Source organism: Salvelinus namaycush, chromosome 28, assembly GCF_016432855.1.
Source record: "Salvelinus namaycush isolate Seneca chromosome 28, SaNama_1.0, whole genome shotgun sequence".
In the NCBI taxonomy this organism is placed as follows: Eukaryota; Metazoa; Chordata; class Actinopteri; order Salmoniformes; family Salmonidae; genus Salvelinus; species Salvelinus namaycush.
Genome location: NC_052334.1, coordinates 34707994 through 34769778, shown reverse-complemented (window position 1 = coordinate 34769778; position 61785 = coordinate 34707994). Strand labels below are relative to the sequence as shown.

Below are 61785 nucleotides of genomic sequence, written 5' to 3'. Positions count from 1 at the left end.
ATCAAACATATTTGGTGTGTCATCATAGTGGTCTCTGACTTGTAGTCAGACTCTCTCAGGTGGAACAAACTTAAACCTGCACCATTTTTTCAATGCTGAATTGAATGTCATTGAGAAAACAGAAAGGGGTCATAATGTATTTTTTGCAAACATCCTTTCTGAATTTAAAAGTCATCCAAGAAGTAATCCTCTAGTTTTTCAAAAGTATCTGTTATCTGTTTACAATATTTTTGCTAGTAACGTAACTGATTACAGATACAGTTTTTGTTGTAATCGTTTACTCCTCAAACCCTGATGCCTGGCAATGCATCCATTGCCCTGTCACCAACTATGCCATAAACAATTTTCTATAGAATCTAACAGGCCTATAGGTGAGAATTCCCAGAAATGCAATACATAGCAATACAGTGTTTACAATAGGAACTAGGACTGGGTAGGGCAGGCCAAGTGGCATATTTACAGTAACTGTAATGACAGTATTTCAAGCCAGTGACCGTGCCTCTTTTCCTTTCTTCTACTCATAAACTGACACACTGAAAAAGCACCAGTGCCTGTAATCAGGGCAGGGCCTGGTTTGTTGCAGGTGCCTATAGGCTCTACGGGCAGCAGAGTGAGAGTAATAAGTGACTAAAAAGACTGAGGGTGGAAGAGCCCTGAAGCTTGTTTCAATGAGCAATGTGATTTAGTAGATACAGCCATAACTTGTGCGAGTCCTCAGGGAAACTCTGGTGACTAAAGTTGCAAGTACCGGCACAGGGACATGTTTGAGTGTACCTCAAAAAACACACATACACTCTGGCATTCACACACACCCCCGCACACACACAAACACATGAGAAGGAGTGAGTGAGTATGTATACTGTATATAGGAAAAATGGTATGTTAGAATTGCGAAAGTTGCATTTGATTGACAGCACCTTTTTGTTCCCATAGCAATCCCTTTCTCTCTCAGTATGCAAATCCAGCCAACAACAAAACTGAAGTAATTTACTTTCTAAAAACATTGATATTGGTATGCAACTGTTTTGGCGTACTCTTGGCCTGCCCCACATTGATTTCAGACACAGATTGATTTATGCACTAGGAGTATCAAGTCCTCATCCTGTCCAAACACAGCAAGCTACTTTGTTGCTGCTCAGAATTCCAAGAACACGCCAGAATTCCACTCATTATAACATGACAGCACGTCTTCCCTCCACCAAAACGCTGAGTAACCCTGGGCATTGTGAGTGCTGGGCTGCCAGAGGGGAAATAAGGCTCTGGGCCCGATTACATAAAGCATCTTAGGTTAATTTCCCTCTCATCTTTCCCTTGAAGTTTCCTTAGCTTTAAGTCAGTTGCACAAAATATTTTAAGGTGAATTTCCCCCTGACATTAAGTGAAAAAGTTAAGGGTGTCCATGAGGTCCCTTAAGTGCTTCATTTAGTATGGATATCAATGTAATTAACATTTGTGGAGGTGAATGTTGCTTTCCTTTGACCTGGTTTCAAAAGGAAAACATCCACCAGCTAGCTAGCTACTTAGCTAAACAATGGAAGGTGCACAAACCATGGCTAGAAAGCTTCTGGCTAGCTAGCTGAGGCAGGCCACCAGTGATACAAGTCAGCTTTCGACATCCATCCATGTCTGAGGACGTCGGGAAATTACATGGAAACCGGCCACTAGGGGCGTCAGTGAGCGCTGTTACCTTCAAGTAGGTTTCGGTTTTGCTAGAGCATTGTGGATGGGGAATGGGCATAAGCATCTGCCTCTGATTACAAAGGTTGCATTTTCAAATTCAGCGATAGAAAATTGTTTTTAATATTTTAGCTTTAAGCCTATCCCAAACCATTACCCTTACCTTAACCATCGGAGTTAATGCCTAACCTTTTTAATTTGTATTTTTTTTAGTTCACCTTTATTTAACCAGGTAGGCTAGTTGAGAACAAGTTCTCATTTACAACTGCGACCTGGCCAAGATGAAGCAAAGCAGTTCGACACATACAACAACACAGAGTTACACATGGAATAAACAAACATACAGTCAATAATACAGTAGAAAAAAAAGTCTATATACATTGTGTGCAAATGAGGTAAGATAAGGGAGATAAGGCAATAAATAAGCCATGGTGGCGAAGTAATTACAATATACCAATTAAACACTGGAATGGTAGATGTGCAGAAGATGAATGTGCAAGTAGAGATACTGGGGTGCAAAGGAGCAAGATAAATAAATAAATACAGTATGGGGATGAGGTAGTTGGATGGGCTATTTACAGATGGCCTATGTACAGGTGCAGTGATCTGTGAGCTGCTCTGACAGCTGGTGCTTAAAAGCTAGTGAGGGAGATATGTGTCTCCAGCTTCAGTGATTTTTTGTTTTGTTTGTTCCAGTCATTGGCAGCAGAGAACTGGAAGGAAAGGCGGCCAAAGGAGAAATTGGCTTTGGGGGTGACCAGTGAGATATACCTGCTGGAGCGCGTGCTACGGGTGGGTTCTGCTATGGTGACCAGTGAGCTGAGATAAGTTGGTGCTTTAACTAGCAAAGACTTGTAGATGACCTGGAGCCAGTGGGTTTGGCGACGAGTATGAAGCGAGGGCCAGCCAGCGAGAGAGTACAAGTAAGGCAGTGGTAGGTAGTATATGGGGCTTTGGTGACAAAACGGATGGCACTGTGATAGACTGCATCCAATTTGTTGAGTAGAGTGTTGGAGGCTATTTTGTAAACGACATCGCTGAAGTCAAGGATCGGTAGGATAGTCAGTTTTATGAGGATATGTTTGGCAGCATGAGTGAAGGATGCTTTGTTGCGAAATAGGAAGCCGATTCTAGACTAAATTTTGGATTGGAGATGTTTAATGTGAGTCTGTAAGGAGAGTTTACAGTCTAACCAGACACCTAGGTATTTGTAGTTATATATTCTAAGTATTCACATATTCTGACATATTCTAAGTCAGAACCGTCCAGAGTAGTGATGCTGGATGGGCGGGCAGGTGCGGGCAGCGATTGGTTGAAGAGCATGCATTTAGTTTTACTTGCATTTAAGAGCAGTTGGAGGCCACGGAAGGAGAGTTGTATGGCATTGAAGCTCGTCTGGAGGTTAGTTAATAACACAGTATCCAAAGAAGGGCCAGAGGTATACAGAATGGTGTTGTCTGCGTAGAGGTGGATCAGAGAATCACCAGCAGCAAGAGCGACATCATTGATGTATACAGAGAAGAGAGTCGGCCCGAGAATTGAACCCTGTGGCACCCCCATAGAGACTGCCAGAGGTCAGACACAACAGGCCCTCCGATTTGACACACTGAACTCTATCAGAGAAGAAGTTGGTGAACCAGGCGAGGTAATCGATGGAGAGAAACCAAGGCTGTTGAGTCTACCGATAAGAATATGGTGATTGACAGAGTCGAAAGCCTTGGTCAGGTCGATGAATACGGCTGCACAGTATTGTCTCTTATCGATGGCGGTTATGATATCGTTTAGGACCTTGAGCGTGGCTGAGGTGCACCCATGACCAGCTCTGAAACCAGATTGCATAGCGGAGAAGGTACGGTGGGATTCGAAATGGTCTGTAATCTGTTTGTTATCTTGGCTTTCGAAGACCTTAGAAAGACAGGGTAGGATAGATATAGGTCTGTAGCAGTTTGGGTCTAGAGTGTCACCCCCTTTGAAGAGGGTCAGGTCATCTTTCCAATCTGGGGAAATCTCAGACGATAAAAAAGAGAGGTTGAACAGGCTAGTAATAGAGGTTGCGACAATTTCGGCAGATCATTTTAGAAAGAGAGGGTCCAGATTGTCTTGCCCGGCTGATTTGTAGGGGTCCAGATTCTGCAGCTTTCAGAACATTAGTTATCTTGATTTTCGTGAAGGAGAAATGGGGGAGGCTTGGGCGAGTGGCTGTGAGGGGTGCAGGGCTGTTGACCGGGGTAGGTGTAGCCAGGTGGAAAGCATGGCCAGCCGTAGAAAAATGCTTATTGAAATTCTCAATTATAGTGGATTTATTATTTATGACAGTGTTTCCTAGCCTCAGTGCAGTGGGCAGCTGGGAGGAGGTGCTCTTATTCTCCATGGACTTTACAGTGTCCCAGAACTTTTTGGAGTTTGTGCTACAGGATGCAAATTTCTGCTTGAAAAAGCTAGCCTTAGCTTTCCTAACTGCCTGTGTATATTTGTTCCTAACTTAAGAATTCTGAGTTAATTGCTCAACTTAACCCTAACCTAAAAAGTTCATAGTTTTAAGGTTAAGTTTAGGCATTAAAAGGATCGGACCCTTTTTTTTGTGTTGAATTTTGCCTAAAATGGCATACCCAAATCTAACTGCCTGTAGCTCAGGCCCTGAAGCAAGGATATGCATATTCTTGATACCATTTGAAAGGAAACACCTTGAAGTTTGTGGATATGTGAAAAGAATGTTGGAGAATATAACACATTAGATCTGGTTGAAGATAATACAAAGAAAAACCAACCGTTTTTCTGTATTTTTTTTGTATCATCATCTTTGTAATGCAAGAGAAAGGTCATAATAAATTATTCTAGCCCAGGCGCAATTTAGACTTTGGCCACTAGATGGAAGCACTGTATGTGCAAAGTTTTAGAGTGATCCAGTGAAGTATTGCATATCTATTCAAAATGTTGTATCAAGACTGCCCAAATATGCCTAATTGGTTTATTCATAGATTTTCAAGTTCATAATTGTGCACTCTCCTCAAACAATAGCATGGTATTATTTCACTCTAATAGCTGCTGTAAATTGGACGGTGCAGTTAGATTAACAAGAATTTAAGCTTTCTGCCCATATGAAATATGTCTGTCCTGGGAATTGTTTTTGTTTCTTGCAACCTCATGCTAATCACATTAGCCTACGTTAGCTCAACCGTCCCGCGGACGGGACACCGATCCTGAAGAAGTTTTAACTTCTTATGGCTGCAGGGGCAGTATTGAGTAGCTTGGATGAAAGGTGCACAGAGGTGCCCATAGTAAACTGCCTGCTCCTCAGTCCCAGTTGCTAATATATGCATATTATTATTCGTATTGGATAGAAAACACTCTGAAGTTTCTAAAACTGTTTGAATGATGTCTGTGAGTATAACAGAACTCATATGGCAGGCAAAAACCTGAGAAAAAATCCAAACAGGAAGTGGGAATTCTGAGGCTGGTCAATTTTCAACCAAGATCCTATTGAATTCACAGCGAGATATGGATGAGTTTGCACTTCCCAAGGCTTCCACTAGATGTCAACAGTCTGTAGGACCTTGTCTGATGCCTCTACTGTGAAGGGGGGCCGAATGAGAAGGGAATTAGTCAGGTCTGCCATGAACTGACCATGCTCTGACCATGCGCGTTCACATGAGAGGGAGCTCTGTTCCATCGCTCATCTGAAGTCAATGTAATTCTCCGGTTGGAACGTTACTGAAGATTTATGTTAAAAACATTCTAAAGATTGATTCAATACATCGTTTGACATGTTTCTACTGACTGTTACGGAACTTTTGGACATTTCGTCAGCTTTTAGTGAACGCGCTTCCTGACGTTGGATTTGTTTACCAACCACGCTACAAAAATAGCTATTTGGACATAAATGATGGACATTACCGAACAAAACAAACATTTCTTGTGGAAGTGGGAGTCCTGGGAGTGCATTCCGACGAAGATCAGCAAAGGTAAGTGAAGATTTATAATGCTTTTTATGAGTTTTGTTGACTGCACAATTTGGCGGGTAACTGTATGGCTTGCTTTTGTGGCTGAACGCTGTTTTCAGATTATTGAATATTGTGTTTTGCCGTAAAGCTTTTTGAAATCTGACACAGCGGTTGCATTAAGAACAAGTGTATCTTTAATTCTATGTAAAACATGTATCTTTCATCAAAGTTTATGATGAGTATTTATGTTATTTGACGTGGCTCTCTGCAATTTCTCTCTGCATTTCTGAACATGGCGCCAATGTAAACTGAGGTTTTTGGATATAAATATTAACTTTATCGAACAAAACATATATGTATTGTGTAACATGAAGTCCTATGAGTGTCATCTGATGAAGATCATCAAAGGTTAGTGATTAATTTTATCTCTATTTCTGCTTTTTGTGACTCTTGTCTTTGGCTGGAAAAATGACTGTGTTTGTCTGTGATTTTGCGGTGACCAATTGGTACACTCTGATTTGCCACCCCAAGATGTTCCTGAGCAACGTCTATTTGCGCCCCTACAGGATGGAAATTATAAGTGTAATGGCTGTGCTCAATGCAATGGCACTTATAAATGCAGATCCTTCAAACACCCACAAACAGGGAAATCGATCCCAATCAAAGGTATTATTACGTGCTCCACTAAGGCAGTTATTTATCTTATAACTTGTCCTTGTGGTAAAAATGATGTGGGTAAAACAAAGCGTGAATTAAAAGAACGTATCTCAGAGCATCGTAGCACCATTAGGTGCCAAAACTTGACCTACCCAGTTGCGGCCCACTTTTTGGAGGCAGGCCACTCGATTTCGTCTCTGCGTTATATTGGCATCGAACATGTCACCCTCCCTAGGAGAGGGGGTGACCTTGATAATTTATTGTTAAAACGAGAGGCTGCTTGGATCTTTAACTTAAAGACCCTTGCTCCCTTCGGTCTCAACGTGGACTTTGATCTGAAGCCATTCTTGTGATTGTTGTGATTGTTGTGACTTTGCCATTGTGGTTGTTTATAGGCTTGTGTGGTCTTAAGTGAGTCTATGATCGTATGCTATCCATTTGTATTTATTGTATGCTGCTCTTTCTATGCCATTTTAATATTTGAGAAATTAACCAATGATATTAGGCCACTCTTGGCCATGATTACAGACTCCTGTGTGTCTTGACACTATATATAAATGAGTCATCCCGCAGTGTCTGTGATTGTACCCTGATGAAGACAGCTTGCCTGTCGAAACGTTGGTAAATTAAATATTTTTGCATCTGAGCTCCTAGAGTGTGCGGCTCTCCTTTATTTTAAAATTTTGCGGTGACCTAACATAATCGTTTGTGGTGCTTTCGCTGAAAAGCCTATTTGAAATCGGACACTTTGGTGGGATTAACAACAAGATTACCTTTAAAATGGTATAAAATACATGTATGTTTGAGGAATTTTAATTATGAGATTTCTGTTGTTTGAATTTGGAGCCCTGCACGTTCACTGGCTGTTGTCATATCGATCCCGTTAACGGGATTGCAGCCATTAAACACTTTGAAATTTGACGTCTGAGAAACATGGGTGAACGTCTAATTCTGACGTGAGACTGTGAGAGCTTGTAGAGCTAGCTACCTCCACTGTAAATTTTCTTGACATGCTAGAAAGTAATACAAACAAAAAAAGTAACTAAAAGAAACACGTTTTATTATTTTCCGTATCAATTTGTTTCTCCTGTCTTGAATGTAGAAGTTCTAAATTTCGACCTCCCCAAATAAATGCGCTCTCTTTGATTAGAAATTCAGTCAGTGAATCAGGTCGTCTCCATAGTAACCAGAGACTCTTTCTGCCACACGGTCCTTCAAACTACCGTAAAACCCTTAAATGACGCCCTTAGCTAATGAAATGTTTGAGGGGCTCTATGCAACACCCTTAAACAATTCCCACAGCTAAGGGAAAACTATTCCTTAAGGTAAAAAAAAAAAACTTAAGGGAAATACTCACAGAAGTAGTAGCAGTTGCTGCAGGAATTGGTGCCTAATGTAAAGGATAACTCAGGGGTGGGCTGTATGTGTGTGCACGTGCTTGCATGTGTGTGTGTGCATGCAGCCCCTGACTCCCGATTATGAAACAGCCATTTATTACGAAACAGCCAACAGTCATTTATCTGGCAACAAAAGAGCCCCGCGGGACATGGGTTGGAACAGAATACACATGTGCAGTGTTTCTAGGAACTATTAGAATGGTCGGTCATTGTGTGATAGCCAAGAGGGAGGAGAATCTAATGTCCCCTGGCCTCCCCAGAATGCATATATGACTCCTGAGGGAGGTATAGGATAGATAGGGGTCAGGTCAGGGGTTAGGGTCAAATAGGGAGAGCAGCTCTGACTGAGAGACTCTTAGTTGTGCTTTTAACATTCAACTAATGGATCCAACTAATTGACCACTAGAAAGAGCTTTTGAGAGTTCAAACAGCTTTTCCACACCAAATAGAGCTGTACTTCACATGACAATATTTTCAAATACGGCTTATACAATTGTGTTAAGAGCTATTTACAAATCAACCTAACCATTTGACTGTTGATGTTGTGATTGTTGACCAGGCACATGATGTGTGTTTAAACTTTCCTCACCTGAAGCTGTTCATTTCCTTCCTCAGTCAGCCGAGGAGGGGGAATCTCAGTCAGATTCCCCCCCTCTCTCAGAGAGAGAGGGGGGGAATCAAGAGAGAGAGAGAGAGTGAGAGGGGGTAAGAGAGGGAGAGAGAGAGGGGGGGAATCAAGAGAGAGAGAGAGAGTGAGAGGGGGTAAGAGAGAGAGAGAGAGTCAGAGGGGGGAAGAGAGGGGAAGAGAGAGAGTGAGAGAGAGAGTGAGAGGGGGGAAGAGAGGGAGAGAGAGAGGGGAAGAGAGGGAGAGAGAGAGAGAGAGAGAGAGAGAGAGGGGGGAAGAGAGGGAGAGAGAGAGGGGGGAAGAGAGGGAGAGAGAGAGTGAGAGGGGGGAAGAGAGAGAGAGTGAGAGGGGGGAAGAGAGGGAGAGAGAGAGAGAGAGAGAGAGGGGGGAAGAGAGGGAAGAAGAGAGGGAGAGAGAGAGTGAGAGGGGGGAAGAGAGGGAGAGAGAGAGGGGGGAAGAGAGGGAGAGAGAGAGTGAGAGGGGGGATTCGAGGGAGAGAGAGAGGGGGGAAGAGAGGGAGAGAGAGAGAGGGGGGGGAAGAGAGGGAGAGAGAGAGGGGGGAAGAGAGGGAGAGAGAGAGGGGGGAAGAGAGGGAGAGAGAGAGTGAGAGGGGGGAAGATAGGGAGAGAGAGAGAGGGGGAAGAGAGGGAGAGAGAGAGGGGGGAAGAGAGGGAGAGAGAGAGAGGGGGGGAAGAGAGCGAGAGAGAGAGAGGGGAAGAGAGGGAGAGAGAGAGAGCGGGGGGGAGAGAGGGAGAGAGAGAGAGGGGGGAAGAGAGGGAGAGAGAGAGAGAGGGGGGAAGAGAGGGAGAGAGAGAGAGGTGGTAAGAGAGGGAGAGAGAGAGGGGGAATCGAGAGAGAGAGAGAGAGAGAGAGAGAGAGAGAGAGAGAGAGAGAGAGAGAGAGAGAGAGAGAGAGCGAGGGGAAGAGAGGGAGAGAGAGAGAGCGAGGGGAAGAGATGGAGAGAGAGAGGGGAAGAGAGGGAGAGAGAGAGAGAGAGAGAGAGAGAGAGAGAGAGGGAGAGAGAGAGGGGGGAAGAGAGGGAGAGAGAGAGTGAGAGGGGGGAAGAGAGAGAGAGTGAGAGGGGGGAAGAGAGGGAGAGAGAGAGTGAGAGAGAGAGGGGGGAAGAGAGGGAGGAAGAGAGGGAGAGAGAGAGTGAGATGGGGGAAGAGAGGGAGAGAGAGAGGGGGGAAGAGAGGGAGAGAGAGAGTGAGAGGGGGGATTTGAGGGAGAGAGAGAGGGGGGAAGAGAGGGAGAGAGAGAGGGGGGGGGAAGAGAGGGAGAGAGAGAGGGGGGAAGAGAGGGAGAGAGAGAGGGGGGAAGAGAGGGAGAGAGAGAGTGAGAGGGGGGAAGAGAGGGAGAGAGAGAGAGGGGGAAGAGAGGGAGAGAGAGAGGGGGGAAGAGAGGGAGAGAGAGAGGGGGGAAGAGAGGGAGAGAGAGAGAGAGGGGGAAGAGAGGGAGAGAGAGAGAGGGGGAAGAGAGGGAGAGAGAGAGAGAGGGGGGAAGAGAGGGAGAGAGAGAGAGAGGGGGGAAGAGAGGGAGAGAGAGAGAGAGGTGGTAAGAGAGGGAGAGAGAGAGGGGGAATCGAGAGAGAGAGAGAGAGAGAGAGAGAGAGAGAGAGAGAGAGAGAGAGAGAGAGGGGGGAAGAGAGGGAGAGAGAGAGAGGGAGAGAGAGAGAGAGAGAGGGGGGGAAGAGAGGGAGAGAGAGAGAGAGGGAGAGAGGGGGGAGGGAATCGAGAGGAAGAGAGAGAGAGAGAGAGCGTTGCAGCCTAATCTCTTCCAGGAACTCTGGGTCAAGAATGCATTCACACTGTTGTCACGGAGACGGGGGAGTCTCCTGGGATGGGTTTTGTGGGCCAATCAGAGAGCTGCTGAGGCACGCATAATGAGTGAACTCTCAACCTGCCCCTGTGTGGGGTATTTACGAGCCATGAGACATTCCTGAGTGGTGGGAGATTCCATTGTTTACTACTATACTGCCTTTGTTGCTGAAAGGGCCGGCACAGGCTGTTCCGATCCTGGAAGCAGTCAATAAATATCCCACTGTCGCAATGTGACTGACACACGTACGCACGCACTCCGAACGCACACACACAAACACAACCCACTAATCCTGTGATATAATTCCATTGGGGGATTCACCTTTAAGAGAATTTCTCATAAAGTAGCCTTTAGCTACATGAGTCCCTATCACCTTGACCTGTTCGTTATCTCTCCCACTAAATACAGTGTCAGCTGTGCTGTGTGTGTTCTTCTGAAAGAACAGGCAGTGTCCTGGAACAGATAACACAGGCTGGGGCTGATAAAGCCGATGTTCAGTGACTTCCATATATAGTCCAGATAGATCCATATGGTATTGATTTCTTCGCGTGGCTGTAGGGTATTACATTGGGGTCAATAGTGGGTTTCCCTGTTGTTAACATGACATAACAGGATGTGCTGTCTGGGCAATGACCTTAAATAATATCCAAGCCCGGACCATCTACCCTGCAGCCATATAGGGAGATTTAAACCCACATCGAAAGAACAGGTGTCTTTGTAACAGAGGTGGTTGGGTGAACCAAGCTCAAGTCATGAGTCACCTTGCCTGAAACCTGAGTACTCAGAAGCCTGATTCACACTATAGGGCCAAACTGATCCAATCTGATCTGATCTGGACTGGTTACGCACCCATCATAGTTGCTGGAACCATACGGGACAGGACAATGTGAAAATATAATATAAACTGTGTGAATCAGGTCTCAGATGGGCTTTAGCCCCCCTAGTTTATGCCTAGACTTTAGCTCAGCGGGCTACCACAGTCTTGTGGCACACAGACGACCCAGGTTCAAACCCATTCAGTCACACTTTCAGTACCACCAGTACAATATAAGAATACTATTTAATATGCATTAGGGTAGAATCACTGAGGGCCATTACATGATCATGTTGACCTTTCAGGGAAATGCAGAAGGAAGATGTGATCTGCAGCCACAATTACTGTATTACTACCCATAACCATTATCCTGCTGTTCCTTTCCTGATTTATTTCATTTATGAAAAGCCTTTAATAATTATGAAACCATTAGTAAAAAAATAAAATCCATCTCCATTGCCTCTACTGTACTGTACATGGTCAGAGAAGTCCAACTCCACGCCATAAACAATGTGTTCATCACAGCTAATGGAATGCAGCATTTTACTGTCTCTGCACAAGATGTAGGATCTTAATTTGACCACTCTTAGAAATGCAAACTTGTAGTGTATTCAAGTGTAATTTTCACTTTCAAATGTCAGACTTGATTTCCCCTAACAAAAAATGTATCAACCCCTACAACAACAAAAAAATCCATAAATTATAATCCACATTATAATTCACATTTTCTGTTGCTGCAGAATTATTTTCCTGTTGTAGCAAACTGCCTCAAAGATCCTACCTTTCAGATTAAACTCAAGATTGTGAGTGCTACAGCTGTACAGTACACATGACCATGTTATTTCACCTTACAGAGAGTTTCTGAAGAGTGTACCGTGTTAGTGCCCACCAGTGTGTGTGTGTGTGGGGGGGGGGGGGGGGGGGGGGGCAGTCTGTCCAAGGAAGCCTTTTGAGTGCACAGCGCAATCTGAGACGTTCCCACAGCTCCCCCTAAATCAAATCAAATTGTATTTGTCACATCCTTCGTAAACAACAGGTGTGGGCTAACAGTGAAATGCTTATTTACCGACCCTTCCCAACAACGCAGAGAGAAAGAAAATAGAGAAATAATAGAAAAGTAATAACACATTATTATTAATAAAAGTTATATTAAATACACAATGGGTAATGATAACTTGGCTATATACATGGGGTACTAGTACAGAGTCCATGTGCAGGGGTACGAGGTCATTGAGGTAGATATGTACATATAACTAGGAAGAAAGTGACAGATAATAAACAGTAGCAGCAGCGTGTGCGATGAGTCAAAAAAAGTTAGTGCCAAAAGGGTCAATGCAGATAGTTAAATAGTTAACCAAGTACTGTAGCTACCCTCACAAATTCTTTAGCAGTCTTATGGCTTGGGGTTAGAAGCTGTTCAGGATCGGTCCCGTTGGTTCCAGATTTGGTGCATCAGCACTGCTTGCCGTACGATAGCAGAGAAAACAGCCTGTGACTTGGGTGGCTGGATCTTTGGCACTTTTTAGAGCCTTCCTCTGACAAAGGAATACCCTCCCTCATTCCTCTCTCTCCCTCTCCCCCCTCCCCCACTCTATCCCTCGCTTTCTCCTCCCCTACTCCCTCTCTCCCTCAATGGAAAAAGAATACAGTCAACATTCACCAATTTCTAAAATATAACCAAAACACAAGCAAACCCCGCTGCAAATGCATCCAACAAGTTTGTAGCGTTACACATTTGATGTAGTCATTGCGTGCTAGAAATATCCATCCCTCAACAGCAGCAGAACTAACCAGCACTGTACCATCCATGTGTGGACATGACATTTAGCTTATTAAGATTGGATAACTATCCACCAAAAGTACAGGAACAAGCTTCTACCAGCCTACATTTTCAGTATCTTTCTTCTCTCTCTCTCTCTTTCATCTCGCCCTCTTTCCCTTTCCCTTTCATCTCTATCTCCCTCTCTCTCGGACAGGCAGACAGACAGGCCACCCTACCCAGAACCAGTTGGGACTGGCGTCGTTGCAGAATCCTTCCAGATGTTCCTCTGGGGTCATGGTTCCATGGCACGGCTCGATCCCCACTCAGGCGTAGGATCCTCAACTTGTGTGTCTGTGTTAGAAACCTGGTGATCCAACTGACATGTGTGTGCGTGTTAGACACTTGGTGATCCAACTGACATGTGTGTGTGTGTTAGACACTTGGTGATCCAACTGACATGTGTGTGTGTGTTAGACACTTGGTGATCCAACTGACGTGTGTATTCAGGTGCAAGAAACCCGGTAGTCCGACGTGTGTGTTCAGACGTTAAAAACAAGTAGTGATCTTTGCGATTCTCTGTAAGACTGTTATACTGTGTGTCCTCACCGGTCGAACTGTCTATATAGTGTTTCTGGAGATGTTTAATTTTACCGAGCGTGTTCTGAGAACCACGTTCCAAGACGAAACCTGAGAGGACAGACCAGATCCCATCCCAGCTCCTTTAGATGGTGCTGCTGACACCCAGGACAACACACGCACACACACATGCGCACACACACACGCACACTTTACCAGTATTCATGTGTACATGAGCATTTACACACATAGACATAGAATACACAAACACATGCATTAATTGCATACACACTGTCATGACATAAATGCATGCACACTTTGATGGTACAAACACAAACAAACACACACGTATGCAGGCAGGCATGCACACACACAAACACACACACACCATAAGTAAAACATCTCTATGGGCAATAACTCCTGGAACTGGTTTGCTACCCAACTCTCAGCTCCCTAGGTGACGTGATCACAGCCATTTGGGACAGGGACCTGGTGTCCACTAAGTTCTGACCGCTGCTCTACCCCCCCCCCCCTACCCCAGGGGCTGCAAGACGAGTAGGTCAGCTCAACATGCTCTTACAACCCAGGGTACACGGCTCAGTTGAACGTCCCTGTCTGCCCCCTCGCACCTCTGGGTTGGACCCCTGAGCTGCGGCTCAGAGTATTCTTTCTTCATCATATGCAATGTATTCTCTGTGAATTTGGTGTGTTTTTTCCCCCCCTGTTCAGAGAAATGTGTCATTGAATTTGTTAGGTTAATGTCCCATCCCATCCTACATCACAGTCAGCTATGACCAGATTGGCTGTGACTTTAGTGAATTCTATACATCTGAGAAACAGTGTGCAGCTCGATTCTTTCTTAGAGTGCTGAAACTAGGCTCGGGGTACATGGGTGGATGATTTTCAGTCAGGAGACTGAGTGTCGAACACAAGTACCGATTTAGTTGATTTAGCCCAGGCACAGACTCCTGGCTTTTACCATGGCAGGAATCCTAGCATTATTGTTAACACAGAACTCCTCTGTCAATAAAACACTAAATGATGAACCTGGGCCTTAGGTGTTTCTACCAATAGACCAGTGCTGACACCACCAATTACCACCACTCTCACAGATAAACCCTAGTCAAAATATCCTATAGGATTCCAATAAAACAATTTTATTAGAATCCAAAAGGATCTTCTTTTGGATTCTAATAGGATTTTTTTCATTGGAATCCTAAATGATTTTTTTGATCTAGGGTCAAATATATTATTTAAGGAGATGTGAGTTTTTGATTCCAGGACAGATGTTAATACAGAGGGTGAAGAAAGAGACAGCTGGCCAAGGATGCATATGTGGTCTAGAGTCAGTAGCTTAGACCACGACACCAGACATCAGCACACTGATAAAGGGTTTCTTTAAGATATCTGTATAGAAATTATACAAGGCTGCTTCCAAAATCTGATAGGATTTTTCTATTGGATTCTAACTGGATCCAAGGATTTCATAGATTTTTTCTCCTATAGGATTTCTATTAATTTTGTCAACGGGAATTGTATAGATATTTACATGACCTTTTAAAGGATTTATCCTCAAATCTTGGCTATGCACTATAGTTAACCTGGCTGCTTAAAATATTGAGCACCCACCCGCCAAATCTCTTGAGCCTAGTGGCAATAGCTTCCGCTGACTGTCAGTCATGTAAACTTATAGTGTGTGCGGCCCTCTGCTGGCCATAGATAGGGTTCAGTCTCTTGTGTGCAGCAAACAGAATGTGAAGAAAGGGAATAAAAAGGAGACACCGCCCCCTAGAGGTGAGAAACTAGAGTTGCTGTGAGAGATTTGTGAAGTGAATCAACGTTTAGAGTAGGGTTGTGTAGGCTTTTGCTCCCAGTTGTCGTGAATGAGCCTAGTCAATATGACCCGAGGACTACTCCAGTCCCCAGACAGAACTCCATGTAACAGTGAAACAAGAAAGATGAAGAAGAAGCTGAAGAAGAACAGGAAGAGGCCTCAACCACAAGCAGCTAGAGAGCATCAACACCCAGTCAAGTGCAGGGAGGAAGTGACAGGTGAAGGTAGACTGTATGCAGATGTTCCTCTGCTGGGGGGCAGAGGTTAATCTAATATGTTGACATACCCATCGAACTCGAGCCCTGGGATGGAGCTGGTGGAGTTGCCTGATGGCACATGGGTCGTGAAGCAGATGACACAACAGATTGTCTATGTAGATGTCCCGGGTGAACGGGACAAGTTGTTATGTAACTTTGCTTAGATGTCACGTGTAAGGGGGATGACGTGTTGTGTGGCTGTAGTCAAAGGACGCATGAGCTTGGGCAAAAAGTGTATAAAAACCAATGTAAAAGATGGGGAAAGGGAGATTCTGGGGAAGACAGGAGCTGATTGATGTATTAGAACACTTTGGTGCAAGGAAAGAACTGAATTTAATTTATATTGTTAGAAGCTACTGCATTAAAATAGCTAAATAAAAAAATTATAAAATCAGGTGTGAAGCTGTGGAACCAAAATATAAGTGTTACTGGTTTTCATTAACTAGTTAATTTATTGGTTGAATAAATAGTCAAGAATTAGAGTAACAACTAAGTTTAGGGGTTCACCTTAGGTAGCCTGCGGCCAGACCATATTGTGGGCTTGAGCAGGAAACCAAAGGGGGGCTTGAAGGTAACTTTGTAAAAAGCACACTAAAGGAGCACTGGGTGTCTTTAGTTTGTCCTCTACCCAGACGAAGTGCAGCTAGTTTTAGCTGAAACCCTATACCCGGGACTTAGCTGGTGTGACTCACCCATGTGGGTGCTGTCCAGTCAATTAGATAGGGAGGACCAGCCGCTAGCAGGAGTGTCTGACATTATTCCGGAATTATAATAGTTTAACCCCGTGGCGGAACGTATCCACGCAGTAAGAGCCGCACCACGTAATCAAGTAGTACAGAGTGGACTATAAATAATTATTGGATCACTCGTTGGTGTTGAACACAAAAATAGCCCCGCTGACGCGTAGTATACCGAGTCACAAACTACCCGTGAAGTGTAATCAGTAGGAAGGAGTGAGCTAACCTCTGTGGCAAGCAGGGCTAGACCAAGAGGGGTGACCCGGGTTGATAAAGTGAAACTCAGGGCTCCACTGCTAACTCAGCTCAGGGTAGGAGGACAGGAAGTCCCCCATCACCTAGAAAGAGGCTCATAACAACACACGGTGGGAGTTGACCCAACCTGTGAGGCCAAGAGAAGATCCACAGGCGTAAGTGAAGCTAGTAGGGCCATCAGGGAGGCGGCCCGCACCAGTCACCTCAACACCCCCAGCACTAACTAATCCAGGTCCAGACTGAAGCCTGTGATTAGTTGATTATTAGAAACAGGGGTGTTGGTGCTGGGCTGGCTCCCCAGGGCATGAGGTGGAGAGGCCTTGTTTACAGCCCCGTTCAACTGTGTAACTCCCCCCAAGAAGTAGATCATAGTAAAACAGATACATCATTCAGAATGTACACAAACCTGGACTGGTGTATAACCAATAGAAGGCAGCAGAGATTGAGGTCGTTTTCAAAATACGTACATTTACACATTCAGTACATAAAATATGGATTCAAGTTTCTCAACATAGTGATCATCAGAAGGCTACAAACACTGAGCGGCAGAAATGACAACCACATACACATACACGTAACGCTTTCGTAATGAACATTGTTACGAAGACACTAAAGAAAACATTACATAGATAGGCACTTTTTACATGACACAAAGCTGTCCAAATATATGCAAAATATTTCATCACAAAAGCCCAGGCAAAAACAAAGGTCTACAAAAATAATATTTGTACAAAATACACTAGTCATAAATATCATACACTACAATATGAACGGCGGCAGACACTGTGGAATGATTGCTTTTTAACACATCACAACAGAGAGGTGGAGGGTTAATAGGAGTATCGTAGTAAATTGTAGTTGATACTAAATTAATACTACGGTGAACAGAGCCATACCAGCCCCAGACTCATACAGTTGACGTCGGAAGTTTACATACACCTTAGCCAAATACATTTAAACTCAGTTTTTCACTAACATTTAATCCTAGTAAAAATTCCCTGACTTAGGTCAGGTAGGATCACCACTTTATTTTAAGAATGTGAAATGTCAGAATTATAGTAGAGAGAATGATTTATTTCAGCTTTTATTTCTTTCATCACATTCCCAGTGGGTCAGAAGTTTACATACACTCAATTAGTATTTGGTAGCATTGCCTTTAAATTGTTTAACTTGAGTCAAACGTTTCTGGTAGCCTTCCACAAGCTTGGGTGAATTTTGGCCCATTCCTTCTGACAGAGCTGGTGTAACTGAGTCAGGTTTGTAGGCCTCCTTGCTCCCACATGCTTTTTCAGTTCTGCCCACAAATTGTCTACAGGATTGAGGTCAGGGCTTTGTGATGGCCACTCCAATACCTTGACTTTGTTGTCCTTAAGCCATTTTGCCACAACTTTGGAAGTATGCTTGGGGTCATTGTCCATTTGGAAGACCCATTTGCGACCAAGCTTTAACTTCCTGACTGATGTCTTGAGATGTTGCTTCAATATATCCACATAATTTTACTGCCTCATGATGCCATGTATTCTGTGAAGTGCACCAGTCTCTCCTGCAGCAAAGCACCCCCACAACATGATGCTGCCATCCCCGTGCTTCACGGTTGGGATGGTGTTCTTCGGCTTGCAACCCTCCCCCTTTTTTCTCCAAACATAACGATGGTCATTATGGCCAAGCAGTTCTATTTCTGTTTCATCAGACCAGAGGACATTTCTCCAAAAAGTATGATCTTTGTCCCCATGTGCAGTTGCAAACCATAGGCTGGCTTTTTTTATGGCGGCTTTGGAGCAGTGGCTTCTTCCTTGCTGAGCGGCCTTTCAGGTTATGTTGATATAGGACTCGTTTTACTGTGGATATAGATACTTTTGTACCGGTTTCCTCCAGCATCTTCACAAGGTCCTTTGCTGTTGTTCTGGGATTGATTTGCACTTTTTGCACCAAAGTACATACATCTCTAGGAGACAGAACACTTCTCCTTCCTGAGCGGTATGACGGCTGCGTGGTCCCATGGTGTTTATACTTGCGTACTATTGTTTGTACAGATGAACGTGGTACCTTCAGGCATTTGGAAATTCCTCCCAAGGATGAACCAGACTTGGAGGTCTACAATTTTTTTCTGAGGTCCTGGCTGATTTCTTTTGATTTTCCCATGATGTCAAGCAAAGAGGCACTGAGTTTGAAGGTAGGCCTTGAAATACATCCACAGCTACACCACCAATTGCCTCAAATGATGTCAATTAGCCTATCAGAAGTTTCTAAAGCCATGACATAATTTCCTGGAATTTTCCAAGCTGTTTAAAGGCACAGTCAACTTAGTGTATGTAAACTTCTGACCCATTGGAATTGTGATACAGTGAAATAATCTGTCTGTAAACAATTGTTGGAAAAATTACTTGCGTCATGCACAAAGTAGGTGTCCTAACTGACTTGCCAAAACTATAGTTTGTTAACAAGACATTTGTGGAGTGTGTTGAAAAACGAGGTTTAATGACTCCAACCTAAGTGTATGTAAACTTCTGACTTCAACTGTAGCTATATTCACTACCAACTACTGTCTATGGGTTATTGGCTTGATCCACCAGAAGAATACTGCCAGTTTTTGGCTTTCTGTTTTGACCCCACTGCAGGGCTCACGGTGAGGGGTACGGCAGTTCATATATGTTTCCCTGTGAGGAAGAAGAGGGGGCGGTCCTCTTTAGCGTTGGCCGTCTGGAACTCGTCACTCAGCCGGAACCTCCACTCGTCCTCGAGCTCCAGCCTCACCACCGTCTGTCTCAGAGAGCTGCGGTCAGCACATATCACACACAGAATCGCACCTGGACGAGGGAAGAGAGAATACCTATGAGGATGTGATGGCTTTTGTGTGTGTGTGTGTGTATATGTGTCACACCCTGATCTGTTTCATCTGTCTTTGTGCTAGTCTCCACCCCCCACTAGGTGTCTCCCATCTCCCCTCATTATCCCCTGTGTATTTATACCTGTGTTCTTTGTTTGTCTATTGACAGTTCGTTTTGTTCGTCAAGCCTACCAGCGTTTTTCCCCTTGCTCCTGTCTTTTCTAAAGTTCCTGTTTTCTAGTTTTCCCGGTTTTGACCATTCTGCCTGCCCTGACCCTGAGCCTGCCTGCCGTCCTGTACCTTGTCCCACCACACTGGATTATTGACCTCTGCCTGCCCTGACCCTGACTGCCTGCCGTTCTGTACCTTTTGGACTCTGATCTGGATTACTGACCTCTGCCTGCCCTTGACCTGTCGTTTTGCCTGCCCCCTGTTCTAGTAATACACTTTTGTTACTTCGACACTGTCTGCATCTGGGTCTTTCCTAAAATGTGATAGTACGAACTGGCCCTGACCGATCTAGCAGACTCAGACCAGCTGCACAATGCTGTATCCCTGCAAGGAGCCACCATTGGACGACACAAGGAGTTACTGTAATGTCTTATGGAGGGACTCCATACCCTGGCAGAACGCCATGACCAGACGTTCGAGACTTTGCTGGAGCAATTCCGCGGATTGCCCACTGGGCAGCAGGTCACACCCGTAATCTCCCAGCCTACCCCAGTGTCCCGAGAACCCTGCTTACCTCCTCCGGAGCCTTATGCTGGAGATTCCGGAACCTGCCGGGCTTTTCTCCCCCAGTGCTCCCTCATTTTCGAGCTGCAGCCTTCTTCGTTCCCCTCGGACCGCTCGAGGATAGGGCTACATCATAACGCTGATGTCTGGGAGGGCACCCGCCTGGGCTACGGCGATGTGGGAGCAACAGTCCATCGTCTGCCTCAGTGTAGAGGATTTTGTGGCGGAAGTTTGGAAGGTGTTTGATTCTTCGTTGTCCGGGAGAGAGGCTGCTCGTAAGCTGCTCCAGCTACGTCAAGACTCCAGTAGTGTGGCAGACTTACGCAATGGCTTTTCGCACGTTGGCGGCTGAGAGTGCCTGGAACCCGGAAGTATTGTTCGACATGTTCCTTCACGGACTATCGGAGGTGGTCAAAGATGAGCTTGCAGCCCGGGAGCTACCCATGGACCTTGATTCCCTCATAGCCTTGACCATCCGGATCGATGGGTGGCTTCGAGAATGTAGGAGAGAGAGGGAATCTGTGCCCTGTCGCCCTCGATTCCCACCTCGCCTCCAAAGAATCCCGGAGACCCCCGAAGTCTACATGTCCGAGTGAACCCGACGTCACACGAGTTCTGTCGGGAATCACAGAGGGCTGCTGACTCGCCTCCTTTGGAATCCAGGCACCTGGGCAGGGCTAGATTAACACTTACGTCGACTCCACACACAGAGCTGTCTATATTGTGGAACTACGGGACATTTCGTAGCTACCTGCCCATTAAAAAAAAAACACGCTCATCAAGGGGCGAGTACTCTGGTGGGCCTTTTGGAGAACTTTTCCTCTCCCCTTACTCGCACTCCTTTTCATGCCATCCTGCTGTGGGGGAACCAGTATAAATCTCTCTGGGTACTCATCGACGCCAATGAGAGTTTTTTTGGACGCTACCCTGGTGTCCGAGCTGGGCATCCCCACTCAGCCCCTCTCCATTCCCATGGATGTTAGAGTGCTGGACGGGCGCTCTATAGGCCGGGTCACTCACAATACCACTCCCATGGTATTGTGAGAGTTGCTACAGCGAGGCAATCCAATTTATGCTGATTAAGTCTCCTCAGGTTCCCGTGGTATTGGGATTCTCTTGGCTCCAGCGACACAATCCAATCATAGACTTGACTGCTGGTGCCATTATGGGCTGGAGCCAGTTCTGCCACACACATTGTCTGAAGTCAGCGCAACATGCCCCAGGACGTCTTCCTATGGGCTCGGAAGTTGCCCCGGACCTTTCCACCATTCCCACGGAGTACCAGGACCTCCGGGAGGTGTTCAGTAAGGCCCGGGCCACTTCGCTTCCGCCGCACCGACCCTATGACTGCAGGATTGACCTTCTCCCAGGCACTACTCCACCCCAGGGACAACTGTACTCTCTATCGGGTCCGGAGACCAAGGCCATGGAGACCTACATTGAGAACTCCCTAAAGGCAGGGTTCACCCGTCCTTCTGCCTCCTCCGCCGGCAAAACCCTGCGCCCGTGCATCAACTACCGGGGCCTCAACGACATCATGGTGAAGAACCACTACCCGCTACCACTCATCTCCTCTGCCTTGCAGCCGCTCCAGGGGGCCACCGTGTTCTCCAATCTGGACCTACGGAATGCCTACAATCTGGTACGGATACGGGAAGGGGACAAGTGGAAGACCGCCTTCAACACGGCCGGCGGTCACTACGAGTATCTGGTCGTAATTTGGCCTTACCAACGCCCCAGCTGTATTCCAGGCTCTGGTTAATGATGTTCTCCGCAACATGTTGAACCGGTTAGTCTTCGTCTACCTCAACAACGTCCTCATCTTCTCCCGCTCCGCCCAAGAACACGTGCTCCACGTCCGACAGGTTCTCCAATATCCCCTGGAGAACCAGCTTTTTGTGAAAGCGGAGATGTGTGAATTCCATCACTCCACCATCCCCTTCCTGTGTTACATCATTGCTGCAGGGAGTGTACAGATGGATCCCGGGAAGGTGAGAGCAGTGGTGGATTGGCCCCAGCCTACGTCCAGGGTGCAGCTACAATGTTTCCTGGGATTCTGCAACTTTTATCGCCGCTTTATCCGGCGTTACAACACCCTGGCTTCCCCCCTGTCTGCACTCACCTCTCCCAAGGTTCCATTCACGTGGTCCCCAAATGCTGACCGGGTGGTCCGGGATCTCAAATACCATTTCACCACAGCTCCCATCTTGGTTCATTCTGACCCGTCTCGCCAGTTTGTGGTGGAGGCCGATGCTTTGGATGTCGGAGTGGGGGCTGTCCTGTCCCAGCGTTCTGCCCTGGACCTCAAGTTACATCCCTGCTCCTTCTTCTCCCAGAGGAACTACGATGTGGTGAATCGTGAGCTTCTCGCGTTGAAGATGGCGTTGGAGGAGTGGAGGCACTGGCTGGAGGGGGCGGAACATCCGTTCATTGTGTGGGCTGACCACAAGAACCTGGAATATCTCTACACCGCCAAGAGTCTCAATTCCAGGCAAGCTAGGTGGGCCTTGCTCTTACCCCGGTTCAACTTCTCCCTCTCTTACCGACCAGGATCCAAGAACATCAAGCCGGATGTGCTGTCACGCCGCTATAGCCCCGTGGCTACATCCTCCGAGTATCGTCTCGGACAGAAGGTATGGCTGTCCACCCGGTATCTGCCCCTCCAGGTGGAGTCCCACAAACTTTCCCCAACTGTTTTGCTGTTCGTCTTCTGTTGCCCCGTACCCTCCATATATATACACCACTTTTCATGTGTCTAAAATCAAACCCATGTCTCACAGCCCTTTGTCTCCTGTTTCCACCACACTGGATTATTGACCTCTGCATGCCCTGACCCCGAGACTGCCTGCCGTTCCTTTTGGACTCTGATCTGGATTTACTGACCTCTGCCTGCCCTTGACCTGTCGTTTTGCCTGCCCCCTGTTCTAGTAATACACTTTTGTTACTTCGACACCGTCTGCATCTGGGTCTTTCCTAAAACGTGATAATATGTGGTGTGTGCCTGCATGGGTCTTTGTGCGTGTACCTTTGAGGAAGTGAAACTTCTTAAGAAAGCCTGGTGTGACGAAGGAATCGCAGAAGCAGAGCAGCAGGCCGCTGAACAGCAGCTCTGCAGTACTGATGTTGATGGAGTGAGGTCTGGAACTCACAAAACACACCGTCACCTAGAGGGAGGGGGGAAAAAAGACGCACCGTTGAGTGATCTGACATCGAAACAATCACATATGTATTTGTGTGTGTGTGTGTACCTCAGGCCCCAGGTTGAGGTAGCAGTCTACAGACAGAATGGGGTGTGTGTAGTTGCGTGCGCTGAGGGGGAACAGGCGTTGGCTGGTGTGTTGCAGGTATTTCTCTAGCAGTAGCTGTGCAGGCGTGGCCAGGAATGGATGCTTGCTGTCCGGGGCACAGATGTACTGTGACGGCTGGATGGAGGTGGGGACGTCAGTTATCTAAAACCACACATTACATCAACATTACAATGGTCAAAGCATGAACAACAGACAAAATTAGCGACTGGATTCAATACATATCGCTGAAGTTCCGCCTTACAGCGCGATATACATTTCAAGGTAATGTTGATAACTGGATTCACGGTACACGCCACCGGCTCAATCAGAAATGACCTAAAAATGTCAATCCCGCTATAACGCGGAACTTCAGCAATACGGATTGACTCGAGCCCCAGAACTGAGGTATTACATTAGAGAGGGATATGAATTGATCCCATCGGAACACTACATTTGATCTTAAGTCGAGTGACACGATGAGGAAGATGGTGATGTGTGTGTGTGTGTGTGGTGTTGTGTATGTCTGCGTATTTGATTGTATGTTTGCGTGTGGTTTTGTGTATGTGAGTGTGTGTAAGCCTGTACCTTGGTCTTGATGATGAAGGTACGGTATCCTCCGATAGCGATCTGTTTCTTCATCACACTGAAGTTGTTGAAACGACAGATGAGCAGACCAGCACTGTGGGCTCGCAGGGTGAAGTCCACATCATCACACATGAACCTGAGGGGGAAGAAGAGGAGAGGGGGACCAGAGGAAGAGAGGAAGAGAGTGATGGTTCAGTGAAGTTTTTTTTCTTCACCAGAGATGTGATGTGTTTCACATAGAAACCACTTCAACCTAGCAGCCACACTCTTACCATAACAATGACTTATGTAAAGTGGCTGTCCTCTCTCATCCATTCTGGTTGTATTGTATTCCATTCTTTCATATTTGGCAGCAGGTAGCCTAGCGTTCAAGAGCGTTGGGCCAGTAACTAAAAGGTTTCTGGTTCAAATCCCTGAGCTGACTAGGTGAAAAATCTGTTGTTGTACCCTTTAGCATGGCACTTAACCTTAGTTAATCTGAATAAGAGCGTCTACTAAAATGTGATAATATTTTACTCTATTCTACTGTCTCACCTGTTCTCGTTGTATTGGACGTCCTGGGTCAGGTCCACATTGAGAAGCAGGAAGTCGTGGAGGTGTCCTCTGGAGAACGGTTCCTCGTGACGGGCTCCTCCCCCCTTCCCCTGACCCGGGGAGCAACTGCCCCACTTCCTGATCCCACAGAGGCCGTACTGGGTGAGGTCGGGACACGCCTCCATGTGCTGCAGCACCTGCTTCAGAGACACGTTCCTCTCTACAGGCCCTGAGGCACTGGAGGGGAGAGAGAGAAAAAGACGGAGAGACATGATTACAGAGCTCCGCGAGGACAATACTTTCAAAACATCAATATGAAAAAAAAAAAGTGTTTGTAGCTGAGACTTGTTCCTTGTATGTGTGAGTGTGTGTGGGTGAGTGTGTGTGTATGCCTGTGTGAGTCCAGGTCCACGGCGTTCCACATGACGCAGGAGTCATCAGAGACTATGATGAAGGGCCAGACGTCGGCCGGCGGCCCCCCTCCTTCCAGCCTGTGCCTGCGCTCCAGCCCCAGGTTGTGATAGGACAGCTCCTTGATCAGGAAGTGGGCAGCACCTTGGGGGAGGGGCCAGAGGTCAGAGAGGGAGACATGGGGAAACACTGTTGTTATATTTCTGTGTTAGTGCGTCTCATGTTGTTAGATAGTCTGTCTGTTGTGTGTATTCTCTCCTCCACTCACTCACTCACTCACTCACTCACTCACTCACTCACTCACTCACTCACTCACTCACTCACTCACTCACTCACTCACTCACTCACTCACTCACTCACTCACTCACTCACTCACTCACTCACTCACTCCACAACGGGGGAGAGGGTGAGAGATAGACAAAGAGAGTGAGAGGTATGGGAAAGAGAGTGGAGGTAGTTAGCCTACCGATGCCGGCTCCATTGAAGACAGTGGGCAGCACCAGCATGATGTGGTTGGGCCAGTACTTCTTATAGACAGCCATCTCGTACTCCTTGATAACCAGGATGTGGAGGTGGGCCGCCCCGTCCATGGCATGGTACAGGTTAAACAGGCCGTGCTCATGACGACCCGTTGTCGGGGTGAAGATGGGGCTCTTGATGCAGTCTGGGTTCTGATGGGGGAAAGGAGAAACATGCAGCGGTATATAAAAGTCTGAGTGGGTTCTGCAAAGATTTGATGATCTTAGGGCGTCTACACTTTGTCGGTCTGTATATAGAGGAGGTTTCAGATAGGGAAGGCATACAGAAAAGAAAGAAAGAAAGCAAGCGAGAAAGAGAGAAACAAAGAAAGGTTGGCAGATGAGGAAAATAGGAACTTGGGTGGTGAAATTAGGCAGTGCATTCTGCAGGGGTTAATGTAAATGTTTAGAGTATGGCTGTGCTCTGACTCTCTACTCTTCTCCTTGACTTGTGCACTTGCTCATCCCCCGTAGCAGATTGAAAGGCACCGGATTGCTGTAAGGAAGTTTGTACCACATTTCTTACATCCATAAATAGGAGTGAACGAGTGCACCCTCGAGGAAGAAGGGTAGAGAATGGGTATTACGGTTAGTAGTAGGGGTAAGGGGCTTAGTTAGGTTACCCAATCGGAGGTGAGGGGCAGTCTCATGCTCTCCAGCTGGCCTCCTGGTTGGCTGAAGCTGAAGTGGTGTTGCTTAGACTTGGGGATGATGAAGTAGAGCTGGATCTCCTCACCCAGCAGCAGGTGGGAGAAGGTGAAGCCATGCAGCAGCGATTCATACATCTACATGGTGGAACACATTATCTATCTGCAGGTCTAGAATACATTATTACACATACAGTAGACCAACTGAGCAATGATTGGTAAAAGTAAGAATAAACCGTGTGTGTGTTCTCTGCTCACCTGGTATCCGGGGTTGAAGCCTGTGTACTGGTGACACTGTTCACAGTGGTGGTAGGTGTTGTAGGCTGCGTATTTGGACAGTTTGGTCCTGGTCGTACGCCTCCGCAGATACACGTCCTCCTTACGTCTGGGGTTCCCTGGGGGACAGAGCAGGGGCTGGGGGTTAGTTAACCTGGCAAACGCCAGTCTAGAACCATGGAACATCTCTGATAACCACAGTCACGTACATATAGCTACACTCTTAGAATAAAATGTGCTTATCTAGAACCCAAAATGGTTCTACCTGGAACATAAAAGGGTTCTCCTATGGGGACAGTAGAATAAGCCTATTTTTTCTTCTAAGAGTGTACAGAGCTCAGCCAAGCTAAAAACAGTAGAAAAAGAGATCAGGATGTCCATGACATCATCTAGTAAATCTCACAATCATAATGATAACCGAGAGAGATGCCCCACTCCCCTATCCTACCGTCAGTGTTGGGGTAGTAGTCAGGGCAATAGACAGTGCTGATGTCTTCATATTTGGGGTTGTGGATGGTGTAGTCGAAGGGCATGCCCCTCAGTGTGTCTATTATCGGCCAGGGGGCACAGGCTGGGTGGTACTGGACACACTCCAGCTGGTCACCTATCACACACACACACACACACACACACACACACAGACACACACACACACACACACACACACACACACACACACACACACACACACACACACACACACACACACACACACACACACACACACACACGCGTGTTTACATTCATAATACATTCATGGGTCCTTAATAAACATCTATACATGCATGGAAACCTATAGGATTCATTCATAATGCATTACACATGTTGTGTATACAACACACAGACATCTCTACCAGCAAATAGCTACTTAAAATAACCTCTTCGTGGAAGCTATATACTGTACTGTAATTCATTCAAAGTGTATTACACACATGTGATGCATATTATTAAGACTAGTGCAGAGTGGAGGGTGGTGGTAGTTATGGAGCTGAGGCCAGGGTGTATTGTCATGGTAACTCACTGGTGTTGATCTCTTCCTCGTCATAGATGTCCACCTCCATCAGCCTGATCAGCATACGAGACAGGATGCCCAGAAACTGGAGGTACGCCCCTGTCTTCCCCACCTGAACAGGTTCCAGTAGTCAGAATAGTGTGTGTGTGTGAGTCTGTCACCAGTGTGTGTGTGTGTGTGTGTGTGTGTACCTGTGGGGGCCCGCTGAGCAGCAGTCTGCGGGGATGGAAGTTGTCCGTGCGTCCCTCTGCGGGGCGGTTGCTGCTGTCCATGTGGCAAGGCCTTGGGATGGTCCACTGGCGGTAATACAGAGACTGTTCTGTACACGTCATCATCTTACTCAGCAGAGGTCTGACACAGAGGAAAGGAACGCAAAGGAAACATTAATATAGAGCATCATCTTACTCACCAGTGTGTGTGGAGCCGGCCCAGACTACAGACAGGTGAGGTGTGTGTGTATGTCCCTACCTGAAGGAGCTGGCCCAGACTACAGAGAGGTGAGGTGTGTGTGTTTGTGTTTGTTCCTCCCTGAAGGAGCTGGCCCAGACTACAGACAGGTGATGTGTGTGTGTTTGTTCCTCCCTGGAGGAGCTGGCCCAGACTACAGACAGGTGAGGTGTGTGTGTTTGTGTTTGTTCCTCCCTGAAGGAGCTGGCCCAGACTACAGACAGGTGAGGTGTGTGTGTATGTCCCTACCTGAAGGAGCTGGCCCAGACTACAGAGAGGTGAGGTGTGTGTGTGTTTGTGTTTGTTCCTCCCTGAAGGAGCTGGCCCAGACTACAGACAGGTGATGTGTGTGTGTTTGTTCCTCCCTGGAGGAGTTGGCCCAGACTACAGACAGGTGATGTGTGTGTGTTTGTTCCTCCCTGGAGGAGCTGGCCCAGACTACAGACAGGTGAGGTGTGTGTGTTTGTGTTTGTTCCTCCCTGAAGGAGCTGGCCCAGACTACAGACAGGTGAGGTGTGTGTGTTTGTTCCTCCCTGAAGGAGCTGGCCCAGACTACAGACAGGTAAGGTGTGTGTGTTTGTTCCTCCCTGAAGGAGCTGGCCCAGACTACAGACAGGTGAGGTGTGTGTGTGTTTGTTCCTCCCTGAAGGAGCTGGCCCAGACTACAGACAGGTGAGGTGTTTGTGTTTGTCCCTACCTGAAGGAGCCGGCCCAGACTACAGACAGGTGAGGTGTGTGTGTGTGTTTGTCCCTACCTGAAGGAGCCGGCCCAGACTACAGACAGGTGAAGTGTGTTTGTGTGTGTGTTTGTTCCTCCCTGAAGGAGCTGGCCCAGACTACAGACAGGTGATGTGTGTGTGTTTGTTCCTCCCTGAAGGAGCTGGCCCAGACTACAGACAGGTGAGGTGTGTGTGTTTGTGTTTGTCCCTACCTGAAGGAGCCGGCCCAGACTACAGACAGGTGAAGTGTGTGTGTGTTTGTCCCTACCTGAAGGAGCTGGCCCAGGCTACAGACAGGTGAGGTGTGTGTGTTTGTGTTTGTCCCTACCTGAAGGAGCCGGCCCAGACTACAGACAGGTGAAGTGTGTGTGTGTTTGTCCCTACCTGAAGGAGCCGGCCCAGGCTACAGACAGGTGCGGCAGGAAGGAGGTGCAGCGAGGCAGTCCGCTCTCGTCGAACGCCGTGATGATGTCATAGAGTGCCCGGGGCAGCAGCACGGAGGGGGGGCGACTCACCCCCCGCGCCCAGGAGCAGCTCTGAAGGGAGGAGGGGGGAAGGGTGGAGGAGGAGTCAGAGGAGGTTGACTTGGAGGGCCAGCGCTGGGTGTCGGAGGGGTTAGGTGGGTTCGGGTTTGGACAGGGGGAGGAGTGAAGGGGGTCAGGGGGGGTGGTGTGGAGATGGAGAGTGGCCGCAGCACTGCTGTCGGAGAAGGGTCGGAGGGTTTGGGGGGCTGAGTGAGGGTGAGGGGGAGGGAAATGACCCAAACCAGGGAGCTCCGACTTCAGAGCTAGAGGGAAGACAGGAGAGGAAGAATAGAGTAAGGGATGTATACAGAGATGAGTTTACTGTTATAAACCGTCAAATGTGTTGTTTAAGGTTATAAACTACAGAGAGGTGAGGGTAGCCTAGTGGTTAGAGCGTTGGACTAGTAACCGAAAGGTTGCAAGTTCAAATCCCCGAGCTGACAAGGTACAAATCTGTTGTTCTGCCCCTGAACAGGCAGTTAACCCACTGTTCCTAGGCCGTCATTGAAAAATAAGAATTTGTTCTTAACTGACTTGCCTAGTTAAAAAAAAAAAGAGAAAAAAAAAGGTAAATTTGTAAGTCGCTCTGGATAAGAGCGTCTGCTAAATGACTTAAATGTAAATGTAATAAACAGCCATATTGAAAGTATAGTGTCTTATTGAATAGCTAGAATTGTGTTGTATTTCATTGAATTGAATTTGGCCAGTGGATGGCGCTCCATCACTCACCGTTCTCTCTCCCCTCCTCCTCGTTGTCGGTACTGCTGTGTTTGTCCCGGTCGCTCTCTGATAGGTCGCTACCGGGGCCGGGGACGTGTCTGAGGGGTTGTGACCCCTGGGACTCCACCCTCATCAGGTAGGCAGCCAATCCCAGCTCCTCCTCCAATGACGTGCGCTGCAGGTAGGAGGAGCTTATCACACGCAGGTCACAGTACTTCAGTGATCTGGTTGGAGGAGAGAGAAAATACATCAATCAACCAATCAATCAGTCAACCAATCAGGATAAATATACAGGTACTATGTGTGTGTACCTGGGTAGGGACTCTCCCAGGGGGTCTGCCCCAGAGAGGATGAGGATACAGGGGAGAGCCTCTAGCTCCAGGTAGGTACGGGGAACCCAGTCTGTCTCCTGGATCTTCAGCCATGTCTGGACACACACACACACACACACACACACACACACACACACACACACACACACACACACACACACTTTAACCAGGTGCTAGAACAATAACAGATCAAATAATATAGGAAATTCCGCCCATTCACATTGACTGACATTCCCACCAACCAGTCCCATCCGCTTCCTGTTGCAGAGGCAGGACTTCTGTCACACCCACTGACTCTTTAAATTGACTCACCTGAAGGCAATCAGTGGCTACCTAATGGACTGGAACATGACCAGGGAATGTGTAGCGTTAGAATGTTTGATTCGTAATGTATAGCTCTTCAACCTTGGTGTTTACCTGGATGTTTTATTTAAAAAATATATATGTGTTACCATCCCACCTATATTCATGGTAGCCCATACCAACACCAGCAATCCAACCGAATATAGTCTTTTCAGCCTACCAGTTTTTACATGGTCCTTCAAGCCGGATCAGGCTATCGCGGTGGAAATGGAGAACAGATCACCAGCCGACAGAGCGTTCACCTTCCGGGAGAAAATTAGGGCAATAAAGGGGAAAATCGAGTGTATGGACAACAAGAGATGTCCAGCCTACCAACAACCGTATAACCTGCCTCTACCCAGTCCCCACTTATGCCAGTCCCTCTCCAAGTCCCTTATCAAAAAGTTCCCAGTCCCATATTCTACCTCACTTATTCCCAGGATCAGGTATTGTACCTTCTGCAATCCCAGATCCTAAGTCATTCCCATGTTGTCAGGTCTGCACCAGTCCGAGTCCAAGCGACCAGCCTGGTCCCCAAGAACACCCTGGCTTCCATTGTGCCCACGAGTCCATTCCAGTGGCCATTCAACCGCATCAGTGTTCTGCTCCGCCCCCCTCCAGAGCAACTTCCTGTGGTATTCCATGGGCGTTACCCAAGCTATTCCACCACCTGCTGATGGGTGGCTCCGAGACCATCTTCCTACCCCTACAGCCCCCCAACCACTTACAGTAGCACACTTAATGGACATCTGTTCCTGTCATTAAAATATGTAGCATATTTAAGGTGGTTCTGTCCACTCATATTGACTGACTTTCCCACCAACCAATCCCATCCACTTCCTGTCCCAGAGGCAGATCTTCTGCCACACCCACTCAACCTTTAAATGTTTGTCACTAGTTATCACAGCCACAAACTTAGAATTGGCTATATACACTGTAAAAATCTATGAAAACAAACGTTTGATTTTTGGTTTTAATTTCAGGTTAGGGTTAGGCATATGGTTAACAGTGTGGTCAGATGGAAATTTCAAAGAAATTCTACTTCATATTCATCATCTCAAGCACCAACCCAACATCATAGCCGTGCAGTATTACTCCCTATTCAACCTGACAGCGCTTGAGAGGATCTGCAGAGAAGAATGGGAGAAACTCCTCAAATACAGGTGTGCCAAGCTTATACCCAAGAAGACTCGATACTGTAATCGCTGCCAAAGTTGCTTCAACAAAGTCCTTAGTAAAGGGTCTTAATACTTATGTAAATGTGATATTAAATGTATTTATTGTCACGTTCTGACCTTAGTTCCTTTTTTATGTCTTTGTGTTAGTTTGGTCAGGGCGTGAGTTGGGGTGGGTAGTCTATGTTCTTTTTTCTATGTTATTGTATTTCTGTGTTTGGCCTGGTATGGTTCTCAATCAGAGGCAGCTGTCGATCATTCTCTGATTGAGAATCATACTTAGGTAGCCTGTTTTCCCCATTTTGGTTGTGGGTGTTTATTTTCCGTTTCAGTGTTTGCGCCATACGGGACTTAATTTATTCTCTTGTTCTGTTTTTGTATTTTGTATTCATTCTCGATTAAACGATATTATGGATATATACCACGCTGCATTTTGGTCCTCCTCTCCTTCCACCAACGAAAGCCTTTACATTTATATGGTATACATTTGATACTGTAATCGCTGCCAGTTGCTTCAACAAAGTACTGAGTAAAGGGTCTTAATACTTATGTAAATGTGATATTAAATGTATTTATATTGTATACATTTGCAAAAATAAAAAAATAAACAGTTTTTGCTTTGGCATTGTGGGGTATTGTGTGTAGATTGATGGGAAAAAACTATTTCATCCAATTTAGAATAAGGCTGTAACTTAACAAAATGTGGAAAAAGTAATGTGGTCTGAATACTTACTGTGACAATGGCACATTTCTATGTTATGTAGAAAAAAAGATAGTGTAGTGTTTCCAATGACGACATCAACCAATTAGTAGGCAATGCCAACTCACAATTGGTCGAAATCACACGACGCGCACCGATGATGTCATTGGAAACACTTATTTTCCTAAATTTTTTACTACAAAACATAAACATGCCATTATCACATATGTTGATGTTGGGGTGGTGCTGGAGATGATGAATATGAAGTTGAACAATTGTGAAGTTTCCCTTTTAAGATTAGGGTTCAAATCAGATTTCAAGAAGATTAAATATTAGAAATAGGTGGGGTTTAGACATAATTATGACTTTGTGGAAACTAGTGACGATCCCTTTAAAATGGACTCACCTGAAGGCAATCAGTGGCTACCTAATGGACCAGAAGAATGACTAGGGAAATGTGTAGAGTTAGTCGAATGTTAGATATGTTGGTGTTTACCTGGATGTTTTATTGAACAGAAAAAACATCTGTTACCATCCCACCTACAGTACCAGTCAAACTTTCATTCAAGGGTTTTTCTTTATTTTTACTATTTTCTACATTGTAGAATAATAGTGAAGACATCAAAAGTATGAAATAACACATATGGAATCATGTAGTAACCAAAAAAAGTGTTAAACAAATCAAAATATATGTTATATTTGAGATTCTTTAAAGAAGCCAACCTTTGCCTTGATGACAGCTTTGCACACTCTTGGCATTCTCTCAACCAGAAATAAAGAAAAACCCTGGAATGAGTAGGTGTGTCCAAACTTTTGACTGGTACTGTATATTCCCTTAACCATTTCACCGGGTTAGCCCTTTTAATCTGTACTCCTGCCCCTGTGTTCTTAATAACAGCACACCACCATGGTAGCCCATACCAACACCAGCAATCCAACCTAATATAGTCTTTTCATCCTACCAGTTTTTACAAATAATGTTATAATATATGTAACCTTCCCCAAATTGAGATTGTTTATCTGTCATGTTGCTAACCAGGATCTGTATGTATCAAGTGTCTCAGATTAGAGACCTGATCCAGGATCAGGTCCCTATCCATGTAATCTTATTCATTGTGATCTAAAAGCCAACGGCACACTGATCTTAAATCAGAACTCTTCATCCAGTTGTCCAGTGGTTTATCCCCTACCTTGATGCGCTCAGTGAAGCTCTGTCCTATGCTGAGGGCTTGGCTGGGGTTTCCCAGGATGATCTCAAAGCGCTCCCCCAGCCCCAGTCTCTGTCTGACCCACGCCAGCCGCTGGTGAGCCCACCCTGCCAGAGCCAATGAGGGGATCCGTAGCAGCACCATGTGACCGTGGTGGGTGGGGCATCGCTGGGCGGAGCTGAGCAGACTCTGGACAATCTCCAGCGTCTCGACGGAGGTGTGTTTATGTATGCTCCGCCCCCCTGAGCCAGGCCGACCTGACACGGCCATCAGAGCCACACAGTAGTGCTGGACCAGAACCTGAGTCCGGATCACTGCACTGTGTAGCTTGGGGAACCTGGGACAGGGGATTGATAAATTTTGTTATTTGCTACATTCTTGTGTCATTTCGATAAATCAAATGTGATTCTCTCAGTGATGTAGTCGAGTCACTAAACCTTGAGTCCGAGTTGAGTCCCAAGTACCCTGTGCTCGAGACCAAGTCTGTGTCACCAATGGGGTGGCAGGTAGCCTAGTGGTTAGAGCATTGGGCCAGTAACTGAAAGGTTGCTGGATCGAATCCCAAGCTGACAAGGTAAAAATCTGTTGTTCTGCCCCTGAACAAGGCAGTTAACCCACTGTTCCCCAGTAGGCTGTCATTGTAAATATGAATTTGTTCTTAACTGACTTGCCTAGTTAAATAAGTGGTCGAGTCCCAGTGCTTGAGTCCTGGTCGTGTTGGATTCACAGGTTCACATTAACTCAAAATAAAGTTATTTACCCAGTTAGATATAGTATAGCATAGTGGCAAGAGGATTTATTTAGTCAATAAATTGTTTGCTATCCCCTTTCTTTTTTTTCCTGTGCCACCAAATGTTTGCATTCGGGTATAGGCTACTGGTAAAGTTACCAGGTTGTTAGCTAGCTAGCTAGCTAATTAGGTAAATTGGTTGAACAAATTTTAGCCTAAACAAATGGTTAGCGGTACAGTCCGCAAGTCACCTACTTTTAGAACGGCCTGCGATATGGTTTATGCATGTAAAATGTGGCCCGCCAATGTATGCTAGAAAGGAAAAAAATGTAGCATCGGTCATATGGGTCCTAACTTTTTGAATGGTGAGAAACAAGCCGTACTGTCTGTAGAAAAGAGGGAGACTTGTCAGAACCTGGCTATGGGACGCAGTGGGGAAAGTGGAAGGGAGCGAGAAGACAAATTCAAATACAGCCTACTTTCTATACTCAAAGGGGAGATGGACAAAAAAAAGCGAGACCGTTGTTTTACTCATGAACTCAATGCTATCGTGTCTTGTGTTTCTGAACGTTTTACTGCAGTGGGCTAAAACAGGGTCACACAGAGTGTTTCTTGGTAGTCTTAAACAAATCTACGTCGAAACAAAAGTATAGACCTCACACACACGTTTATGGGCTTAGAAAAGAAGACAGCATGTCAGATATAGACTTAATGTATACAATGTTGAGTTTGCATCCCAATACTACACTTTATATACATCACAAAAGACTGAAATATAACAAAACTGTTTGACATAGAAACACAACATTTTCGTCAATTAAAAACAATTATTAATAACATTCCACCCATGAGGCCAAAGAGGACACTTTTGGTCATTGGCTGCAGGGTAGCTAACTAGAAGGCTGGTGACTGGTTAGCTACAGGGAAGCAAGAGAGTCACCTGAGCAATGTGCAATGGTCGGAGGCGGAGCCGGAGCGGAGCCTGCCTGTCTGCCCTTACTCATCGCTTGCTCCCCCGCAGCTCACCAGCTGATGTAGGCTGTGTGCCGGCCGGATGTGGCTTGTCCCTCCCACTGCGGAACAGGACAAGACCCTCGCTGCGCTGCGCATCTAGTGCTGCTAATATTCTGCTTATCATAGCCTATCCAGTCCAAGTGCAAATACAAGTCACGAGAAGGCGAGGCCAGGTCGGAGTCACAATCAGGAAAATCCTGGACTCGAGTACTACAACACTGGCGTCTCCATTTACTGTATATTTGCATATACAGTTAATTGTGTGTATTTTCTGTACCTGTGTGATTGTGTGTGAGCATGCATGTGTGTTTGTGTGAGTGTGTGTGTGTGTGTGTACAGTATGTATGATGAGTGTGTGTGTGTCTGTACAGTATGCATGATGAGTCTGTGTGTGTGTGTGTACAGTATGCATGATGAGTCTGTGTGTGTACAGTATGTATGATGAGTCTGTGTGTGTGTGTGTGTGTGTTCAGTATGCATGATGAGTCTGTGTGTGTGTGTACAGTATGCATGATGAGTCTGTGTGTGTGTGTGTGTACAGTATGCATGATGAGTCTGTGTGTGTACAGTATGCATGATGAGTCTGTGTGTGTGTGTACAGTATGCATGATGAGTCTGTGTGTGTGTGTGTACAGTATGCATGATGAGTCTATGTGTGTGTGTGTGTACAGTATGTATGATGAGTCTGTGTGTGTGTGTGTTTGTGTGTGTGTGTATGATGAGTGTGTGTTTGTACAGTATGCATGATGAGTGTGTGTGTGTACAGTATGCATGATGAGTGTGTGTGTGTACAGTATGTATGATGAGTGTGTGTGTGTACAGTATGTATGATGAGTGTGTGTGTGTTACCTCTCCTCCAGGACAGAGGCCATGCTTTCGAAGGAGCTGTCGTAGCGAAGGAGAGGCAGACCGCTGCCTGAACGAGTCGAGTCCAGCAGCTCAGACACACCAAAGTACCGCGTCTTCTCATGGTACAGATCCATGTCCTGACACACACACACACACACACACACACACACACACACACACACACACACACACACACACACACACAGCTTGAGACAACAGTGTGTGTCTGTTTGTGATTGTGTGTGTGTGTGTCTGTGTCAGTGTGGGTCTGTGTGTGTGTGTGTGTGTGTGTGTGTGTGTGTGTGAATATCTTACGTTATTGAAAGCAGAGGGCCAGTGTATCTCGTTGTAAGGGCTGATACGTGTGTGCTGTGTCTGCAGGGCAAAGGGGAACGAGGTGACGTGGAGAGTCAGGATGTTGGTGGCATCTCTGATCTGAAGGGAGTTGAGCAGGCTGTCCACCAACCCACCGCCGGAGTCACCACCGCTGGCACCGTACGGCCCACTGGGAGACAGGGAGTATATATACTGTACGGTATGGTCACGTTATAAACACGCAGACACACGCAAGCAAAAAAAGCACACAAACGCACACACACCTGCTGATGTCCCAGTGTGCGTGGTCGTGGACCAGGATGTAGAGTGTGTTAGAGTTCCTGTGTGCTTCCTGTATGAGGTCATCAATGCGCGCCCTCGCCTCCTGGTCCATCTTGACCACGTAGTGCTCAGCTTCTCTCTGAGACAGACACTCCTGCTCCAACCCCAGCTGCTGGAGGACACCTACACGCACAGACAGGGATTAAGCACACACAAAAGCTCGGACGCACACGTGCACATACACACGTGCACATACACACACACACAACACCAATTTGTTTCAGTTGAAGGTTTGAGTAAAGCAAGTGAACACGTTTCTCAAGAATTCTACAATACACCAGCACGGGGCTCTATACAACACAGACATCGGCTAGAGGAGGACGAGACCTGAAGACAACTTCCTGGAAGACACCTCAGAGGGATTGAGGTGAAGGAGGGAAGGAGGAGAAAGGGGAGGGGCAGAGGGGAAGATGAAGAGGAGAGTCTGTTGAACTGTGAGATGAAAGTGGAGGAGAAAGAGGAGAGGGAGAAGGAAGAAGAGGAGGAAGAGAGGAGGGATCTTACCTGAGTTCCAGAGATGCAGTACAGTCTGTTGGAAGGTGACCTCAGATGGAGGGACACAGATGAGGAAGTGGACCCTGTCGAAGGAGCCCAGGTCCAGGTTCTGAGTGCTGGAGTCAGCGATGGCACACACATGGGACAGCAGCTTCCTGGCTACCGCCAACTGGATGGGCCGCACCTCCCGCCACTCCACACAGTACTCTACACACACACGTTAGATGCAAATGTACACACACACACACACATGGAAACACACATTTTAGACACCACACAAATTTATAAACACAATGCACACACACACACACAGATTTTGGACAGACTACACATATCATGTACAAAGTCATAAACTCAACACACATACACACAACATGTATTATAAACACATCTTGCCACTTCACATGAAATTCTACAGCATGTAGCTTGGTCAAACTACACACAATTCATGATGTTCTCTCCACACAGATTGCATTTCTCACCTGAGCAGGAGTCCTTGTGGCTCTCAGCTCTGTCTTTGGGGCTGTCTGTGTGTCTGTCTGTGGCTGGCTCTTTGGGGCTGCATGTAGCTCTGTCCGTCTGTCTGTCTCTAGGGCTGCTGTCTCCTGTGGACTCCTGACTGCTGGACAGGGGGGGCGGATGGCTCCTGCTCTCCCTAGCAACACTCCCCAGCAACACATCTACATCACCATCTGACACACACATACAATATGGTGAGATACATACAGTTGAAGTCGGAAGGTTACATACACCTTAGCCAAATACATTTAAACTCAGTTTCACAATTCCTGACATTTAATCAGAGTAAAAATTCCCTGTCTTATGTCAGTTAGGATCACCACTTTATTTTAAGAATGTGAAATGTCAGAATAATAGTAGAGAGAATGATTTATTTCAGCTTTAATTTCTTTCATCACATTCCCAGTGGGTCAGAAGTTTACATACACTCAATTAGTATTTGGTAGCATTGCCTTTAAATTATTTAACTTGGGTCAAACATTTCGGCTAGCCTTCCAAAAGTTTCCCACAATAAGTTGGATGAATTTGGGCCATTCCTCCTGACGGAGCTGGTGTAACCCACAAATTGTCTATAGGATTGAGGTCAGGACTTTGTGACGGCCATTTCAATACCTTGACTTTGTTGTCCTTAAGCCATTTTGCCACAACTTTGGAAGTATGCTTGGGGTCATTGTCCATTAAGAAGACCCATTTGCGACCAAGCTTTAACTTCCTGACTGACGTCTTGAGATGTTGCTTCAATATATCCACACTTTTCCTCCTCATGATGCCATCTATTTTGTCAATTGCACCAGTCCCTCCTGCAGCAAAGCACCCCCACAGCATGATGCTGCCACCACTGTGCTTCACGTTTGGGATGGTGTTCTTCGGCTTGCAAGCATCCCCCTTTTCCCTACAAACATAACGATGGTCATTATGGCCAAACAGTTCTATTTCTGTTTCATCAGACCGGGGGACATTTCTCCAAAAAGTACAATCTTTGTCTCCATGTGCAGTTGCAAACCGTAGTCTGGCTTTTTTATGGCGGTTTTGGAGCAGTGGCTTCTTCCTTGCTGAGCGGCCTTTCAGGTTATGTTGATATAGGACTCGTTTAACTGTGGATATAGATACTTTTGTACCTGTTTCCTCCAGCATCTTCACAAGGTCCTTTGCTGTTGTTCTGGGAATGATTTTCACTTTTCGTAACAAAGTACGTTCATCTCCAGGAGACAGAACGCGTCTCCTTCCTGAGCGGTATGACAGCTGTGTGGTCCCATGGTGTTTATACTTGCGTACTATTGTTTGTACAGATGAACGTGGTACTTTCAGGCGTTTGGAAATTGCTCCCAAGGATGAACCAGACTTGTGGAGGTCTACAATTATTTTTCTGAGGTCTTGGCTGATTTCTTTTGATTTTCCCATGATGTCAAGCAAAGAGGCACTGAGTTTGAAGGTAGGCCTTGAAATACATCCACAGGTACACCTCCAATTGACACAAATGATGTCAATTAGCCTATCAGAATCTTGGAATTTTCCAAGCACAGTCAACTTAGTGTATGTAAACTTCTGACCCACTTGAATTGGAATAATTTGTCTGTATACAATTGTTGGAAAAATGACTTGTGTCATGCACAAAGTAGATGTCCTAACCGACTTGCCAAAACGATAGTTTGTTAAAAAGAAATTGTGGAGTGGTTGAAAAACGAGTTTTAATGACTCCAACATAAGTGTATGTAAACTTCCGACTTCAACTGTACATACAGTAAACAGTGTACAGTGTAAATCCCTCAGAGCACTTAGAAAATATGTATATGAAACCAATCCATTAAATTTAAGATGGGTAAACCCCCCCCCCACACACACACACACACACACACACTTTCTCAGCATCCAGGTGGGTTGTGTACAGATGTCATTTGATCACAGTTTTGTCGATGAGAAGCAGGAAATGCACAATTCAGACTTGATCTTCCCTTATGTAAAATGTATTAACCCCTACAAAAAATGAATTCCAATAATTCTAATCCACATAATAATTCTAATTTCCTGTTACGGCAGGACTATTTCCCTGCTGCAGTAAACTGTCTCAAATGAAGATCAGTAGCAGTCTTACCAGGTCCCAGAGAGTTGCAGAAGGCAGTGAGCTCCTGGGTCATGCCAGAGGACAGCTGTTGACTGATCTCTCTCAGACTATCAGTGGGACTGAACATCCCCTCAACCAGGATACGACACTGGTGTTTACCTACAACACACACACACATAGTATACACCAGTTATTACATACACGCATGCATGCACCAAAACGTCTGCAACTCCACTTAAGTCGATGTGTAAACACACACACAGCAAATTTAAGACACAGGTAGGCACCCACACACAATAAGATTACACCCCCCTCCCCACCCCTCTACACACACACACACACACACACACACACACACACACACACACACACACACACACACACACACACACACACACACACACACACACACACACACACACACACACACACACACACACACACACACCTGTCACCACCACACAGGACTCAGTCTCCCGTCCCTTGGCTGTACAGATGATGACCACATAGTTGGTATGAGCCAGCCGTCCCTCCATCAGCCTAGTGAAGGTGCCAGCCAGTCCCAGAGCCATCGAGGCCTTCTCCTCCAGCACCACCACACCCTCCCCACATGACGAGGCTGCCAGCTGGGCCAGCCAGGGCAGCTGGGAGGGGGTGAGGGCCTGGGCCTGTGGCAGCCCCGGCAGTGTAGAGGGCGCCTGGGGGAGGGAGAGGCCAGGCTGGGGCTGCTGGTGCTGGCGAATCTCACGGAGGTGGGACTCTCTCCAGGAGCGCATGAAGATCTGCTCCAGGTCCTGGATCAGTGGGACCTGGTCTGGGCCTGGAGGGACACGTCAATAACCAGTTATTACACACTAGGTTTTTAATTATTGCCTCAATGTAATAGTACATTCTGCACAATTCAGCCTTTTTAACTGAGGCAGCGTAGTGGTTAAGGGGCTAGGGCCAGTAACCGAAAGGTCGCTGGTTCGAATCCCCGAGCCAACGGAAAAATCTGTCAATGTGCCCTTGAGCAAGGCACTCAATGCTTATTGCTCCTGTAAATCACTCTTGATAAGAGCATCTGCTAAATGACTACAATGTCAAATGTAACTGTGAGCATGACTAAAATTTAAAAAATGAAATCAACCATCGCTCTCACCTAGTTGCACCAGGTAGTATACAGTGAGTAGTATCTGCATCTCTACAGTCAGGGGCTGTATGGGAGAGGGTCCGTAGTGTTGGTAGACCCTGGGCAGGGCCTGGCTGTTCTGGTAGCAGCTCTGGAGCAGGGAGCTGACCTGCACATCACACACCTTACCACTCAGCTGGGGTAGGCTGCCGTGACCTGGGGACCAGAGACACACACACACAGACACACACCAGATGCTACTGCACAGGATCAGGTTGTGGGAAAATGGACAGTGAGCTAATGGATACTCCCAGGGGATGGAGGGATGAGGGGGAGGGGTGGCATGTTGAGAAGTGAGAGAGAGCAGAGGACATTTTGATCTTTCCATTGCTTAGCTAAGAAGCGTTGCTAAGAAGCGTAGCTAAGCAATGGACACTGGGATCAGACTCCGGGCCTCAGTGTCTGCTGAGGTTTGTGGCACTCTTGTGTTTAATGCCACTGAGGAATAGAACACCACACTCACACACACACACACACACTCGCACTCGCACACACACACACACACACACACACACACACACACACACACACACACACACACACACACACACACACACACACACACACACACTTCTGACCTCTGAAGATGACAGGCTGGAGTCTGCAGGTGTGCAGCAGTTGATCAGGCACTGTGACAGACGGCCCGGGGGGAGAGTGGGGGTTGGAGGACCCCTGGGACACACTCTCTGGGGGGGCATGGTCTGTGGGTAAAGAGAAAACACACACACACACAGCAGGGAGCAGACATAAAACAGTGGTAACTAACTGTACCCACAAAGAAAAGAGCAGCCTTGTATGCCATTTCGCTTCTGACATCTGAAAATGAATTCTCTCTCTCTCTCTCTCGCTCTGAGCTCTGAGCTCCTACCTGGTTTGGCAACATTGGTGAGCGATGAGGAAGAGGAGGAGGAAGCTGGGGGGGTCTTCACAGCAGAAGACTCTGGAGACCAGCCTTTGTGTCTCTTTTTAGGTGGTCCCGCATTGAGTGTTCCTGACAGGACAAGAAACACACTGTTATGTATTGTATGTCTCAGGGGTGATGATTCTGGATGTGCAGGCAGCTTCAAAATACACAATATACAGAATCATTTCTTCTTGAGGGACAACATTCATTCATAAGACACCCTAAATACAGTGCATTCTAGTTCATTTGCTTGCTTGTCCATTAATTCACTGATTCATGCCAGCCAGCAAGTCAGCCAGTCAACCAGCTAACTAACCAGCCAGCCAGTTACCCAACCAGCCTGCCTGCCAGCCAGCCAGCTAACCAACCAGCCAGCCAGCAAGCCAGCCAGTCAACCAGCTGGCCAGCTAACTAACCAGCCAGCCAGCCAGCTAACCAACCAGCCAGCCAGCAAGCCAGCCAGCCAGCCAGTCAGCCAGCCAGCCAGCCAGCCAGCCAGCCAGCCAGCCAGCCAGCCAGCCAGCCAGCTAACTAACCAGCCAGCCAGTTAACCAACCAGCCAGCAGGCAGTATAACCGTAGCTCACTATTGATGATAAAGATAGCACAGTCTTTGTTACATGAATCATCTCCTTCCTCATTCCCCTCTACACATGCTGTCTTTCCTCTCCTCTCTGCCTGCTCTCTTCTTATGTAGCAACAGAGACAAAGACCAAAGGGCCCACGTGTTGAAACGCCCCAATCAAAACCCAGACTGGCAGGAAGAAGGCCTTCCACTTTACAACTAAACCCACTGAGAATGAGACAGACAGAAAGAGAGGGAGAGAGGGAAAGAGAAAGGGAGAGACTTTTTACTGTGCTACTTTTATTGAGATAACAGTCTGAGGGAGATAGAGGGAGGGAGAGGGAGAGGGAGAGGGAGAGGGAGAGGGAGAGAAAGGAGAGAAAGGAGAGAGTTGCTGAATGAAAGGGGGTCGTAACAATGGGGGCCCACACACACAATACGGCCGGCTCCTACTGGGCACTTTAGACTGTTAAAACACAGGAGCTCTCTCTTTCAGGGGGAGGTGTGAAGATGGGGGGGGGGGGGGGGGCGGCTACAATGACATCACACATTTAAAGCCATGCCTCTTACCCCATAGAGATGCTATAATGCATATGTCCTTCTATGTCATACCCCTTTATAATAAACAAACAAACACGCGCACACACACAAATAGAAACACACACACACGCGTACACACACGTTACCTATAACTGTGGGTCTCCCTGGTCCATTGGACAGTACGGCCGTATGGGGCAAAGGATTCTGGGATAGGGGTGTGTGGCTCCCATTGGTCAGGGGAGGGCGAAGGTCGGCCAGGTAAGGCTGGCCGATGGGACCTACAGGGGCGCCGGCTGGATTGATGGAAAACAACAACAGCAACCAAGGTCATCTAGTGTGGGGTCATGTCTGTGAGTGTACTGTCTGTGAGTGTACTGTCTGTGAGTGTACTGTCTGTGAGTGTACTGTCTGTGAGTGTGCTGTCTGTGAGTGTGCTGTCTGTGAGTATACTGTCTGTGAGTGTACTGTCTGTGAGTGTGCTGTCTGTGAGTGTGCTGTCTGTGAGTGTGCTGTCTGTGAGTGTGCTGTCTGTGAGTATGCTGTCTGTGAGTGTGCTGTCTGTGAGTGTGCTGTCTGTGAGTATACTGTCTGTGAGTGTACTGTCTGTGAGTGTGCTGTCTGTGAGTGTACTGTCTGTGAGTGTGCTGTGTGTGAGTGTACTGTCTGTGAGTATACTGTCTGTGAGTGTACTGTGTGTGAGTGTACTGTCTGTGAGTGTGCTGTCTGTGAGTGTGCTGTCTGTGAGTGTACTGTCTGTGAGTGTGCTGTCTGTGAGTGTACTGTCTGTGAGTGTGCTGTGTGTGAGTGTACTGTCTGTGAGTGTACTGTCTGTGAGTGTACTGTCTGTGAGTGTGCTGTCTGTGAGTGTACTGTCTGTGAGTGTGCTGTCTGTGAGTGTGCTGTCTGTGAGTGTGCTGTCTGTGAGTATACTGTGTGTGAGTGTACTATGTGTGAGTGTACTGTGTGTGAGTGTACTGTCTGTGAGTGTACTGTCTGTGAGTGTACTGTCTGTGAGTGTACTGTGTGTGAGTGTACTGTCTGTGAGTGTACTGTGTGTGAGTGGACTGTGTGTGAGTGTACTGTCTGTGAGTGTACTGTGTGTGAGTGTACTGTCTGTGAGTGTACTGTCTGTGAGTGTACTGTCTGTGAGTGTACTGTCTGTGAGTGTGTGAGTGTACTGGGTGTGGGTGTACTGTCTGTGAGTGTACTGTCTGTGAGTGTACTGTGTGTGAGTGTACTGTGTGTGAGTATACTGTCTTTGAGTGTACTGTCTGTGAGTGTGCTGTGTGTGAGTGTACTGTGTTTGAGTGTACTGTCTGTGAGTGTACTGTGTGTGAGTGTACTGGGTGTGAGTGTACTGGGTGTGAGTGTACTGGGTGTGAGTGTACTGTCTGTGAGTGTACTGTGTGTGAGCGTGTGTGTACCAGTGTAGCTGCCGGGTGGGTGTCCAGGGTGAGCGGTGACTGCTGGATTGAGGAGGTGCTCGTCTGAGATCACATGACTGTCAGAGGTGTTGGGCGCTGTCTGTCTCCCTCTAGTCTCTGAAAAGACAACGCACACAGTCAGATTAGCATTTGGCTACACACACAAACACAGCCAGACCGGCATACAGAAACCTACACAGTCAAAACCATTGAAACACAGTCAATGCTCCTGTACTTACACAGTGTGTGTGTGTGTGTACTAATTTGAGAGAACAGATGGATATTTTCCGTGAAAGCATTAGAGTCACTCAAGTGATTATGTTAGTGTCAGCTCAATTTACATTTGAATGTAAACTCTACTCTAGTTACTGTAGGTCAGAAACTCATCCTTCTTCCTAATCTGTGTGGATTAGACTTGATTTACTGTCTCTCCGCCTCATATACTGTATACCACAGGCTTCGACCCTTCTTCACCCTGACCCCAGTCCTGACCTCTCACCCTAGGCCTCTGTCCTCCACACCTGGACAGACAGGTCGGGTCACAGACCCCTCCTCTCCTACAAACTCCAACTTTGACCCCAGACGAGCCCCCTGTCCACAGAACGACAGCAGAGATACACAGAAGGAGAGACTGACCCACTGGCCTGACACCCCCCCCCCCCCTCTACCTCGCTCCCTTTCTCTCTTCCCCCCCCCCCCTCTACCTCGCTCCCTTTCTCTCCCCCCCCTCTACCTCGCTCTCTTTCTCTCTTCCCCCCCCCCACCTCGCTCCCTTTCTCTCTCCCCCCCCCCCCCTCTACCTCGCTCCCTTTCTCTCTTCCCCCCCCCCCCTCTACCTCGCTCCCTTTCTCTCCCCCCCCCCCTCTACCTCGCTCTCTTTCTCAATTCAATATACTTTATTGACATGGAACGTTACAACACTTACACTGTCATGGAAAGATCACACATGAAAACATCCCCCAATCCCCTCTACTCCCACTGCTTGTGTTACCGCGGCCCTTCCAGCAGATAGCAGCCCCTCTGACCAGCAGTCCCTGGCTGTCCTTGTACAGATGGTACTTCAAGTGCTTCTGTTTCTTGGGCTGAGTGCTCAGCTTCAGGTTGATGTGGTTGGAGAACTCAGTGAAGTAGCGAAAGCCCTTCTCTCCACAGCCCATACAGTTCCCAGAGAACCCTGAGGACGACCACACAAACACTAGTTCAGTGTGTGTGTGTGTGTGTGTTGTGCTTGTGTGTGTGTTGTGCTTGTGTGTGTGTGTGTGTGTGTGTGTGTGTGTGTGTGTGTGTGTGTGTGTGTGTGTGTGTGTGTGTGTGTGTGTGTGTGTGTGTGTGTGTGTGTGTGTGTGTGTGTTTGGGAGACTCAGTGAAACAATAATAAGCCCTTTCTCCCATTGTGAGAGAAAGAGTATGTGAGCGATGATGTTTCCATGGTTACAGGTCAGCTGGGTTCTGAGATGGTGTGTGTGTGTTGTGCTTGTGTGTGTGTGTCTAGCAGAGCCCAGGTTGAGGGACTAATAATGTGTGTATGTGTCTGCAATCAGGATACCCTGACTGTTCTCTATAGCCTCTCTCTGTCAGTCTCTCTCTCTGTCAGTCTCTCTCTCTGTCAGTCTCTCTCTCTGTCAGTCTCTCTCTGTCAGTCTCTCTCTCTGTCAGTCTCTCTCTCTGTCATTCTCTCTCTCTGTCATTCTCTCTCTGTCATTCTCTCTCTCTGTCATTCTCTCTCTCTGTCAGTCTCTCTCTCTGTCAGTCTCTCTCTCTGTCATTCTCTCTCTCTGTCATTCTCTCTCTCTGTCATTCTCTCTCTCTGTCATTCTCTCTCTCTGTCATTCTCTCTCTCTGTCATTCTTTCTCTCTGTCATTCTCTCTCTCTGTCATTCTCTCTCTCTGTCAGTCTCTCTCTCTGTCAGTCTCTCTCTCTGTCAGTCTCTCTCTCTGTCAGTCTCTCTTCGTGTCATTCTCTCTCTCGGTCATTCTCTCTCTCGGTCATTCTCTCTCTGTCAGTCTCTCTCTCTGTCAGTCTCTCTCCGTGTCATTCTCTCTCTCTTTCATTCTCTCTCTCGGTCATTCTCTCTCTCGATCATTCTCTCGGTCATTCTCTCTCTCTGTCAGTCTCTCTCTCTGTCAGTCTCTCTCTCTGTCAGTCTCTCTCTCTGTCAGTCTCTCTCTCTGTCAGTCTCTCTCTCTGTCAGTCTCTCTGTCATTCTCTCTCTCTGTCATTCTCTCTCTCTGTCATTCTCTCTCTGTCAGTCTCTCTCTCTGTCAGTCTCTCTCTCTGTCAGTCCCTCTCTCTGTCAGTCCCTCTTCGTGTCATTCTCTCTCTCGGTCATTCTCTCTCTCTTTCATTCTCTCTCTCGGTCATTCTCTCTCTCGATCATTCTCTCGGTCATTCTCTCTCTCTGTCAGTCTCTCTCTCTGTCAGTCTCTCTCTCTGTCAGTCTCTCTCTCTGTCAGTCTCTCTCTCTGTCATTCTCTCTCTCTGTCATTCTCTCTCTCTGTCATTCTCTCTCTGTCAGTCTCTCTCTCTGTCAGTCCCTCTTCGTGTCATTCTCTCTCTCGGTCATTCTCTCTCTCGGTCATTCTCTCTCTGTGTCAGTCTCTCTCTCCGTGTCATTCTCTCTCTCTGTCATTCTCTCTCTCGGTCATTCTCTCTCTCGGTCATTCTCTCTCTCGATCATTCTCTCGGTCATTCTCTCTCTCTGTCAGTCTCTCTCTGTCAGTCTCTCTCTGTCAGTCTCTCTCTGTCAGTCTCTCTCTCTGTCATTCTCTCTCTCTGTCATTCTTTCTCTCTGTCATTCTCTCTCTCTGTCATTCTCTCTCTCTGTCATTCTCTCTCTCTGTCAGTCTCTCTCTCTGTCATTCTCTCTCTCTGTCATTCTCTCTCTCTGTCAGTCTCTCTCTCTGTCAGTCTCTCTCTCTGTCAGTCTCTCTCTCTCTGTCAGTCTCTCTCTCGGTCATTCTCTCTCTCGATCATTCTCTCGGTCATTCTCTCTCTCTGTCATTCTCTCTCTCTGTCAGTCTCTCTCTCTGTCAGTCTCTCTCTCTGTCAGTCTCTCTCTCTGTCAGTCTCTCTCTCTGTCAGTGTCTCTCTCTGTCATTCACTCTCTCTGTCATTCTCTCTCTCTGTCATTCTCTCTCTCTGTCATTCTCTCTGTCATTCTCTCTCTCTGTCATTCTCTCTCTCTGTCATTCTCTCTCTCTGTCATTCTCTCTCTCTGTCAGTCTCTCTCTGTCAGTCTCTCTCTCTGTCAGTCTCTCTCTCTGTCAGTCTCTCTCTCTGTCAGTCTCTCTCTGTCAGTCTCTCTCTCTGTCAGTCTCTCTCTCGGTCATTCTCTCTCTCGGTCATTCTCTCTCTCGGTCATTCTCTCTCTCTGTCAGTCTCTCTCTCTGTCAGTCTCTCTCTCTGTCAGTCTCTCTCCGTGTCATTCTCTCTCCGTGTCATTCTCTCTCTCTGTCATTCTCTCTCTCTGTCATTCTCTCTCTCTGTCAGTCTCTCTCTCTGTCAGTCTCTCTCTCTGTCAGTCTCTCTCTCTGTCAGTCTCTCTCTCTGTCAGTCTCTCTCTGTCATTCACTCTCTCTGTCATTCTCTCTCTCTGTCATTCTCTCTCTCTGTCATTCTCTCTGTCATTCTCTCTCTCTGTCATTCTCTCTCTCTGTCATTCTCTCTCTCTGTCATTCTCTCTCTCTGTCATTCTCTCTCTCTGTCAGTCTCTCTCTCTGTCAGTCTCTCTCTGTCAGTCTCTCTCTGTCAGTCTCTCTCTCGGTCTTTCTCTCTCTCGGTCTTTCTCTCTCTCGGTCTTTCTCTCTCTCGGTCTTTCTCTCTCTCGGTCATTCTCTCTCTCTCTGTCAGTCTCTCTCTCTCTGTCAGTCTCTCTCTCTCTGTCAGTCTCTCTCTCTGTCAGTCTCTCTCTCTGTCATTCTCTCTCTCTGTCATTCTCTCTCTCTGTCAGTCTCTCTCTCGGTCATTCTCTCGGTCATTCACTCTCTCTGTCATTCACTCTCTCTGTCATTCTCTCTCTCTGTCATTCTCTCTCTCTCTGTCATTCTCTCTCTCTCTGTCAGTCTCTCTCTCTGTCATTCTCTCTCTCTGTCAGTCTCTCTCTCTGTCAGTCTCTCTCCGTGTCATTCTCTCTCTCTGTCATTCTCTCTCTCTGTCATTCTCTCTCTCTGTCATTCTCTCTCTCTGTCATTCTCTCTCTCTGTCATTCTCTCTCTCTCTGTCATTCTCTCTCTCTCTGTCAGTCTCTCTCTCTGTCATTCTCTCTCTCTGTCATTCTCTCTCTCTGTCATTCTCTCTCTCTGTCAGTCTCTCTCTCTGTCAGTCTCTCTCTCGGTCATTCTCTCGGTCATTCACTCTCTCTGTCATTCACTCTCTCTGTCATTCTCTCTCTCTGTCATTCTCTCTCTCTGTCATTCTCTCTCTCTGTCATTCTCTCTCTCTGTCATTCTCTCTCTCTGTCAGTCTCTCTCTCTGTCAGTCTCTCTCTCTGTCAGTCTCTCTCTCTGTCAGTCTCTCTCTCTGTCAGTCTCTCTCTCTGTCAGTCTCTCTCTCTGTCAGTCTCTCTCTCGGTCATTCTCTCTCTCGGTCATTCTCTCTCTCTGTCATTCTCTCTCTCTGTCATTCTCTCTCTCTGTCATTCTCTCTCTCTGTCATTCTCTCTCTCTGTCATTCTCTCTCTCTCTGTCATTCTCTCTCTCTGTCATTCTCTCTCTCTGTCATTCTCTCTCTCTGTCATTCTCTCTCTCTGTCATTCTCTCTCTCTGTCATTCTCTCTCTCTGTCAGTCTCTCTCTCTGTCATTCTCTCTCTCGGTCATTCTCTATCTCTGTCATTCTCTCTCTCTGTCATTCTCTCTCTCTGTCATTCTCTCTCTCTGTCATTCTCTCTCTCTGTCATTCTCTCTCTCTGTCATTCTCTCTCTCTGTCATTCTCTCTCTCTGTCATTCTCTCTCTCTGTCAGTCCCTCTTCGTGTCATTCTCTCTCTCGATCATTCTCTCTCTCTGTCATTCTCTCTCTCTGTCATTCTCTCTCTCTGTCAGTCTCTCTCTCTGTCATTCTCTCTCTCTGTCAGTCTCTCTCCGTGTCATTCTCTCTCTCTGTCATTCTCTCTCTCGATCATTCTCTCGGTCATTCTCTCGGTCATTCTCTCTCTCTGTCATTCTCTCTCTCGGTCATTCTCTCGGTCATTCTCTCTCTCTGTCATTCTATCTCTCTGTCAGTCTCTCTCTCTGTCAGTCTCTCTCTCGGTCAGTCTCTCTCTCGGTCAGTCTCTCTCTCGGTCAGTCTCTCTCTCGGTCATTCACTCTCTCTGTCATTCACTCTCTCTGTCATTCACTCTCTCTGTCATTCACTCTCTCTGTCATTCTCTCTCTCTGTCATTCTCTCTCTCTGTCATTCTCTCTCTCTGTCATTCTCTCTCTCTGTCAGTCTCTCTCTCTGTCAGTCTCTCTCTCTGTCAGTCTCTCTCTCTGTCAGTCTCTCTCTCTGTCAGTCTCTCTCTCTGTCAGTCTCTCTCTCTGTCAGTCTCTCTCTCTGTCAGTCTCTCTCTCTGTCATTCTTTCTCTGTCATTCTCTCTCTCTCTGCCATGTCTGTGTGTGTCTGTGTGTATCTGTATGTGTATCTCACCCAGCAGTGCGTTGCGTCCTCGTTCGTCGGGCAGGAACCTGCAGTCGACAGCACACACCAGCAATGTGTCTGGTGCACTGGGGGACTTGGCCCCTACCAGCAGGAAACCTGGGGCCACGTTTAGAGGCTCTGACGCCAGGGAGGACAGACGCAGGTCCCTACCGTCCTGGCAGAACCCTGAGGGACACACACACACACACACACACACACACACACACACACACACACACACACACACACACACACACACACACACACACACACACACACACACACACACACACTGTTACCCTAACCAAACAGACAGAGATCTCTTGCCACCAGACAGAAGCCTAAGACAGGAGACAATGTATACAGTGAGGGGGGCAGCCCTGAGGGAACCGTGTGTGTGTTCATACCATCTGTGGTGCAGCATCCTTCTGGCGGGGGCTTCATCTGGTATGGAATGAGGGGGCTGTTGGACTCGGAGCCATCTTCCTCCTCCTCATTCTCCACCCGGCCTGCTGACATACATTCTCATTACAGAGTGTCACAACACAAACAAGCGCACACATACACGCACACAGGTGCAGACACACATCCACACGCACTCAAACACACACGCAGCACACACACACACACACACACCACTGTGCAAGGGTGGCTGCTCTGCCTCCAGGTAGAGCTGTGAGAAGACAGGCCGTGGCACCACAGTGTTGGAGCGGAGAGAAGCCTCGATGGAGTTATGAAGGACCTCCTCAAAACGTGTGGTCCTCAACTGGCCTGCATACGAGTTCCCCATCGCACACCTAGACACACAGGAATGCAAACACACACGCACAAGTTCAACAAGACCGTGTACATTACCTCACAGTTTACCATAACCCGCCTACACACACACACACACACACACACACACACACACACAACATCGCCGCACCCATCCAGAGTCATATCTCTCTCTCTTTCTCTCAATAATATATATGGCTCTGTTGTCACTTCATCTGTCACACAACCTGGACAACCTTGTGGCACTACAGGCACTGTCAGAGCTAGGAACACAAGCATTTCGCTACACTCGCAATAACATCTGGGAAATATGGGTATGTGACCAATAAAAAAATGTGATTTGACTTGATGCTTACCCCAAATCATTCCTTAGACAGGGTGAACAGTAGCGCTCGAAAAACTCTAGGTGGCAGTCTGCCCTCCCCCGACTGTTTTCAGCCATTAGCTTCGCTCAGGTGAACTACAATCCCGACCCGGTGTTTAAACGTTTCCAAACGGCACGGCTACACTGTAGATCTGGCCATGTGGGAACGCTACCAATGTTGACAATGTTGTGAATAAAAATGGACTTGCAGTACAGTTTGTTTCGCCTAAATGAGAAGAGGTCAGATAAAAGGTAACTCCAGGACGGCGCTGTGTCCCCTGCCTGGGGCAGTTGACCTCAGAAAGCGACAGCCGATTGTCTCTTCCTGTGTTTTACTGAGGCAAACAAACTAATCAGACTTGTCGGGAGATTCTCAAATTGGACAAAAGTCCATCCTCTCTTCGACTCCTCCGTCCTCCTCTCCTCTCCTCCAAACCAACAATTGGCAGAGTGATCGAGGAGAGTGTTAATTCGTTAGTAGGCGAACGAAGGAATCTGCTCCCCTCCTCGATTACCTACTTTGTCAGAGTATCCTCATGCACACATTTAAAAACAATACGCTACTTATTCCTTTAGCTATAAAATAATGAATTGCACAACTAGCTACATTTGTTTTGATCACTTGACACATCCATTTTGGGATTCACACTTGATGACGCGAGTGGAGGAGAGTCTCATTTCATACAAGTGCATCGCTCCCTGATTACCTTTGACCTTTTTGTCAAAACGAGGCAAAGAGAGGACAGAGGAGAACAAAACTTATTGAGATTTTCCCATAGTTCGTCCCATATTACGTAACACAAACGAGAATGAGGGGGGAGGGAGACAGAGAGAGAGAGAGAGAGAGAGAGAGGTGGGGAGAGAGAAAATAGGGGGAAAAAAGCAAGAAGAATATCGCGATACAGAAAGAGAAAATGAAGTAGTGCATCTTGTTGTGAACAGCAGACATTCGCTAACTAGCCTGTTCTTTACACTGACTGTGACACACACACACACACACACACACACACACACACACACACACACACACACACACACACACACATACACACACACACACACACACACACACACACACACACACACACACAGGCGCAGAGGCTGACCAATCTCCACCTGCACAAAAACAATCAGCTGCACAGAGTCAGGTCGCCCTGACCTATACAGCCCCCCCCCCCCCCCCCTCACAAACACACATTGGTGGCTCAGCTCAGCAGCATGGGTAAACAAAGCACTCATGAGTGAGTCACACAGCACGGCCAGCACTCAGTCATTATTACAGACTACTACAATGCAGTACACTACAGTGCATTTAGAAAGTATTCAGACCCCTTGACTTTTTTCACATTTTGTTACGTTACATTCCTTATTCTAAAATTGATTAAAATGTTTTTATTCCTCATCGATCCACACACAATACCCCATAATGACGAAGCAAAAACAGCTTTTAGATTTTTTTTGCAAATGTATCAAATAAAAAAACAGAAATATTACATTTACATAAGTATTCAGTCCCTTTACTCAGTATGATGCACCTTTGGCAGCAACTAAAGCCTGGAGTCTTCTTGGGTATGACGCTACAAGCTTGGCACACTGTCAGGTTGGATGGGGAGCGTCACTGCATAGCTATTTTCAGGTCTCTCCAGAGATGTTTGATAGGGTTCAAGTCCGGCCTCTGGCTCGGCCACTCAAGGACATTCAGAGACTTGTCCCGAAGCCACTCCTGCGTTTTCTTGGCTGTTGGATGGTGAACATACGCTGTCTGAGGTCCTGAGCGCTCTGGAGAAGGTTTTCATCAATGATCTCTCTGTACTTTGCTCCGTTCATCTTTCCCTCATCCGGACTAGTCTCCCAATCCCTGCCGCTGAAAAATATCCCCACAGCATGATGCTGCCACCCCCATGCTTCACCGTTGGAATGGTGCCAGGTTTGCTCCAGACATGACGCTTGGCATTCAGGCCAAAGAGTTCAATCTTGGTTTCATCAGACCAGAGAATCTTGTTTCTCATGGTTTGAGAGTCCTTTAGGTGCCTCAATACAATCCTGTCTCGGAGCTCTATGGACAATTCCTTCAACCTTTTTGCTCTGACATGCACTGTCAACTGTGGGAACTTATATAGACATGTGTGTGCCTTTCCAAATCATGTCCAATCAATTGAATTTACCACTGATGGACTCCAATCAAGTTGTAGAAACATCTCAAAGATGATCAATAGAAACAGGATGCACCTGAGCTCAACTTCGAGTCTCACAGCAAAGGGTCTGAATACCTATGTAAATAAGGTATTTCTGTTTTTTATTTGCAATAATTTCTAGCAACCTGTTTTTACTGTCATTGTGGGGTGTTGTGATGTCATTATAGGGTATTGTGATGTCAATATGGGGTATTGTGTGCAGATTGCTGTGGATTATTTATTTTTTCATCCATTTTAGAATAAGGCTGTAGCAAACAACATTTTCCGAAGGCAGTGTAACATTGACTCTACACACTAAGCCTATACAATATACGCTCACTATTACAGAGTAACACACAAACCTTCACTAAGTCACATACTCCTGATGAAGGCACAAGACAAAACGTAGGCCGTAGGGTACCATCTCTGAAGGCCAATACTTTTCACATTTTAGTCATTTAGCAGACGCTCTTATCCAGAGCGACGTACAGTTAGTGCATTCATCTTAAGATAGCTAGGACAACTACACACTCATAGTAAGTACTTTTTTCCTCAATAAAGAAGTAAGAAAAGTCAGTGCTAGTAGGAAGAGACAAAAGCAGATTTCCCCCCCCCAAAAATGTCATAAGGTCTTATTTAAGTTACTCTTTGAAGAGGTAGGGTTTCAGATGTTTTTGGGAAGATGGGCTCTGCTTTCCTGACGTTATGGGGAAGCTTGTTCCACAATTGGGGTGCCAGGATAGAGAAGGGTTTTGTCTGGGCTGAGCAGGAGCTGACCCCCGTAGGGGTGGAGGGCTGGGAGGGCTCCCTGGCTGGGTGGGAGGGCTGGGAGGGCTCCCTGGCTGGGTGAGAGGGCTGGGAGGGCTCCCTGGCTGGGTGGGAGGGCTCCCTGCCTGGGGCAGTTGACCTCAGAAAGTGACAGCTAATTGGTTTCTTTAGTAAAACACAGGAAGACCGTTTGGGAGATTCTCAATTGGGCAAAAGTCTATCCTCTCCTCGACTCCTCCGTGACCCGGAAACCAATAAGTGTCAGAGTGATCGAGGAGAGTGTCAATTCGTTAGTCAAACGAAGGAGTCTGCTCCCCTCCTCGGTTACCTCACACGGAAGTGTTTTCAAATCTCCCACACCCCCCTTTGAATCAGCTGTTCTTTTCTCAAAGGAGAAAAGCATGCACACATTTAAAAACAATACGCTACTTATCCATTTAGCTATAAAATAATGAATTGCACAACTAGCTACATTTGTTTTGATCACTTGACACATTCATTTTGGGATTCACACTTGATGACGCGAGTGGAGGAGAGTGCTTTTTGTTTTCACGTTTCCTCTCCCCTCCGCTTCTCGATTACCGAAGAGAAGACCGAGGACAGAGGGGAGCAAAACTTATTGAGATTCCTCCACAGTTCCCCTATCAGTGAATATGATTAGGTAACACAAACAAGAGAGGGGGGAGGAGGGAGAAAGAGAGAGATTTTATTCGATTTTAGATTGATTAGGATCCCCATTAGCCAATGCCAGCAGCGACAGCTAGTTTTATTGGGGTCCGACACATAACGAAAAAGACATTACAGACAAAATACTTTACAGTTTACATACATTTAAAAACATTAATAGGTAGTGTGTGTGTGTGTGTCTATCAGTTCCACATACATGTCAGCACATACACACAACAAATAGGTCACATGAGGGAGAGTTGTTGTGCCGTGAGGTGTTGCTTTATTTGTCTTTTGAAACCAAGTTTGCTGTTCACTCATGACTCTGTATAATACTATACTCTGTATAATACTATACTCTGTATAATACTGTGTGTTTTCTTGAACTTGTTCTGGACCTGGGGACTGTGAAAAGACCCCTGGTGGCATGTCTGGTGGGGTAAGTGTGTGTGTCAGTGCTGTGTGTACAGTAAGTTGACAGTGCAAACAATTAGGAATTTAGCCAAGAGAGACTGGCATGCATAGAATTAATATTAGCCCTCTGATTACAATGAAGAGCAAGACGTGCTGTTCTGTTCTGGTCCAGCTGCAGCGGTCTAAGGCACTGCATCTCAGTGCTAGAGGCATCACTACAGACCCTGGTTAGATTCCAGACTGTATCACAACCGGCCGTGATTGGGAGTCCCATAGGGCGGCACACAATTGGCTCAGCGTCGTCCGGGTTAGGGTTTGGCCGGGGTAGGCCGTCATTCTAAATAAGAATTTGTTCTTAACTGACTTGCCTAGTTAAATAAAGATTAAATAAAAATATATACAACATTTACTTGGTCTTTCTTTGCAGCACTTGACCATATGACAGGACAATAATCAAGATAAGATCAAACTAGAGTCTGCAGGACTTGCTTTCTGGAGTGTGGTGTCAAAAAAGCAGAGCATCTCTTTATTACGGCCAGACCTCTCCCAATCTTTACAACCGTTGAATCTATATGTTTTGACTATGACAGTATACAATCTAAGGTAACATCAAGTAATTTAGTCTCCTCAACTTGTTCAACAGCCACACCATTCATTACCAGAGTCAGCTGATGTCTAGAACTTAGGGAATGATTTGTACCACGCTCTTTGTTTTAGAGATGTTCATGACCAGTTTATTACTGGCCACCCATTCCAAAACAGACTGCAACTCTTTGTTAAGGGTTTAAGGTACTTCATTAGATGTGGTTGTTAATGAGTACATTGTTGAATCAACATTCATGGACACACATGTTTGTTAAATGCTAGTGGCAGATCATTGGTAAAAATAGAAAAGAGTAGAGGGCCTAGAGAGCTGCCCTGCGGTACACCACACTTCACATGTTTGATATTAGAGAAGCTTCCATTAAAGAAAACCCTCTGAGTTCTATTAGAGTGATAGCTCTGAATCCACGATATGGCAGAGGTTGAAAAGCCATAACACATACGTTTTCTCAACAACAGGTTATGGTCAATAATATCAAAGGCTGCACTGAAATATAACAATTAAGCTCCCACAATGTTTTTATTATCAATTTCTTTCAACCAATCATCAGTCATCTGTGTCATTGCAGTACATGTTGAGTGACCTTCTCCACAAGCATGCTGAAAATCTGTTAATTTGTTTACAGAGAAATAGCATTGTATTTGGTCGAACACTATTTTTTCTAACAGTTTGCTAAGAGCTGGCAGCAAGTTAATAGGTCTGCTGTTAGAACCAGTAAAGGCCGCTTTACCACTCTTGGGTAGCGGAATGACTTTGGCTTCCCTCCAGGCCTGAGGACAAAGACTTTCCTCTAGGCTCAGATTAAAGATAGGATGGTAGCTGACTCTATAGCCACTCCTCAGTAGCTTTCCATCTAAGTTATCAATGCCAGGAGGTTTGTCATTGTCACGTTGTATAAATGATTGGAGACAGGCGCAGGAATTCATAATAGGCAGGTTTAATACTCCACCCAAAATATACAACATGCCATGAAAAGGCACGGGGACGAAGCCCAAAACAAAACACGTATACAAAAACACAGGGACGTAACCCAAACAGAAGAGCAAGGTTAAACCTCTAATGAATACACAGGACGAGACCCGCAATACACTACATGGGACGAGACCCGTAATAACAAGTGCACAATACACGCAGCACGAAAGACGAAACCACAAAGCACAGGTACTCACAGACCAACGGACATGGGAACAATAACCGACAAGACAATGGTGAACAGAGGGCGCATATATACAATTACTAATCAGGGGAATTGGAACCAGGTGTGTGTAATGAGACAGTTCAGTGACGCCTAGAGGCCGGTGACGTAGACCTCCGTAACTGGTGCACGGAATGAGCAGCAGTACTGGGGGAATCCGTGACAATCATTATTGATCGATAACAATTTTTCCACCTCTCCTACACTAACTTTACAAAATTCAAACTCACAATGCTTTTCTTTTGCCAAATCTATGCTGCCTGTTCGTTTTTTGGCATTTCCTGCCTAAGTTTGCCCACTTTGCCAATGAAGTAATCATTCACATAATTGGCAACATTAAATGTTTTTGTGATGAATAAGCCATTCAATGAACGATGGAGTTGAATTTGTCTTTCTGCCCATATTCATTTAAAGTACTCCAAAGTTTTTCCCCCATCATTTTATATATCATTGATCTTGGCTTCATAATACAGTTTCTTCGTCTTTTTTATTGCGTTTAGTCACATAATTTCTCAATTTGCAGTAAGTCAGCCAGTCAGATACGCAGCCAGACCTATTAGCCACTCTTTTTGCCCCATCTCTTTCAACCATAACATTTTAAAATTCTTTATCAATCCATGGAGCCTTAAGAAACTGACTGTTAGAACTGTTAACAGGTACATGTTTATCAATAATTAGAAGAAGCAATTTCATAAATTCATCAAATGCGGTGTCTGGATGCGCCTTATTAATCACATCAGACAAACACCTATTTTTAACATCATCCACATAAAAGTCACAGCAAAATCTTTATGATCTCTTATACACTATTTTAGGCCCGAATTTTGGAACTTTGGCTTTCCTGGATATAGCCACTATACTGGGATCACTGCATCCAATGGGTACGGATTTATAACAAGGTTCTACAGTATTAGTAAAAATTTGATCAATACATGTGAGTGATCTTGTTCCTGTAGTGTTTGTAAACACCCTGGTAGGTTGATTAATAACCTGAACCAGATTACAGGCACTGGTTACAGTAAGAAGCTTCCTCTTGAGCGGACAGCTTGATGAAAACCAGTTAATATTCAGGTCCCCAAGAAAGTAAACCTCTCTGGTTACATCACATACACTATCAAGCATTTCACACACATTATTTAGATACTGACTGTTAGCACTTGGTGGCCTCTAGCAACACCCCAAAAGAAAAGGCTTTAGATGTGCCAAGTGAACCTGCAACCACAACACTTCAATAACACTTGACATAAGATCTTCTCTAAGCATTACAGGTATATGGCTCTGAATATAGACAGTGACACCTCCCCCATAAGCTTTTCTGTCTCTTCTTCTATAGATGATATATCCTTGTATTGCTACTGATGCATCATCAAATTAATTACCTAAGTGAGTCTCAGAAATGGCTAATATATGAATGTTATCTGATGTTAGCAAGTTATTGATTTCATTACCCTTATTTTTTCAGGTGAACCTGCAACCACAACAACACTTGACATTACAGGTATACGGCTCTGAATATATACAGCAACACCTCCCCCATAAGCATTCCTATCCCTTCTATAGATGTTATATCCTTGTATTGCTACTGTTGTATCATCAAATTGATTTTCTAAGTGAGTTTCAGAAATGGCTAATATGTTCATGTTATCTGATGTTATAAATAAGTCTCATGAAATCAATAACTTGCTAAGGCTACATATATTAATATGGGCTATTTTCAGCCCTTTCCTGGGTAGCTTATCAGACATCGACATAATATGGAAAAAGCAAACAAAGCAAGAAACATATACTGTACATTCAGCAGTTCATCGTTCATTGAATCAGATGGTGTGCGTAAGTCTTTGTGTGTGTGCTGCGGGGTTGAAGCTATGAACCAATAGGCTTGGTTCTCTCATCCCTTCCAGACTTTTGGGAGGGAGGATGGACAATGAGCCTGTCATAGTGGATGTAAGCAATGTCCCAACACGCTCTGGCAGCTTTCATGGCTGGGATAAGTTCTTCCCTCTTCTAGCGCACAGCTTCAGGATATTCCTCGTTGAGGAAGATTTACGTTCGTCTCTAGTTCTCGACTCTTTCCAGAACAGCTAGCTTGTCCTTGAACCTCAGGAACTTGACCACTATCGGCCTGAGCCTGTCACCTGGGCCGGTGGTGGGCTTTCAAGTCCTGTGGCCACGCTCCACCTCAATCTTCCTGTGGTCCATCTTCAGTTTCTCCAAGATCATTTCCCTCACTTTGTCCTCAGACTCCGTCTAGGTCTCAGGTGGAGATTCTGCAGTGTTGTTCCACCTTAATTGTCCCTCAAGATAATCAGATTTCTCCGTCATTGTTATCATGGATTCACATACAGAACTGATGTCCTCTCAATGATTTACAGATCACAGGCATCTTGCCGTTCTCCTGTTTGAACTGTTCTTCAGGTCCTGGACCTCTCTGGTCAGGTCGTGTATTGTTTTATTAGTTGACTCCACCAGTATTTGGACAACACATGAAGCTATTTTCTTGTTACTTGTAGAACAACTTTTTTGTCTGTTTAAAAGATCCTTCACCTGTGATAGAGAGACACCACTGTCCTCAGCGGTACTCCCGCCGGCTTTGGTCGTTGTCATGGTAGCAATGTAGGTTACGCTGTTACTCCTCGCAGTTCCAGACAGGGAACGTTGCAGGGAAGATAGAGACATGGGGAGAGAGAAAACAGGGGGGGGGGGGGGAGCAAGAAAAATAGTGCGATACAGAAAGAGAAAATGAAGTAGTGCATCTTGTTGTGAACAGCAGACATTCGCTAACTAGCCTGTTCTTTACACTGACTCTGGCACACACAGACATACACCTACACAAACATACACATACAGCAGTGGCGGCAGACTCCGGCGCGATGGCCATCCAATCTCCCCCTCCATAAAACAATCAGCTATACAGTCACAGAGTTAGGTCGCCCTGACCTAAACAGCCTGCTCAGCTCAGCTCGCACCCACCACACACACACAAAGGTGGCTCAGCTCAGCAGCGTGTGTAAACACAGCAAGGCCAGCACTCACAGTCACTATTACAGCACACTACAATTCATTACACACTACACCATACACACACTAACATTGGCCATACATACTAATCCTATACAACATACGCTCACTATTACAGAGTAACACACACACCTTCACTAAGTCACATACTCCTGATGAAGGCACAAGACAAAACGTAGGCCGTAGGGTACCATCTCTGAAGGCTAATACGTTTACATTTAAGTCATTTAGCAGACGCTCTTATCCCTAGCGACTTACAGTTAGTGCATTAATCTTAAGATAGCTAGGTGGGACAACCACACATCACAGTAGTAAGTACAAGTTTCCTCAATAAAGAAGTCAGTGCTAGTAGGAAGAGACAAAGGCAGATTTTCCCCACAATTTTGAAGAGGTGGGGTTTCAGATGTTTTAGAAAGATGGGCAGGGACTCCGGTGTCCTGACGTTACGGGGAAGTTTGTTCCATGATTGGGGTGCCAGAACAGAGAAGGATTTTGTCTGGGCTGAGCCGGAGCTGAGGGCCAAGAGACCAGAGGTGGCAAACGTAGGGCTCGGGTTGGGTGTAGGGTTTGAGCATAGTCTGAAGGTAGAGGGGCAGTTCCCCTTGCTGCTCCGTAGTCAGGCACCAGGGTCTTGAAGCCGACGCAAGTTTTCATCGTAAGTAACATCATTTGGGTGAACTATCCTTGTAATCACCCCGCTAACACGAGGCAACAATATAGACAGAGGAGTGTGTATAATAGAGGTATTCCCATTAAGACGCATTGAGGCCTTGGTCTATAGAGGGCTGTGTGAATTGAAGCCTTGGCAAGCCGCCCAGTCGTGTGTGTGACTGAGTGTGAATCTGCTCTCTAAATAGTCAGGCTGTCTGACAGAGAAACACACATCACACCACTAGGTCAATCCCACCTAATCCCACTACTCTAAACCCCCTGATCAGTCCATATGCGGCCTACACACACACACACACACACACACACACACACACACACACACACACACACACACACACACACACACACACACACACACACACACACACACACACACACACACACACACACACACACACACACACACACAAAACAGACACAATCATCATCTCAGCACAGTTCTTTAGCCCCTTATCTGAAAGGCGAGCCGTTTCATTAACAGACCACCAACTGCTAGAGGAATCCCACCCTAGCCACTAATGCTAACTGGTAATGCTACTACTGCTAAGGCTAACGCTAGCCTACCTTTCACTCTTACAGCAACGACAGTCAGGGGCCAATCCTTACTTCAGATCATCTTCGAGACTGCTGCCTAAATCAGTGTTTCTCAACTATTGTTGTGCCTGGGACTTACAAGCTATGATAGGACCACTTGTATTGATATCAATGGAATGTTCCATGCAAGGGTGCAACTTTGGTTTTAGTGGGGGGGGGGGGGGCAATATTATTATTATATATTTTTTTTATCCAGTCGGATAAACACTACAAACAGCCTACCGGACCGATCGGAGGCGTCCGCATGGTCCCAAAGCACACTGTTGCCTCGTTTTGTCATGGAGCAAGGTGTGGGGAAAGCACAAGATGAAAGACTACAACAGGGTTCCCCCAACTGGCGGCCATGTTTTCTGAGCAATTTAAAAAAATATATATAGATATTTTGGGGAATTTTCAAACACCAGGAAAGTTATTTTAATTTTGGAAATCTGTGGCCAAGCATTACCACACATTATAGAGAGACACGTGATCGTATACAAGTTTTTGAATTATTATGTTTTTATTCAAATATTATATCTGTTTGTATTTATTATATTGTATTTGTATTTATTATGGATCCCCATTCTCTTCCTGGGGTCCAGCAAAATGAAGGCAGTTTATACCATTTTAAAAACATTACAATACATTCACAGATTTCACAACA

General features: G+C 46.3%; 1 protein-coding gene and 1 long non-coding RNA gene across 2 annotated transcripts; both read right to left on the bottom strand.

Moving 5' to 3' along the window:
* Nucleotides 1-18806: 18806 nt before the first annotated feature.
* LOC120023335 (protein GREB1-like) lies at nucleotides 18807-51221 on the bottom strand. The gene is made up of 34 exons (XM_038967350.1): nucleotides 51030-51221; nucleotides 50533-50693; nucleotides 50304-50408; nucleotides 49906-50082; nucleotides 45211-45452; nucleotides 44800-44869; nucleotides 44279-44395; nucleotides 43001-43147; nucleotides 41715-41837; nucleotides 41425-41547; nucleotides 40817-41002; nucleotides 40124-40495; nucleotides 39706-39834; nucleotides 37577-37786; nucleotides 37104-37301; nucleotides 36542-36722; nucleotides 36258-36447; nucleotides 35943-36079; nucleotides 33332-33686; nucleotides 29904-30019; nucleotides 29602-29816; nucleotides 28733-29135; nucleotides 27374-27533; nucleotides 27192-27294; nucleotides 26619-26774; nucleotides 26153-26289; nucleotides 25871-26032; nucleotides 25196-25400; nucleotides 24664-24873; nucleotides 24319-24538; nucleotides 23785-23920; nucleotides 23161-23361; nucleotides 22938-23076; nucleotides 18807-19157 (listed from the first exon to the last, which is right to left on the bottom strand). Exons 1-34 carry the CDS (start codon nucleotides 51113-51115, stop codon nucleotides 18994-18996), a joined length of 6036 nt encoding a protein of 2011 aa, XP_038823278.1. The 5' UTR covers nucleotides 51116-51221; the 3' UTR covers nucleotides 18807-18993.
* Nucleotides 41721-44395, bottom strand: LOC120023817. The gene is made up of 3 exons (XR_005472760.1): nucleotides 44279-44395; nucleotides 43001-43147; nucleotides 41721-41837 (listed from the first exon to the last, which is right to left on the bottom strand). It is a non-coding gene; the product is annotated as an uncharacterized LOC120023817 (long non-coding RNA).
* Nucleotides 51222-61785: the final 10564 nt, after the last annotated feature.

Excerpts from the sequence above, each read along its gene's own strand:
- LOC120023335 (XM_038967350.1), bottom strand. The coding sequence starts at position 51,115 with ATGGCTGAAAACAGTCGGGGGAGGGCAGACTGCCACCTAGAGTTTTTC. Across the intron at positions 45,453-49,905 it reads AGGACGCAACGCACTGCTGG|GGTTCTCTGGGAACTGTATG; the intron begins GTGAGATACACA and ends GGTCGTCCTCAG. Across the intron at positions 41,548-41,714 it reads CACCAATGTTGCCAAACCAG|ACCATGCCCCCCCAGAGAGT; the intron begins GTAGGAGCTCAG and ends CTTTACCCACAG.